The 60,948-nt window shown below is 40.7% G+C and overlaps 6 protein-coding genes across 7 annotated transcripts in view; 2 read left to right on the forward strand and 4 right to left on the reverse strand.

The window, feature by feature from the left end:
• Positions 1-7,389, forward strand: part of zgc:110329 (uncharacterized protein LOC550500 homolog) — an 18,814-nt gene extending 11,425 nt beyond the window's left edge. Inside the window, exons 6-8 of the mRNA XM_044027105.1 lie at positions 1,703-1,753; positions 4,324-4,440; positions 6,544-7,389. Coding sequence (XP_043883040.1) covers positions 1,703-1,753; positions 4,324-4,440; positions 6,544-6,879 — 504 coding nt within the window. The 3' untranslated portion in view covers positions 6,880-7,389. The remainder of the gene's footprint in view (positions 1-1,702; positions 1,754-4,323; positions 4,441-6,543) is intronic.
• Positions 7,390-12,004: 4,615 nt separating this feature from the next.
• On the forward strand, positions 12,005-45,945 carry slc4a5a (solute carrier family 4 member 5a). 2 transcript variants are annotated; one of them, XM_044026733.1, is made up of 26 exons: positions 12,005-12,200; positions 15,106-15,164; positions 16,874-17,104; positions 19,934-20,063; positions 20,910-21,070; positions 23,355-23,507; positions 24,752-24,880; positions 25,463-25,518; positions 27,562-27,719; positions 27,802-27,889; positions 29,324-29,478; positions 29,716-29,859; positions 30,758-30,932; positions 32,108-32,241; positions 32,694-32,965; positions 34,919-34,980; positions 35,731-35,922; positions 36,314-36,427; positions 37,356-37,517; positions 37,943-38,121; positions 38,230-38,302; positions 39,073-39,141; positions 39,562-39,735; positions 41,618-41,803; positions 41,890-41,948; positions 44,871-45,945. In XM_044026733.1, the coding sequence occupies exons 2-26, from the start codon at positions 15,107-15,109 to the stop codon at positions 45,034-45,036; spliced, it is 3,480 nt and encodes a 1,159-aa protein (XP_043882668.1). In that variant the 5' UTR covers positions 12,005-12,200; position 15,106; the 3' UTR covers positions 45,037-45,945. The 2 variants fall into 2 exon arrangements, with proteins under 2 accessions (XP_043882668.1, XP_043882667.1); XM_044026732.1 differs by lacking the exons at positions 12,005-12,200; positions 15,106-15,164; positions 16,874-17,104; ... (1 more) ...; positions 20,910-21,070; positions 34,919-34,980 and having other exon boundaries at positions 23,360-23,507; positions 35,744-35,922.
• Positions 45,946-46,694: 749 nt separating this feature from the next.
• On the reverse strand, positions 46,695-47,858 carry LOC122769939 (C-X-C motif chemokine 11-6-like). Its single transcript, XM_044026858.1, has 4 exons — positions 47,755-47,858; positions 47,120-47,252; positions 46,965-47,030; positions 46,695-46,875 (listed from the first exon to the last, which is right to left on the reverse strand). The coding sequence occupies exons 1-4, from the start codon at positions 47,813-47,815 to the stop codon at positions 46,803-46,805; spliced, it is 333 nt and encodes a 110-aa protein (XP_043882793.1). The 5' UTR covers positions 47,816-47,858; the 3' UTR covers positions 46,695-46,802.
• Positions 47,859-50,110: 2,252 nt separating this feature from the next.
• LOC122769920 (C-X-C motif chemokine 11-6-like) lies at positions 50,111-51,366 on the reverse strand. The gene is made up of 4 exons (XM_044026814.1): positions 51,248-51,366; positions 50,536-50,668; positions 50,381-50,446; positions 50,111-50,291 (listed from the first exon to the last, which is right to left on the reverse strand). Exons 1-4 carry the CDS (start codon positions 51,309-51,311, stop codon positions 50,219-50,221), a joined length of 336 nt encoding a protein of 111 aa, XP_043882749.1. The 5' UTR covers positions 51,312-51,366; the 3' UTR covers positions 50,111-50,218.
• Positions 51,367-53,057: 1,691 nt separating this feature from the next.
• Positions 53,058-54,184, reverse strand: LOC122769916 (C-X-C motif chemokine 11-6-like). Its single transcript, XM_044026807.1, has 4 exons — positions 54,061-54,184; positions 53,475-53,607; positions 53,320-53,385; positions 53,058-53,230 (listed from the first exon to the last, which is right to left on the reverse strand). Exons 1-4 carry the CDS (start codon positions 54,119-54,121, stop codon positions 53,158-53,160), a joined length of 333 nt encoding a protein of 110 aa, XP_043882742.1. The 5' UTR covers positions 54,122-54,184; the 3' UTR covers positions 53,058-53,157.
• Positions 54,185-55,847: 1,663 nt separating this feature from the next.
• On the reverse strand, positions 55,848-56,857 carry LOC122769937 (C-X-C motif chemokine 11-6-like). Its single transcript, XM_044026855.1, has 4 exons — positions 56,767-56,857; positions 56,273-56,405; positions 56,118-56,183; positions 55,848-56,028 (listed from the first exon to the last, which is right to left on the reverse strand). The coding sequence occupies exons 1-4, from the start codon at positions 56,822-56,824 to the stop codon at positions 55,956-55,958; spliced, it is 330 nt and encodes a 109-aa protein (XP_043882790.1). The 5' UTR covers positions 56,825-56,857; the 3' UTR covers positions 55,848-55,955.
• Positions 56,858-60,948: the final 4,091 nt, after the last annotated feature.

Here is a 60,948-nt window from a genome sequence, read left to right on the forward strand (position 1 = left end):
ACGTGTAAATCTATATTCTATAACTAATCGCATAAACATGTCGAATATCTGTGAGCACTGACATGCAATTTTTCTGGTTTCAGAAACACCGTTTTTCAACATTTTCTTGCATTTTATGGACCAAACAATCAATCACTCCACCTTTTATTTATCAGGGCCAATGCAGTGAGACATAGTGGACATAAAGTGTGTCTGATGTACTGCACAAAGAGTATGTAGCAATTTGCTAGTTTGCAACCCCTGTCCCTGGCTGACAGATTATCAATAATAAAGGTAATAATTGTGAGTTGCATTTCTAGTAAAATCCTGATGCTGATTGATTATCGTGACAATGCATCACATGATTTTGAGTTGTGCATTTAAAACTGACGATGTGTCTGTAATGCTGTACTATGTAGATGAAATTCAACATGCTCAACATTTAAATCATGTTTGGTGGTGAACACACAGTTACACTGTCCTGTAAACTGAGTTCCATTTCAGACTTTCAGCTCAGAAACTTCAGATCCATTTTCAGCAATGTAAATTTTGTTGCAAAGTGCATCATCCAGCTAACAAGACCTGTGCTGTGATTCAAATATTTGGGCAAATTATTTCTTTAAATGAAATGTTGGAGCAAAAGCACAAAAGCATTCGCTCAAAGCACAGATACTAAGAAATGAACCACCCAATCATCTGCTGCTCTCTCCCTCACACCCACATGAACACACACACACACACACACGTCGCTAACATTAACCAATTCAAGTGTAATTCAAATATTGGCCCTAAACTTAATCAGTTACTCAGGAATGAGGTTCTGCCACATTTGGGCCAGGGTTTGTCTTCATGAGGATTACTGGTCCTGATAAGGTCAGTGTTTATGCCAGAAAAGGTGTTAAACACACACACACACACATACTGTATATGCATGCACACACGCACATATGAGATGGGGGAGCTGATGGGAAAACCGAAGGTGAACCATGGCTAGGTTTCTGCTGTTATCAGTTCCTACCGGTCGGGGCTGAAACCATTTTCTAAATGTTGAAGTTCACGCTCTGTCTGGCAGCAGACGGGTACGCCCACATGTGAGAGCCGTCACCTTCATTTCCCAAAGTACTATAGCCCACAAAACCCTCCACTGGTTTTACACAGCCACTATGGGCCAAAATTGTTCTGTTGTTATCTTAAAAAAACAGCTAAAACCAAGCATTTGTGTTTATATATGCCAAGTTTTCCTCTCTCATTCTGCCTTTCACAATGGATGTTTTAAAATCCACTACTGGCACTGTAGAACGTCTGGTTTCAGGTCTGTGCCACAAAAAGAACCTTCTACATTACGGTATACGTCACAAAAAATAAAACAATATCATCCTATTTGTATATAATGCTATAATATACTGTATCTGGTCTGATGACATGGCTGTTTGTACGTGAGAAGTCCTGCTTCAGAGTTTACTGGCATATGTATTTTACAACCTTAGCAACACATGATACAGTTTACCAGCTGTAGGGGGAACCAGAGAGTGAATCCTACATTGTGTTACAGTGATGTTTGTATTTTTCCCATTGCTTGTTGTAAATGTTGTATTGTAAAGGACTTGCGTTGTATGTTTGAGAGGTGCTCTATGAATAAAGGAATAAAAGTATCAAATATTATTCCCTGTACCCAGTTAAAACCCTCATCACTAACTCTTGATCTCTGTAATCTTGTCCACAGTTGGGAGAGGTCATCAACACTCTTTGTGGTTACCAGACTCTGATGAAAGAGGTAAGAGGAGCAACTTCTGCTCAATGTAGACAAACTCCCATTGCAAAAATGAGAGGTCTAAACAAGCTGTTGATCTTTAGCTAAGCAGTTTTGGGTGTATTGTTTGGTCACTGCAGGTATTTTTCCTTAGAAAGTCATCTACACTGTTTGGAGATGTGTATATAGTGTAGTGCCAAGTAGAAGTTAAAATATAGTCAGCATGCAAACTGGCTAAAGCTATTGTAGCACAGTGTTTTGCATTGTAATACCACACCTTGATTAATGTTGTTGCTTTGCACAGACGAGCAAAAGCAGCACATCCATCTCTCCCCCTTTTTTTTGCCTGCGTTTATTCCAGGATACTTGTTTCCCTGTTGAGATGGAGTTGTTTTTGCCAGTCTTGTCACTTCCTTCTTCTGTCATTTCCATCACTGGAGATAGATGCCCGGAGAAAGCTATTCTCTTTATTGTTTTTGGTAATGGAATGGGAAATGCTGTTTCTTTGTGCCATAAATCGCGTCGTTATTCTTTCAACAAAGAGTGTGTCCCAGAGCAAAGGGGAATAATAAGGCTTATAGTTCATTTTGGACCAATATGAACATGGGTGCTGACATTTTCGATCACCATTACACCATGAGTCACTTTTAACATCAGTATGAGTTTCAACATAAAAGTTTTCTCCATTTACTTGGATTTGATTATATTTATGCTTTTCTATAAATATAGTCGAGCCTCTCGTTGATGTGAGATTCCATGCAGAACAATGAGGGAGTAACGTAAGAGTAACAAGAGAGAGCGAATGACGTGGAAAATTCTAAGATCTTTGTCTCACCAAAGAAAATGACATAGAACCAGATGGAGAGTGTGACGTGTTCGTTCTACTATTTCATCTCAGCAAATATCATCTCGCTATGAAAGGTTTATGCATTACATACACACGTGATAATATACAGTAGAAGACAAACCTCTCGTTGAAACAGAATTGTCCAGTCCACTCTTTGGTCCTGACCCAGTTTCGTTTATTACAGTAATAAACGAAATGCCAGGTCTCTTCAGTGCGAAGCTGCGCTCTGTCCATCATGCAAATATTTAACAATAAAATGAACAGATGAAATTGATTTGTTGTTTTTTCTTCCACATGCTGATTTGGCAAAGATTTGAAGCCGGATGCCCTTCATGCACACGAGTGATAGGGTGAGATAGAGGCAGGGTAGAAGCAGGGTAGAGGCAGGATAGAGGCAGGGTAGAGGCAGGGTAGGGCAGGGTAGAGGCAGGGTAGGGAGGCAGGGTAGAGGCAGGGAGAGAGCAGGGCAGGATAGAGGCAGGATAGAGGCAGGGTAGGCAGGGTGGCAGGGTAGAGGCAGAGCAGGGGTAGAGGCAGGGTAGAGGCAGGGTAGAGGCAGTTACAAGAAGAAGAAGACACAAACCTAATTCTCTGCCAGCCTTTTAGAATTGGTGCCTTATTTTTGATCCACTATGATAGGATACTTTTCCTTGCAGCAACAGTGAGAATACTGCACAGTCTCTTGTTGGGTTTTTTTTTTCCCGTAATGCATATCTGCTTGGGAGTCTTATAGGAGGAGAGATATTGGGTCCAGTTCCTAACCTAATTTTCTTTCAATTTCAGACCGCACTTTAGACCAGTATCTTTGCAATTTACAACATGGCCATGGACAAAGTCAGGGTATCTGGTTCTGTCTTGCATTTAAGGCACATGTGTGAGGAGATTATGGTTGGAATGCTGTCCTATGTGTAATCTTAAATTTTATTCCTTTCACCCGTTTGCAAACAGACTCTTTGGCAATAATAATAACAGATGGTTGTTCTCCCACGTGCTCTTAAGCTTTAGAAAAAACAAACTCACCCATATCTTTCCAGTTGTTTGGAATAACGATTTCTGAACAGGAAATGGTACCTTCTTTACTGAAGGTAAAGAAATAAATGCTGCTTAGGAAAGTACAGTATTTCACACTAATGTGCTCAACTGACTTTAAAGTCCTTCAGCCGACCAATGCCTTTATTATTATTATTATTATTATTATTATTATCATTATTATCATCATTATTATTATTATTATTATTACTATTATTATTATTATTACTACTCCATTGGCTGAAACCAGCATTGGGAAAAGGTCACGCTTTATGGCAAATTGATTCCAATGATAATATGGCATTGCAGTTAATTGCCGTGGATGGAAGCTACGCCACTAAAAAAAAGTTGTAATATTAAGACTTTTTTCATCGTAATATAACACATTTTTTTCGTATCATTCATAATACTGCAGCTTTATTGTAGGAGATCTTAATCATGTGAAAGGAAGCAGAGTCCTCATTTCCAAATCTAAACCCTGACATTAAATCAGTGTTCTCCTGAGTGCATTCACAGACTCAGTCTCTCTCCTGTTGAGCTTTTGTAAGCGCTCACAATGATTTCTCAGTTCCTCTGTGATCGTGCTCGTTCTCTGCAGCCTGATTTGATTCAGGCTGCCCCCCCCATTCGTCAGTTTGAGGCTGTTCACTTTTCACTTTTTAAGAGTTTGGAATTGAAAACTTTCCCTCTTGTTGTCTCCCTCCGGTCTGTCCATCAGCGTGAAGCCCTGCAGGATTTGATCCATGTGCGAGGTTGCATCCATGCAGTCAACCTCTGGATGAGTGACAACATTGGAATAACCGTCGCTCTCTGCTGTGCCATCGGGCTGCCACAGGTAATTTATCACTCATAGCCCCGACTCGCAGAAATTGAAGTGCCCTCTTTCCAACGAGGCCCCGATATTTGAACTGTAAACTTCCCGTGAAAGACTCTCAAAGCTACTTTACATTTTATTCATCTCCCAACAACAGCGCATGGTCAATAATTCACAAACTTATTGTTTCTCCCCCAAAAAAGCTGCGTCACTGACTCAGTTCTTGACAGTTTATTTACTTTATATTTTATTGCAACCGTCCACATCACAAATAGCCGACCTGCCGCGGCCTCCTCACAGAGGAGTAATTACAGTAATCACTGTTGGGAAAAAGACTGCATAAAGAGCTCCGGGTTCCCTCCATAAATTGTGGCTCACACAAGCTGCAAGAAATTTAGTCCGAGCAGAAATAAAGAGCTGGAAAATGAGATGATTTTTCACTTCATGATGTGCAGCTCTGAATATTTTTGCTTTCCTGCGATGCTGAGAAGAACAAATCAGGGAAACAATCTTAACACAGTGTCATTTTATTTTATCATTTGACATAGACGCATATATCACAATCTAAATCAAATCAAATTTGTGCTTCTCAAAGTGTGAGAGTGACCGTAAAATAAAAGAGAAATCCTGATCTTAAAAATACATTTCTTAGCTTTAATTTCAGAAAATGCCTGCTTTATTTAATGAAGGATAGTTACGTGTGTTAGAAACAATGAAAATTAAGTGTAAAATTACCTTCTTTTAAAAAAATATTATTTTGTGGATTCTGATTTTTATCAATATATAATTTATAGTTAGTGTATTTCACAAATTATTCAATGTAATACATATAATGCAACACAGATGCTTAAAATAAGATACCTTATCTTATGATATCTCAAATAGTCCAGTTTAAAATGATATTCAGTTTTGGGTCTAGTTAAATTTAAGTGTTCTTAGTTTCCCGGTCGACTGAGACAACGTCCACCATTTTACACCTCGTCTGATTCTTGAGCTCGAGGACTTTTTCTTTTTTTTCTGTCTCTTAATAACAACCTGAGTGTGCATGAAGGTAACGTCCCAAAATAACAGTCTTGTTGTTTTGTCTGCGCAAACACCTCATGAGAACAAAGAACAAAGGTAGAGAATCACTGAAATAGTGATTGGATATTTTCTCTTTTTCAGACTATTCTTTGTAAAGCAGGGCCGTTAAACGCCAGTCAAGAAAAAAAGAAAAAGGTTCATATGATATGAACCTAAAATTATATCTCATATTTGCCAGTTTTTGATTTGTTTTATATATAGTATATAATAAAACAAATAATAGTATATAATTTATACTATATAGGGTTGTAATTAATCCAAACAATTACAAAAACAAAAGAATCGATGATTTCAAAACGGGGGGTTTTATTCTGAAAATAACGCTTTTAATGTTGTAATGGTGTCTGACCCCTCAAATCTAGTGAGGAGACTTTTGATGTGAAAGCATGTGTAGTTCTAAAGGTGTTTGCACAACCTCCTGCAGTGCAGTGTGTCTATCTGCAACTCACTCACTCACTCACTCAGGGTTTGCTTTTCTTCTAACGACTAAATTAACGAGCAATCCGACTCGTTTGAAGATTGTTGAAGTGTGCCTTTGTTTGTAAACACAGAATGACACATAGAACTGTGTGATTTCAAAGCGTGCCAACCAGGTCATGTTAAACTAAAGGCTCAACATGGATGACTGTCATCCTGTGTGCAACAAGAACATGTGTTAACATGTTAACATGTTAAAATCCACCAGAGAATGTCCTCAGAAACTCAGTCAGACATGCAGAGTAAGTCTCCGGGCAGCTGCCGGCTTATTACGGGCACTATCGGTGCCTCGAGTGTTTAGTTTGCCTCTTACCTTCCACTCGTTGGCGATGTGGAGGAATTCCTCTGCGCAGGTCTCAGCAATAAGTCGCACGTCTGTGTTTTTTTGACGGTCAAGGCAAAGGATGGCAACGTCCAGTCATTATCAATAAACCAGGTAACTTTTGTTTTATCCGTCGCTCAGCTTCTTTATTTTATGGAGTAATAAAAAGTGTGTGAACGAGCGATCGGTGACCTTTAAACACACTGACGACATCTGCGTGTCCTCCATGTCTCCCCCTGCAGCTGCTGGGCATCGTCCTGAGCTGCGTCTTCTGGAACCTGCTGGTGGACATGAGCGAGTCGGCCGACATGGTGGACTTCAAGCTGAAGAAGGCGGCGTTCAAGTACAGCGAGCTGGACCTGGCCGGCGCCGGCTGGTGTATGTGCCTGCCGAGGGACGGCGGCTACCTGCCCGTCCCCGCCGCCGAGCCGGGACTGGACCCCATTGACATTCACCTGCAGAAGCTAAAGAAGCAGCAGCCGCGCACGCACGCTCAGCTGCGGGAGATGCAGCAGTCCAGATCGGCCACCGGGCTGGACGAGGTCGACGTCGGCCGGAAGCAGAAAAGGGAACACTGAGTGCTCGTTTCTGGGGTCTTTGGCCTTCTTCTTCTTTTTTTTTTTCCTGTCATTGTATTCGGTGCATTTGTTGGTTATTTAATGGTGGAACATGTCAGTCATTGGATCAAGAGACACTCAGTCAGTATTTTGGCACTTTGTGGACGAAATTTTGAAGGGACGACCTGCAACATTGGCTTCTTTTTAAAAGAAAACTTACATTTTTTTGTGACAGTTCTTATTCAAAGATTGATGGCATTATGTTTTTATTTATTTCGTTTTTAAATTCTTTGAAAATTGAGCTACGTCTCGCGTGCTAATGCTTACCTCAGGCTGTTGTGAAAACGGCCCGTCAGTCCGAGGACAGTTCTTATTTGGTGTGTAAATAAACGGTAGCTTGAAAAGATGTTTTTCGGTGTCGGAGAAATAGGAATAGCCAAGTATGTCTTGCGTGTAGCGTCTGTGACGGATGTATACAGTTTGTGTATTGTTTTAATTTGTTTTATTTATTTTGATTTTGTGCAATCGGTGTACATTGTAAGACTGATAAAAAAAAAAAAAACATGGAATGCATGTTTTGTACTGTATATGACGTTAAAAAGTGAAAAATCCAAACAAAACAGTGATTTATATATGTAAGGCGCTCATTGGGGGGGAAAGCGGTCATTTTTAAACCTATCTTTTTATTCCTATCATCCAGACTACACATTCAGTGAAAGGTTTTTTTGTATCTGAGTTATGCACTGTTTTTGAGCTTCCCCCAGCTCCTGCCTTGTATCAGCACTACTGTTCTTGTCAATAAAGCTGAATTTGTCTACTCGCTTTTGTCACACGTTGCCGATTGCTTCCAAAAAAAAAAAAAAGCAGAGTCATACATCACGATGAAAAGCAACCCCGGAGGTGAAGTGACTGTCGGGATGATGTAAAATCCAGACTTAAAGGTCCTGTGTGTAACATTTGGTGTTTGCACATACATGTGTTTGTCTGTGTTTACTTTATAATCGCTTTAACATCCCGTTTTTTCTTTTTGTAGCCTTGGAATGACTTTATTTGAGGAAAACTTAAGGCGTTTAAACCATTTAAGAAGGAGGAGGACACGTCTGCTGTGTCTCAACAGTCGAGGCTGCATCCTCCACGTGAGCTGGAAGGAGACAGAAGTCGGACGATGTGAGAAATTAGACACAATTCACCATTTGTTCTTCTAATAAATTCTGACGGGCTGCACACGGGGAGTTTAAATGTTGTCAACCTCCTGAATCGAAACCTGACTGCTGCTTTCAGAGTTGTTGGGTTATATTTAGTCAGTATGAATATTTTATCTCATACTGGAGTGAAGTCGTATATTTTCATTCCATCAGCAAATGTTGCTGGAATATGATTTACAATAATGATCATTAACCCTTTAACACCGAGCGCATCGCAGACGACACGCCCACTCTGCGTTACGGATCGCTGTTGAGGCCTCGCGGGCTTAGAGAGGTCGTTAGTGTCTTGGAGAGAAAGTCGTGTGGACAACAGAAGTTTTTGGTGTTTAAAATGATGACTGCAATGGAAACATTACAGGGGGCGTGGTTGCCAGATTTGTAGAAGATGCACTTAATGTATACCTGGTTTTACACTGTGTGCACATGTCAATAGAGGGCGCCTCCTCACCTGTCTGTGTGTGTGTGTCTCTCTTTCACTGTGTGTCTCTCTCTCCATGGTTCCAAACAGTGTCTGATCACCCACCACTTTGATCCGCATCAGCTGCTTTTTAGGGTTTGAGCAACAAGGTTGCAAGAACCCTATTGAAACTGGAAGGATTATTATTATTATTTCTTTTGAATTTGTGTCGTGCTTTTTTTCCCCTCTTTTCATGAAAAATGACATTTTTTCATCTCCAGCCACCTCTGCTAAGAAGAGAAGGGGGCGGGGGGAGTGGGGGCTCAGTGGCCTGAGTGCAGCCGCGATTATGTTATTATAATAATATAGATGTGAGTGTTGCGGGCGAGGAAATGCACAGTTTCCCCATCTTTGTCTGGCAGATGACGGCCAGCGTGTGTGTGTGTGTGTGTGTGTGTGTGTGTGTGTGTGTGTGTGTGTGTGTGTGTGTGTGTGTGTGTGTGTGTGTGTGTGTGTGTGTGTGTGTGTGTGTGTGTGTGTGTGTGTGTGTGCAGCTTCACTATCAATATCACTTGTTGCAAGGAGCACCTGCATGCAGCTCAGATAATAACATACAATTTCCTCAGGTCCTTTGAACATGGTTCAAATTGCAGCAGCTGATGACTCATGTCGTCAGCAACCCACCCATATACATGTATATATATACACATATACACATATACACATATACATATATATATATATATATATAACACAGGCCGTGCAGAGTCAGTTACTCTTCCCAGTAAAACACGGTGAGCAGAGACTGTGAAAGTCTTCACGCTGATGGAATGAGCAGGAACAAACGTTCAAACATGTCTATATGTGGACGGGGCCTATTATCTCTCCCTCTATTTTCAGACTCTTAATGTGTTCACCTATTAATCCTGAGTGTGAAGGAAAGAGAAAAACTATGAGATGAACTTTGTTACAGCTGCTGTTACTGAGCGCTGGTGTCACGCAATCCCATCATGCACCAGTTGGAATGGAAACAACACAATTATCTGGCGGAGTCACATGACGTCTGGAGCTCTATCATCCTTACAGTAACTCAGACTGTGATTCAGGAATTCAATCAACAAATGAAAGACGTGTATGTCAAATGGACACACAGTGGTGCAGTGGCTCGCACTGTTGATGCATGTTTGTTTTTACAGACTCCTCCCACAGACCAAAAAGCCCTATTCAGACAGGATTCGTATTACCTGGGCACGTCATGTCAATCACAAATGATCCCTCCCCCCTGACGTCTGTGAGGATAAGTGAAGCCTGTGATTTTACAGATATGAAGTCAAGGCTTTGCGTAACATCCGGTGACAACATGGAACGCACACTAACGCACTACTGTACACACAAATAACCTACAGCTAAGAAAGATGTATAACCTTTGTTTTAAGTCATAAACTGTGACTAACATCAGTCTCCAGACCGACAGGCAGGATGCGGAGCCTCGTCTGAACTAACAGTTAAAGCCAATTTCACACTAAACACTCCATGAGCTGTGGGGTAAAAGAGAAGAGAAGTCATTCGCCCACTGAATGTCAAACACTACATATTCCATCATCACACAGTAAAATCCTTTGTGTTCTGTCCTCCCACTGAAGTTCTGTACGCTGTGCAGTTAAAGTTGTGCCTCTTTGAATCTGCAGTCTCACCTCATTAGACTTTACAGACTGTCTTTAAGAGCCAAATAGTCTCGTCCAGTCTGTGAAACAATGTGAAGGAAGGTGAACGTGCTCGAGTCAAACCACTGACGCTGCAGCTGATTTGTTCCCTTTGAGGTGGAACGATGTGAAACGGCGCAACAGTATCTGTGTGCTGTGTCCTTCATCTGAACACAATGCTATCAGGGAGCATTTCTGTGTATACAGCAGCAGCCCATGGACAGACTTTATCTAGTCAAACTTGAAAATGACTTCCTGTGTGCAGCGTGTGGAGCTGACTTTGTGAACTCTGCCCTTGTAACAGGCATTTGTTTATATTGAAAAGTCATTTAGTTCCATTTAAAGTGCATCATTTACTGAATTTAACAGGTATTTTCCTAAGAAATGGAAACTAAAAAGAAAATAATTCTCTCATATTTACTCTTGGGGTCATTTTGGTGTCATTTAGGGAAAGACACACTGTTGTGTGTTCTGTGTCGTGTTGTGTGTTCTCTCCGGTTTCCTCCCACAGTCCAAAAACATGCAGAGTTTAACTGGACACTGAGTGTGACTCTGAGGATACAGTGGGAGACATGAGGGATTTCTTGATTTATGGGATGTTCTGTACTGAAACGACATGGGACATTCAGCCTCCCTCCCTCCGACCATGCAGGTACATGTCAGTGCAGTGAGAGCACACACACACACACACACTGATCACAGGTTCATTGTAGACTGGACTGTGAGTCTGGATGCTGGCCCTGGTCCAAGGTGAGCTCTGCGTCTCGTCTAATGTTTGGCTCCAGCCTCACAGCGACCCTCGGTGAATAAGTGCTACAGCTAATAGGTAGATGGCATCTTAAGACATTCACTTACAGTAAGTTCATTGGTTGGAGGCAGTCGATGACTAAAACGTTCATATTCCTCGGTCATTGTGATCATTATGAACAGTAATCAGCAGACTCACTGGCTCCCTGATGCCACTGATCCACGGCCGTCTTCTTTCCAAAGAACTCAAAGGAACTGAAAACAGTGTTTCCCAATGAAATGAGGACTCATCGAGTCATCAACATTAAAAACTGTGACTCATTTACAGCCATAATCTAATCTGATAATTAGCATGAGATTAACGCTGTGTAGTTGGTTTTGTTGAAGTATTTAATAAATAACAAAACAAATGACCAATAGTAAGTATTTTTGGTTTTCCAGTGAATATTCGGTTGTTTTTTTTTGAGTATTTTCTTTTTCTTTGGGTTTCTGGTTTTATGATAATCGTCAGTATAGTTGCAGCATGAGTTTATTGTTTATCACGCGTGTTCATCTGCGTCACTAACTCTCCTGTCAGTGCCCTGCAATCACCTCATTCCCTTCACCTGAGTGTCCCCGCCCACTTCCACACCTGCAGCTCATTATCCTCATCAGCCAAATACACCCTCATTCAGACGGTCACGTGACGTTTCCTGTGATTTTCTGAGCTCCTCTCCCTCAGTTTAGTTATTTTAATACTTTAAATAACTCTGAATTTAAGACCTCACACTCTCCATTTGTTTATTATGTTCCACTGCATTGAGCTTTCATGGCCACAGAATACAAAGTATATATACTATATATAGCTGAGCTATATAACCACCCTTTAACCTTCAAACATGTTTTTAACCAGCAGCGTCCTGTAACTGTGCGTTCTATCACTTTTTCCACAACGCCGCACATTAGGCTGTATTGACCTACTGGTACAGTATATTTTCTCTCTGCGGACGCTGACACAACTTCCTGCCTGGAGCTCACTGCTGAATCCCACTTTGCCTGTTGTTGCACCAGGCACGAGGGAGAGAGGGAGAGACAGGGAGCAGAGAGACAGAGAGGGAGACAGGAGAGCCAGACTGACAGACAGCCACAGATAAATGGAAAAGATCTTTTCTCTTTTCTGAGTTTGGGCCTCTCAGTAGTTTGTTGGAGCTCCACTGGCATGTATTCATTGATGCAACCCTACAAGCAGCAGCAGCAGCAGCAGCAGCAGCCTCTTCTTCTATCACTCATCCCAGCTGACATCTAATCCAGGTAGGTTCAAACATCCCTTTGTTTTAATGTTAAGTCCCTTTTTTGGGAGGTCTATGTGTTTTTTCTTGGCTCTGGGTCTTTTAAGTGTAAATGTCATAGTGTGTGGATGTGTGGTGTCTGGAATATCAATCTCAGCTGTTACAAGTACACTTGGAAGGACATTTGCAGCAGTGGTTTAAGGACACCAATGTTTTAAAGTCTTTAAAATCATTGAAAATGATCGTCTGTTGTGTCTTCATTTGCAGCATGTGAGTTAACAACATTATGTCACCACACGTCTCAGAACTAAATCCTGTGTAGCCATCTATGGCACAGGTTTCTCAAACATAGGCACTTTTGAAAACACAACCCTGCGTCATCCTCTGGTAAACCAACAATAACACAGAACATCATGAAGTAGAATGATGTAAAAATAAGAATTGATAATAATTGAATACAAAGCTTTTTTTTTGTTATATCTAAAACAAAAGTATTATTAAAACAACTGTGATTAAACTTATATTTATGAGGATTCAAATTTATCTCTTTTATTTGTATCCATACTAGCCAGCGAAACACCGCGTGGGCCCTGATAATCATCAGTGGCACAGTGATGTTAATGATCGTGTTATTTTACATTATGGATCAGAGTTTTGGCTTTGGCACCAAAGTTTCTCTGCTTAAGTTCTGTAAAACTCATTCAAGCACCAATTTATTCAATATATATGTATATATATATATATATATAATTAAAAAGTATTTCAAAAGCTCCTGAAAAGTTGATGAAATTCATATTTAATGTGTTTAAACCTTCTGAAGCAAAGAGCAGCCCTCATCCTAGTAAATGTCATTTGTCTTTTACTTCATCTCCACTCAGATGTGACCATAGTGACATTTAATCCCCAAATGTATTAGAAATTAAAGTTTTAATTAGCTCCAACTTCTTTACGTTTGACAAGTAGGTTTAGGCTAATGCTTTTTTTATATATATATCTATCTATCTATCTGTATATATATCTATATATACGACCACATTTATTTTCTCAGTCTCACTATAAATCACTACCACTTGAACAATAGCGGGACTCGACACTGGAACTATTTAAGGTGTTTGTTCTCCTGTCCCATGAACCGAATGGCTGCTATTACATCAGATGTATTCAATTCATGGTGGAGCGTTACATGCATGTTGCGTGAGTTTAATTCTTTCTCATGTATAACACCGACGTTCATCAATCACATCTGTCTTTTCAAAAAGGCCCAAAATCACAGAATTTGACGGACATTAAATCATGATCTTCCATCACCTCGCCTCACAGCTTGACTCATTTTCCTTATGTTTGGCCCTTTCAGCCTGTTGGTGTTTGGCACCACTCGTGCACATTTGCATGCATAGGGGCGGATCACATTATCCCTTGTGCGTGTGTGTGTGTGTTGTTGAAGGCAGGGTGAGCGCATCGATCAGCCCATGAGGGAGTCAGCCTGCAGCTCTCGCTCCAGCTGCCCACTGGGTGTGAAGGACACTGATGTGACAGCACTAATTACCGAGACAGGAAGCCAGCGCCGCACACATGCACAGCGGCTGCTCAGCTCGGCTTTGCTCGGCTAAAGTCGTTCTCCGGCAGCCACTTTACACGTCTCATCCCTCTGGGCTCAACCAGAGTGTCATGCCAAAATGAGCTAGTGCCCACACAAGAGACACGTCGAGAGACACGTCAAGAGACACTAACCGCTTTGCCTCATGGGATTCAAAGACCAGATTTAAAGGGACAAAAAAAACAACCCTCTTTTTTTAACTTTGAGAATGTCAAAATCAACTAACTCTCAAACTAAGTTTCCAAAACAAGTGTCGCATAATCTTCATTTTATCTTCTTTTATTTAAACCTGCAGCACAATAACCTTTTAACACACATGTTGTTTATTGTACACACCTCCTAATGTATTTCTTCTTCATCTAACATTAGCCAAATTGCTCCCTGGTTACAAGTTCTGCATATAGAGCATATAATGTTCATTTATATGGATATGTGTCCGTTTAGCTGTTTAATCAAGTTTAATATTTATTTACATTTAAACACTCTCCTTTGAGAAGTGTATGTGTATGAAAGTACCACCACCATCATCACCAACGTTAAAATACAGCGGTGTAAATCAATCCATTCAAATGAATCCTTCTGTAAACCCCAACACGAGGACTTTAGTGACGTAAATACTACACAGTCCACACAGTCTGACTGCAACTCAATCAGCACCTGTGTCAGTGTGAAAAAACGTGTATGTGCATAATGTTATTTAACACAAACTCACACTGTTTTCATGTTATTCATATTTATTTCTTCATTATTTTTAATAGATATTTAGAATATTCATTTAATTTTTTTATTTATTTTCTTCATTTGACAGACATAAATCTACATATTCAAGCTGAATCCCCCCCTGCTCCTTAAGTCTATAATGCCTCTGACCCTTCACCAGCAGGAACACGGCGGCCTTAAATGTAACCGCTGGTTTCCAGGGCTGAATTAGTGCCACATGAGATCAGTTGTTTTAATCATGCACATTTCCATCGACTCGGCCTCTGCTGTTAATTATTTCCACATCGATCTGTACTGTAACGCGACACACAGGTCAGTGAACAGGAGCTGCTGCTGATGCTGCTGATGGCGTCCCTCATATAATCATTCATACATGTGTGTCACTACCACACATCAACACACTGACACTGTGCCTGAGATTTCGTTAAAAGGACTGAAACTGCTTTTATACTCGTGATTTCATGGTGTTCTTGTGACGCCCTGTAGCACTCTGAGATTTATTTTCACTGTGAATAAAATTCATGATGTGAATTTATTATTATAATTATTAGTGAGTGTGTTCCTCCTCTCCGACCGTGTGAAAAACTCTTCTCCTCTTCTCCTTTTCCAGGATGAACCATGGAGACCGAGGGATGGGCGCCTCTCACCTTCGCTATGAGGAGGAGGAGGGTAAGTGTGTGTGTGTGTGTGTGTGTGTGTGGGGTTCATATCCTGGCTTGATCCATCACAGCCTGGCCCCTTTGCAAATAGGAACAGGAAATTGAGTCATTACACCTATTTGGATCTTAATATTATCATGAGACAGTTGATTCATCACGGCCTAGTTTCTGTGTGTGTGTGTGTGTGTGTGTGTGTGTGTGTGGAGGGTTGTTAATGGGCTGCAGATGAGGAGGCAGTGTCGCTTGCGTGTTCACGTGTCGTATGCAGATGTTTGACTGATTTGTTGCGCGTGTTCCGCAGCAGATTTCTCAGCTCCGTGGCTTCATCCCAACATCGCGACATATTGCTCTGCATTTCCCCGTCGACCGCGTATTCCACGTGGACTTTTGAGCGTAATTGGTTTCACAGTCGCTCTGTAATTGCCAGCATATGATCGGCTTTTTGTTTTGCAGGATAAAGATTATAAAGCCAAACAAACTGAAAGGAAAGCGAAGATCTGCGTTTCTCAAAGGGCCTGATTTGCTTTTGTTTGGCGACTGTGCCGACAGAGGATACGGCTGTTATTAACGAGCAGACGCCAAATAAAATGCAATTCATTCAGCGTCAGAGTGGTTTAACATTCATGAAAGCACTCGTGTGTGTGTGAGAGATTAATGAAATATCTCATCACACAATCTGCACTAAAGTGTCACTGGCTGTCACTCAACTATTTTGGGGTCTTTTCATTAAACTTTCATTTAAGTGTCTTGTTTTGGGGAAATTGCATTCTTATTACCTCCGCCGTGGAGATTGTGTGTTCCGCGCCGTCGTCAGTCTGTCTGTTAGCGGCGTTCCTCCAAAGCTGCTCGTCTGTTTATGAAACACAGAAATGAAAGGGACACGGTGGGATAGTGTGGTTCTCGCTAACTTCCTGGTTATAGCCCGGTCATTACCAGTTAACCAGTTAACTCACAGGTTTTCCAGGTCACTCAAGATTTATCCAGTAATAGGTAGATAAAATGAAGTTGAAGCCAAGTGAACGCATCGCTACTTCGCCTCGTCTACATCGTATGACGCTATATCCTGTGTCCCGCCCACTCTTTTTCATTGGCTGTTGGCAACATGAGTTTACAGTCAGCTCAAAACATTCAAGTCTCAGTCTTTACCCACTGACATGCCATGCGGACTGTCCACAACTGGGCCTGTAGACTCTGTGTCGAGTCTGGTGTCGAGTCTGGTGTCGAGTCTGGTGTCAATCCAAAATGGCCTGAAATGAAAAAGGCGTTTGAATTTCCGTCTAAATGATGTGAATCGTCATTAACTCTCTGGTCACTTCTGCAGACACTGACTGTTCAACATCTCTGCGTCATCAGCCGACATTAGAAGATTGAATTTGCTTGTGATAGTTTATAAAACTCTGGTATAGACGATAAGAAACGTCAGAATTGCAACTTACTAGATTATCGCTCTAATCTAAAGACACTCTTTGAACTGTTAAATTCCACTAAAACAAACTTTTTACCTTTCATTTTGGTAAGAAACAAGACAACAAACAAAAAAGATGATTATAAATCATGAGGTCTTGGAATGACTTGAACTATGCAGGCACTTCAAAATAAATCACTAGGACTGTCATAGCATTTTACATGAAGTAATCCATTTATCATAGATGAAATTTTAATTGACTCAAATTGGCAAATATTTACAGAATGTGACTGCTGTCCATGTTTGTCCCTCAGACCATCAGTCCATCTACATTGGCGTCCCCGTGCCGCGAGGCTACCGACGCAAGCGCAGGCGAAGGCGCTCCAGCCGCGAGGTCCCTGACGTGGACGTGGACGTGGACAGAGACAGAGACAGACGCTACAACCACCACAGGCACCGCGAGCACGACCAGTACCGAGACGTAGACATGGAGGAAGGACTCGTGGATTTGAACGAGCAGAGTCTCCAAGACATCAACCGCACAAGTGAGTCCAGCAGCTACAGAGAAGAAGATGTGGGTTAGGTTTGAAGTCTCAAGTTCAGACTTTAAAGAATTACTATTTGACGTCAATATGCTAACCTGAAGTCGGACGAGCTGGATGTCAATCCCCGACCTTTGTCGGAGCACTTTTTGGCTGAGTATCGAGTATCAGTATCGTTATTGGTCTATTACTGGATCAGATATGGGAAAAATGAAGGCGTAGATACAACAGAAAACTCTTTAATGTTCTGTATATATGCTCATTATGAGCGTGTCAAGTTCAGCCCACTCTAACCCTGACACAAAAAAGCTACACACTCAAAGGTGGTGAAATGAAGTTTATTGTATTTAACTACTTTTCTAATGAAAATGACCAACATCTTCACCTTTTTATGTGCAAACTGCTTGAGTTCTGTGTAAGAACGGCGTCTCGACGTGTCGTTGTGCATTTTTAAGCGGTCGTTCGGAAATCTTGGCGCTCAAACGTAAACATCGCCTTTCCACAAGTCGCTGACGATGATGAGATCTGCTGATGTTGTTGTTGTTGTTGTTGTTGTTGTGTGACAGTCTTGAGCAGATGTACATGTTGTGGTTAAGGCGCATGGATTGTTATCTGATACTTTATCGTAGACAGGTTGTGATTTTGGTGCCAAAGTACTAACGAGTATTACTTACTTTTAACTACACTTTGTTACAAATTGTGTGTCAGTGTTTCCAATTGTTGTTGTCGAGCTACTTCATCGTCAGTGCTGCAGTGTTGTGTGTGTGTGGGCTGCACCTGTGGATTGGGTGGGACGGCGAGCGCCACCGTCGTTAATATTTCACGTTAGAAATAAGTGGGTTGTGAGCAGGCGATAACACGATCAGGTCTCTCAATTACATGAAATAATTAGTGTCGATATGTAAAAGGTGGATAATCAACATGTGCCCGCAGTGTCATGTGACATCAAAGCTGATCCACACAATAATATTAAATGTAAATCGTGAGGCAATCGCAGTCGCATTATTCACTGATGGTGTGGGTCTTTCATTAGAAAGTGTATTCATTGAAATGAAGATACAGATGTGACCCATTGTTCTGCTAAAGATACAGTATTTTAGTCCAGATGTTCTGAAAGCTTCAAAATAAAAGAAAGAAAAACATGAAGCACGCGGTGGATTTCATTTATCTTCGGTTTTAACAGCGAGCCGCAGGTGTTAGAATAATGAGTGACCTGGTCGGACATCGCTGCTCTGGCTTAGATTTTTAAGACCGTTTCAGTCCAGTCCATCAAAGAGGGAGGACCAACACCGGTGATTGTTTCAGTAACATCATCTGTTTCTACTTCATTTTGCTTGAGTTGAGGTCTTTTATGAACAAACTGCTCCATGTGTCTCCGCAGCCCTGGTAAACTATTGCACGACAGGGACGTTAAAAGCCGACAATCATTAGAATTTCATTTTGGCACGAGGATCATAGTGAAGACACTGACTGACTCATCTGAAGTGAGATCAGTGGGTTTCCTCGTCATGGATGTGACTCTCTTTTAACCTGGCGCGGTCACTATGGCAACAACCAGGTTCTGTTCAGAGATTCATATCAGAGCCGCTTTTACCTGTAATATTCTTTTAATATTCTTCTACATTATGAATTACTTATTAATTACTTGAAGCAATGGGCTCATTTTGGGTGAAATGACACGTGAGATGTTTTATGTGAACACACACACAGACACACACACACACACACACAGAGCCTGGAAAGGAAAAACCTAGGTTGACAAAACAAATTCATAACCACTGTTGTGATCCTCAGTAGGTCGTTTTTTAAGACTTTTGTTGAGTCAGCTCATTCAAAGAGAGTTTGGCTCTGTTGAACATACTTTATAGCGGCGCCCTGTGGTCGAGGTGTTTCCTCTAAAGCTTTCTGCAACGTCCAGTTCTGACACCAGTCTGCAAATTTTTCTCCCCTTTTAATTATGTCCTGTCAAATAAAAGCAAGGTGTCTTCAAACACGAGAAAGCACTCGGATCACAAGCACTGAGGCAGCAACGGTTGTTTTAAAGAAACGTTCTCATTTACGTTCCATATCTGGATCGTCACCTTGACTTATGCTGATAAAAAACCAGAAATAATCTGTTGTCCAGGTAGAATAACCAGTGTTTTCACTCTGATCTGACCTGAGACTCCACATTTCCTGTTGCCATCACCATTATTCTAGTGTACAATCGCTGTGTGTACCATTTCAACCCAACACACACACACACACACGAGGAGTACATGTCGTGTTCTGCGTCCGGAAAAACAAATGGCCTCTCTTCCAGTTCCAGTGATAAATCGTGGAATTACGGCGTCATCTCTCGTTAGATTAGAGCAGCGTGAGCTCAGGCCTGTATCCGTCTTTCTAACTGAGCTGCTGGACTTCATGGTTCAAATCCATCCCACTGAAAGATGTCTGATTGATTTCCATCATCATGTGCCCCCGTTCAGAAAAGACAACATATAAGTGGATTTCCCTGGTGCTGTCAATACAGCGCTTCAATATTATGGATCTCCGGTGGCATTAATAGCCTCAGCCCATGTACAGTCATCCACATACAGGTCACATCTCGTTCCCCTGAAGCAACAACATCCACAAACACGGCGTTCAAATCAGCCTCCGCACAGCAACGTATCTGCCCCCTTTAAAATAAGTCAGAAAACACGTCCTCATCCTCACATTCATGTCTTTTTTTGTGCACTGATTTAGACTCGTGCGTTGTCTCAACTCATCATCCAACCCAGGAACGTCCAAAGGATGCAATTCTATGATGTTTTAACCCTAATCTGACAAAGATTCTCTGGTGTTGTCAAGTGTCTCCAGCTGCAGAGCGACTGCGTTACATCCTGAGTGAGGACGACGACATGCGCACGCCGACTCTCTTCACTGAGATGGACACGCTGCAGAGGGAAGGAGACGAGCTGGAGTGGAAGGAGTCTGCCAGGTGACGAGCGCACTCACAATCACAGACTACGCTGTAGAGACTGTCTGTTCTCCATGTTTGGAGGAAGCTTTGGGATTCTCTGTCCGGTTGCAAATATTTCAAGTGTTTTAAAGAGAATCCCATTTCTCGTTTTCATTGTAGAGGTTAGCGACCTTGGCTACACGCTTTGAACCCTAAGGCCTTGGGTTAGGGTTAGACAGCAGCCCCAATCAGATTTTTAAGTTCATCCAGATTCCATCTAGCTCTAGTCTGAACAGCTAAAAAACACACGAGATCTGGTTTTTCAGCGGTGGTTTTTACTGATCTGTTTCAATCGGAAGTTCTCGGTCGCTCGGACGCGTCACAACAACAATGATGCGTTGAGTTAATTTCCGGCGTGTTACATGATCGACACAGTGGGAGACAATCGTTTAAATATCAGAAGTTAGTTTGAAACGTGGCTCCAAATGTAAAAACCACAGATTTAAATCTTTTCTGCTGAACTTTAATATCAGTTCACATTATTCATTTAATTGTATTGTTTTCAGTATTCCTCAACAAACCCTTCAGCAGTTTGACGGGGTAAATGCTCTGCTGCTGTATACACATAAACACTCGCGTGGTCAGGTCTGGTAGTATTGCTTCACAGAGCCTGTTTTCAGACGGATGCGGCAAACAAATCAACAACAAATCACCCAAAGTTACGCACAAATACACTGCAGTATAAGGCCGAGTGCTGAGCTTTATTTTACATTCACACCACGTCTGACGCCCCAGAGCCACCAACTCAGACTTCAGCGCTCGGCACCAGCTGATGTGTTTATTCCTCACCTTCTCTTTATTCTCCGTGTGCTCCGTCTCCTTCAGGTGGGTGAAGTTTGAGGAGAAGGTAGAAGAGGGCGGCGAGAGGTGGAGTAAACCCCACGTGTCCACGCTGTCCCTGCACAGTCTCTTCGAACTCAGGACGTGTCTCCAGACAGGAACGGTGATGCTGGACCTGGACGGCTACTCAATGCCTCAAATAATTGGTGAGATCTTCGGGGCTTTGTCTCTTTCCTGATCATTTGTCATCAAGTGTGAGAATCCAGTGGATTCTGGGAATGTTCAGCTGTCATTGTAATAAAGAATCATCATTTGGATGGATGGATGCATGGATGGATGGAGAGGTAGTAGATGTGACTTTAAACTGGAAGTGACAACAACAGATTTATATCAGTCACACACACACACACACTGATGAACGTGATGAGGTGCAGCTGTGTGTTTCTGCGACAGAATAAACTTTATTAACTGACGTCGTACAGTAAGTTCTTTACAGCCTAAAGGCCTTTGAACATCCATGATGATGCAAATAAACAACACAAAAGTGTGAATGACTGATGCATCCTCACTATTCATAAAGACTGACTGATTGGTAATTAACTGATCTAATTGAAAGCTGGGAATCGGCTGTGTCGCCGCAGCATGGCGTCAGGCGTTCAACAAACTTTGAGCAAATGAATTATGAGACGACAAATAAAGTCCTTTTACTGAATAAAGAATAAAAAGAAAAGCACAGCCAACACTGAAGAAGAGAGGAACGCTTGCTCGGTTCACAAATGTTATAAAAATATTATATTATATATTATAACTATATATTATAATATCTAAAGTATGAAGATTGGTTTGATGTAAACTAGCCAGAAACTAAATGGAGGGGAAAAACCAGAGAAACATGCATCCAGTCAGAATCACTGGTTATAAAACCGGCTCTCCATTAATCCATGATGATGATGATTATACACACGCCTGAGGGATTAGGGAAAACTCAGATTATTACACCTGAAATGATGGAAACTCAGATTATTGTCATTCAAGATTCTCTACCCAGGTCCAGCAGCAGAGTCATAACAATGCTTAACTAAGTAATGCATTGCTGAAATAGACCCTATGAATGAATGAATGAATGAATGAATGAATATAAATAACGTCTGGGAAAAGCTGCACTTTAGCCTTGTTGTTCTGGCTTTGAGGCTGCACAGCCTGAAGGCAGGTGAGTAGTTTGTGTCCTCAATGCTCCGTGTTCTCCGAGGAAGGGAGGCTGCGGTTTCTCAGGTGCAGAGCAGGAGGCGTACTAAACAGTGGAGGAGGAGGAGCATGTCAGTAAACCGCTACAAACTGAGGCCAGCCCACAGGTGTTGGTGGAGGTCCCTTAGGACGCTAGCTGTTCCACCAATAAAGAGTGGAGGAGTGTAGCCTGTCCTCTTAAAGTCTGGATTCTGGATAAACTATCTCCTTAGTCTTCCCCACATGGACACATGGATTATTCGTTGTTCCACCTGAACACAGACTCATTGTTGACCAGTCGGTACCATCAGGTACCTTTCAGAACAATCATGTGGACAGTGAGACGCCGTGGGTCCTAACATTGTAGAGAAGGTCAAGGTCCAGACCGCAGCAGTTTACGGACTTAAGTCTGCAGCTGACGAGTGAATGACAGCTGATGCTGTGCATCATACTGATGGAGGTCCAAACCGACTGTTGGGTGAGGACCACCAGACGACTGACAGTGTCCGTCGACATCCCTGTGAGCTTCCTGAGGACAAGTCCTCATGTGTCGCCTGGTCCTCTGTACACCCCCGTCTGTTGCTGTATGTGTGCTTCTTCTTTCTCCTGGTTGCTAAGAAGACGTGATCTATACAGAAATATACCCAGCTGTAAACACCCAGGGCAGGTAAAACAGCTGGCCTCACTGATAAATACCCACTGATTCCAAACCATCGCTGCTCATGTGAAGACACAATATTAATCCGACAGACGGTTACAGTCGGCTCAGAGGAGAGAAATTTCTCTGTTAGACTTTATCGTCTCTTTTGTCTTCCTCTTTCCCCCTGAGCTGATGTGTCTTACTCCTCCAAGCTACTGTACCTACTGCTTTTTTCTTCCATTGCCATGGTGACTCTTAGCATCAGGGCTCTGCTCCTGCTGTCTTTTTAGTGGCGGTGCTTTAAGTGCATGTTGTGCTGAGAGAATATTGACCGAACCCAACACGCGTCCTTTATTCAGCGCTCGCAGGAGTCAGTGGGCGGGTCGAATGAATTCAAAATGAATTACAGGTCACGATAAAGTAGTTTGAACTTCATTTTCAAACAGCCCGACTGCACAGACACACACACACGTTATCACTATAATGTGTTGCATTCAATTAGCTGTCATAAACAGTAAAACACTGGTTCTATACAGAATCACTTTATTATTATTCCTTTTTTACATATTTACACCATATTTTGAATTAAGCAAATGTAATTTGTGAATGATGTAACACTTTTCCAGACCACATCATTGAGAGGCAGATAGAGGAGGGCATGATTTCCCCTGACCTGAGAGAGAAGATCAGTTTTGTCCTGCTGAGGAAACATCGGCACCAGACCAAGAAGCCAATCCACCGCTCACTGGCCGACATCGGCAAGTCCAGCTCCTCCACCAGTGAGTCTCCGCCATTCTACGCCCTGAGACTATAACCAGACTCCTTCATCCCGAGTAGGGTCGCCAAAGGGTGGAAAACGTTATAGAAACCTTCCATGGGAACGTTTGGGAATTTTGGAAGTATTCCAGATTGGAAGCTTTCCATGGGAAGCAATAAGAATGAACTGGAAATTTTCAAATATATAAACATTTAGTTTTGTCATAAGCAGACAAAAATTATACAATAAAAAAAACATGACTCAGATTAATTTGACATGAAAACAGCCTCCCATATAGGGGGTGTGGCCACAGTAGCCCTGCAGTAAGTAGTGTTCTATGTGCATGTGATTGAGGAATATTGATATTCAACTATTATTGCATCAATATATTATTTACCAAGTATATTTAAATTCCCAACCTTAAATTGTGAAAAAGATTCTAGTTTATTATTCCAGTTCATTTCCATTTCCATTTCTGGGATTTTTCAAAACTGGAATGGAAAGTTTCCAGTTTTGAAAAATCCCAGAATTAATCCTGAGAGGTCTGATGTGCATGCGCAGATAGCACATAGTTAGCAATAGTCTACCTGTATAGTAGAGTTTGTGTTTGTCGCGTGTAAAATGACGTCACAGCACTTTCATGCAGCCGTGCTGTGATGACTCCGCCCACGTTGAGGTGGCGCTATAGTAACGGAAAACGAGCCAAACCGTGTCGTGCCACGATGGAACTTTATGGTGGAAAAGTCATTGATTTGTTTGGAATAATAACTTTGATAACTAATAACTTTACTTGAGTAACCGTTGTGTGTAACACTGCCTGCATGTGATCACATCACCTCGGATCGACGTTAAGACCAGGTCTGAATGGAGCCCAAGATCTGCTCAAACTCACATAACAGGTCTACAATTGTGTGTCATTTGAAGCCGGTGTTGCAGTAAATGACAAACACATTGTTGTTTCCTGTTTCCGTACATGAATGATAACATGTCATCACATGAAACGCCGTGCATGCCTGAGACAGAGCAATGCTTACCGCGACTGGTTTATTTTGGTCCCACATATGAGCGTTCATTATACATATTGACGTGGTAAATAAATGAACACAGTCCTGAAGTCAACAAGGCTCATATCCTCCTCGGGGAGTGCATTAATGTTTGATGAGTTAATTACCGCCGTGGCATTTCCTCGCCTCGTCTCATGGACACTGTAAATACCAACGCATCCTCTCTAACTGTGTCTTTCTCTGCTTCCTGTCCCTGTGGCAGATCGAAATGTAGGTCCTCGAGGTGGACCAGGACCAGGACCGGGGTTAGGCCCGGGGCAAATGGCTAACTTTAACCGATCCACAGAAGACCTGAGAATGAAACAGCAATCTGCCAACTATGGCCGCCTGCGTGAGTGATCGTAGCATCCGTGAACCATTCAATGATCCCACAGCGAACATTTACATCTGCCATACAAGAAGATTTGGACCCTTAGTTATGTTAAAGTAAAACTAAGGGTGCAACTTCCTGTTTAAGGATATTATTAATTATTGTGCTGTCGATTGATGTGAACGTTTGGATTAGATTAAACAATCCATAATTTGAAAGATCCATTTGAGGCACCAACCCGGACACTTACAACACTCAATCATAATGAGCTGTAGTTGAACTTTCACCAACATTATTACAGCGTAGACTCTTCTCAGGTTGACGTGGAGATGCTTCTTCATATTTAAGGCTTTTAGTCATAACACAATTCCTTATTCCTTGGCAGAGGAAAAACATTTATGGAATGTGACCCAAGGATTTTATGTTGTTTTTACTCTAGAAATATATAAAATGAAGTCATGATTCATTTATCATGCATAATATCTATTGGAAATGGCTGAATCTATTCCAACCAATATTAAGTGCTACAGAATTAGTTCTTGTTATGATATATACTTTAAAAGTAGCTGTGATTCACGACACTGTCCCCGTGTTGTCTTCCAGGTCATGCTCAGAGTAGAAGTATGAATGATATCGCAGACACTCCCAGCACAGACCAGGTAAGTTGAGGCGATACAGTTCATCATTTAAAAATATGATCCGCACAAAAGCAATTACAGTAACGGAATCCATGCGCCACGTGTTTATCTGCACAGTCTCTGCAGGACGTGCTCATTTCTCACGCTGTTGCTCCCGTTATCTCACGCTGTGGAGGTAAGGCATTGTGCTGCGGTGAGCGCGAGTTCTGTCCTGAGAGGCATCAATCATTCATTCATTCATTCATTGCAGCTGCCAGTGAAGGTGCAAACACATAACTCACTCACTCATTGTTCTGGCTGATTGTCGTGATACCGGGGTGACACATGCCTGAGCAGTTACAAGGGCGCGTTGTTGTTGTTGTTGTTGTTGTTGTTGGGATGTCAGCATCAAGTGCCTTTCAATTCGACGGATAATAGAAAATAAACATTAACGAACTTGCTTTGTTTGTGCAGCTATGATGACGTGCGAGCGCCAAGTGTTTGGATAGATGTTTAAATGACATTTGCAGGCGTGCACTGGGTCACATGTGCTGCTGTGTGTGTGTGTGTGCGTTTGTGTGCGCGTGTGTGTGTCAATATTGAGCATGACATTGAGAGAGAGCGTGGATCTCATTGTCTCAGGCCGCGTGCTCGGCCCTCACATGCTGCAGCACAGTCGGGCAAAGCTCTCCAGCGCTGAGTGTTATTGTTATTTTCTGCCACACCTTTTACACACACACACACACACACAGACAGACAGACAGACAGACAGACAGACAGGTCAGCTTGATAATGCCATTCCTCTGTTTCCTGTGTGTGGATACATTATGTTTTGGTGAAACAACACTGCGATGTTTTATTGCAAACAGACGATATAACACCATTGAGAGGCAGATAGAGGATCCTACTTGAAGTGAATACGACATAAGAATAAAACCAAACAGAAGACTCAAAAAAATCCTAAAAACCTGGATTAATCTCCAACAATTACCAGTGAAATGTCTAAAATCTCAGTATTTAACAGAGGAGTGATCAGTGTTTCATGCAGCCGTGCAGTGATGAGACCATAGGTGGAAAAGGAGCTTTATAGTCACAGAATTCTTGTGTGCTTGAAGTTTAAATCACTGCTGGAAATATATAACATAAGTGCAGGTTTTAGTTCTTTGATTATGGACTAAATATTTAAATAAACATGTCTTTTATTTAGTGAAGAATTTCATAATTTAGTGTTTTATGATAATCCCGACACAGACACATGTTTTTTCACCCACTTCAGGCAGGGTCAAGGGTCAAATCAACTTTATTTGACTTAGAAAAAGATGAATATTGTGGGTAATTTTTTCTCTGAGTGTGGTATGGTGTTAACATACATTTAAGTGCCATGGTTCTAAAACGAAAGAAATGTGTTGTAAGATTGCTGAAAGAAAATTCAGTTTTATTTATATTAAGAAAAACACACAAATAAAGGCTACTTTTTTTATTATAGTCATTATCAATCATTATCAATCATTATCAATCATTATCAATCATTATCAATCATTATCAATCATCAGCATTCAGATCAATGAGAAGAAAAACACGACAGTGAAGAACAAAAAGACACATGGTACATTGGACAATAGCAGCAAACTGTGCAACTGAAACGTCTGCAGACGCAAAGGTGAAGGTGCACTTCCTGGAGGGGGAGGAGCTAATGTTGCTCCAGAAACCTCTCTTTTGTAACAACAAAGTTTTGGTGACTTAGCATTCATCAAGCTTCTGAAGCTTAAAATGAAAATGTATTTATTTATTAATACACTAATGAATAAATAACTGCAGAAATTATTCATAAATTGCCAATTTATCAGTAGTATTTGGCCAACGCAGGTTATTAATAAATGATAAATATCTCCAGTTTGCATTTTCCTGCCTCCTTCCTTACATGTACATATTTAATGAGCTGTGGAGAATTTATTTATAGACAAACAGCCGAACCTTTGTGGAGTTTACTGTCCGAGCCTGAGGCTGCAAGACTTGTATTCACTGAGCTTCCCTTATCAATCAAAAATCAATGCACACGTCACTTACTGTTTTCACTTCCTGTAGCTGAAAAACAAATTCATGAAGAAGATCCCTCGAGACGCAGAGGCGTCCAACGTCTTAGTGGGTGAAGTGGATTTCCTCAGCAAACCCTTTGTCGCCTTCGTCCGCCTGGCCCAGGCCACAACACTAGGAGGACTGACCGAGGTCCCTGTTCCCACCAGGTGAGACGATCTACAGTATCCAACACTTCTTCATCAGATCCTTTTTTTTACGGCGTCTCACACGTGTTTTGTTGCTGCACAGATTCCTCTTTATTCTCCTGGGGCCCCAAGGAAAGGCCAAGTCGTATAATGAGATCGGCCGAGCGATAGCAACCCTAATGGTGGATGACGTAAGTAGCTTCTTAGCCGCCTCACTAATGATGTCACGGAAAAACAGAGAGAGCGTCTTTTCCTAAACCAAGCCGTGTGAGTTTTGACAAACCCACACTTACTGTGTTTAAATGACGAATGACGCAAGTGATGCTAATGGTGAAGCATCTGCTGTCAGGGTCAAGGGTCAACCCATGGTTTGCTTATGTTTGCTGATCAGAGTGCTGTTGAGATTGTTGTTGTGAATGCAGTAAGAAATAAGAGGCTTGGACCACGCTGGGTTTCCATCAGCCTTTCTGCACATTGTGATTTGGACATAAAAAGATTAAATAGAAGCAAAGAAATGTTTCTTTAAAGATTGAATGAAACAGCTGCGGAAATTGGAAATCTTGGGGTTTTTTTTGATAATAAATAAATGGAATAAGTTGTAAGGATGTTTAGTCATGAGCTGAACTTAGTGCAAGAAGCAAATATCAGCACAATAAGAGATGAGAGTGACCCAGACACTGAGAATATTCGAGGGACAGCTCAGGTTAAACAGTTTGGTGATTATACTGGACAAAGGATGTTGAAGAAAAGAGGAAGACCACAGCGAAGGGTCATGGATGATGATAAGGAGGACGTGAGGACAGCTGCTGTAGCAGAAGAGACGGACATGAGGGATGGAGCGAGGTGGAGGAATAATAAACACTGGAAACCATTCTTTAACTCACAATAGGAGTGGATAAAAACATAAATGTGTGTTTTCTTTTACAGACATTTGAGTAAAACTGTTTCTTTTTCTGCAAAAAAAAAATATCCCCTCAGCCACAAGGTAGAAGCCCTAATTAATTTTGGCAACTTGATTAGTGCATGTGACTGTTTACAGGGTTTGTAGTGAGGGCTTCACGCTCTTCCAAGAGCTTCTTCTGTCCTTATCCCCTCTGCTGCACCACTTCTGCACTCTCACCCTCCGTCAGTCCACTGTTCCAAGACTCCTTCTGTGGCGGCGGATGTTTCAATAACAAAGGCTTGCTGGATTTATTCATTTATTCCTGTGCATGAGTTTTAATTGACGCATTTGTCTCTTTAAGTGTTTTGAATTGAACTTTTAGTGTTTATTAACGTACAGTTGTTGCAGGCAGACGTGTAAAATCTATTTCCGGTTATTAGCTGGATTTGAGTCGCTCTAGAAAGTTGGCAGCATAGAGCGTTAATGATTGTTCTCTGGTCTAAAATCAAGTTAGGTTGTTTGTGTGAGGAGGAAAATCAATGTCGGTACCACAAACACCTCACGGGAAAAATATTCCTTTTTCCCTCAGGCTGCAGACGCCTTTTAATTTCCATTTGCTGTTCATTTAAAAAAGACTGATGACTGAGTGAGGGCAGTTTCTTCTCCTTTGTTTATGGTCAGTGTATGTTGATAAAATAATCCTAATCCGTCAATGAGAGGGTGATGTTCCTCTTCCTCGCAGCTCTTCAGTGACGTCGCCTACAAGGCCAGAGATCGGGAAGACCTCATCGCGGGCATAGATGAGTTTCTGGATGAAGTGATTGTGCTTCCACCTGGAGAATGGGATCCTAAAATCCGCATTGAGCCGCCAAAGAAAGTCCCGTCGGCTGACAAAAGGTCGGAGTTCTATCAAATAACTCAGTTATAAATCACAACCACAATCACAAGGTCTGACTTTGACCAAAATCAACTTCTTTTGTTAGAGAATTAGACCCATGGGATGAGAGATTAGAGATTAGATCTTAATACACAGTGTTATCAGTCAAAGCTTGCAAGCGTCTGAAAACACAAACAGATGAAGGGATATCTCTAATATCGCTTTCCCCTCTGCACTGTGTTACATCCTTTCTGCAGGAAGTCGGTGTTCTCCCTGAACGAGCTGGGACAGATGAACGGTGCGGCTGGAGGAGGAGGAGGAGGAGGAGGAGGAGGCCTGGCCGAGGACGAGGAGATGCCAGAGCAGCACGAGCTTGGAGAGGAGCTGGCGTTCACTGGACGGTAGGTGGTCCAGGCCGTTTGGCGAACTGCTGAGAGGGTTGGATGGAGCTTAACCTGGCCGCGGCGTATGAAATGAAATGTGAATATAAATTACTCGTGATTTTGGCAACGTGGGAAATGGATCTGCTCACAATAGAAGCAGGCAGCCCATAATAAGCCCTTTGAACGACGACACAAAGATTAATCCTCGGTCAAGTTAATGCTTCTTGGCTGGCAGTTTTAATTGTGCCTAAAACTATTATTCCTCATTTAGTCTTGTTTCCCAGCAACAGCCTGAGGGAGGATTTGTGTGTATGCAGCAGCAGTGCAGGGACATGTGGGGACAAGAAGGGTTTATTCTGTCAAACTCGAAAGGGAAACTTTTTGTGTTCCAATCATACGCCAGCCGGTTTGCATCAGTCTCACTTTACTCGCTCAATGATGTTGCTGTCTGTCTCTCTGTCTGTCTGTCTTTGCATAAAATCACTTCCTGTGTGCAGTGTGGGAATGAGATATAAAAATATACAGAATTCATCTCGATCTGTTACATTTTGCAGAAGTTTGTTGTGTTTTAACAGAAGGTTAAAAAAATGTGTTAGATTCACGCTTTGACCAGCTCCGTGTTGAGGTTTTGCTCCTTGAATCCGGGGCAATACGAGCTTCCCCTCACAGTAATGTCAGCTGATCATCTGGAGGAACATGGTTTGTAAAATCGACGTGTTGATTGAAGAAGACCAGAAACTAGTGATTGAGACCATGAAGTCCTCAGGAAAACGTTGTTGCCTTTGTTATTGTGTCACCATGGCCTCAATTTGTCAAAGTCTATTCAAAAAAGTCTTTCATGTGACGGCCTCTCTGAAAATCAGCGCCTCAATAATCTCCCCCGTGTTGTGTTGTCATGTCTCTGCGTGTGTCACAGCTTCTGCGGGGGCCTGTACCTGGACATAAAGCGGAAACTGCCATGGCTGCCGAGCGACTTCTACGAGGGTTTCCACATCCAGTCCATCTCTGCCGTGCTCTTCATCTATTTGGGCTGCATCACCAACGCCATCACGTTTGGCGGCCTGTTAGGAGACGCTACAGACAACTACCAGGTATCAATGAGTCCCAATAATTCAATGACCATAATAACCACAATATGCTTTAGTCGCAGTCGAAGCAACACAATTACCTGAAGGTGCACCAGTAAATAAGAAAGTATGCAGGTATTAAATAGTGTATAAAAATAAAAGTTGTAGGAATATTTTTAATAAAAACACAAGGTACTGAATTTTGCACCGTGAGAATAAAAAATGTATCCCAAATATAAAAATATAGCACATCACATTACAGTTATTGTCATTTCTGTCAGTTTCTCTTTTGCCATAAAACTTTCATGTCTATGCTTTTAAATGTGTGTCTTATAGCTTCTGTATAAAGAGCCAAACAGTGGCAGCGCATAAACCCCTCATTATAGAGCTGAACGCACCTTTGAGACTCCAGTGGGGCAGAAATCATTGGCCCTGGTCAAAAATAATAATAATATATTCCCATGTTTTATTCAGATGTCATATTCTACACACAAATGAGCTTGTTTGTGTGCAGCAGTCACAGTGTCTTAGACAATGCTTGTGCTTTAAGAGCGGCTGTTCCACAGTTTATCACCTACTTACCTCAAAATATCATTGACAAGAAGAAACGATTGTATTTATAGAACTATTATTATTATATTAACATATTATTTTAATTTCTATATTTAGTTTGAGCCTTCTAATTCGTCTAATTGACTTTCTGAACCTTTTTATTTGCTCTTTTAGTCTCTAAAGCCAGGATAACAGTTTCTAACCAGCTTCTGTCTGCAGTCTTATATTCACCACACAGATGTGAGATTGTTATCCATCTCCTCATGTCACTTTTGGCAAGAAAGGAAAAAGGAGGTGAAATATTCCTGTAAAGTTGCTTAAAAACGAGGAAAAGCCTCAACAACAGAAGTGAAAATACAACAAAGATCATTCTCGTACGTTTACATGTCACTAATGAATCCAGATCTTTACACATTTACATTTAAAGTCTATGGAAATATGAGTGTAGCTTGGATATATAGACAGAAATCAGGTTGTCTAATCCAGATTATCAATCTTCTTCTTATTATTATTATTATTCTCATGTACACACACACTGGCTCAGTCGTACACAGGAGTAATTTGCTTGTTGACTCCATCACAGCCACACCAGTTCACTTCAGTTCACTTCGGTCCACCTCCTGCTTTTGACTGGTCTCTCCTAACAGGGTGTGATGGAGAGTTTCCTGGGCACGGCCCTGGCCGGCTCTGTCTTCTGTCTCTTCAGCGGTCAGCCCCTCATCATCCTCAGCTCCACGGGACCCATCCTCATCTTTGAAAAGCTCCTGTTTGAATTCAGCAAGTGAGTTTTCCCTCAGTCGTGTGTGACACCAACACAGTCAATTTAATTCTTCACATTTATTCTTATCTGGGAAATAGAGACACAAGTCGAGACAACCATAACCATTTTTAGCAATTTTAATTGTAATTTTACTTTTAATTAAGTGTTGGTTTTTTTGTACTTGAGTAAAAAGTCAGAGACATTTGTGACCTTTGACCCATCATGTGTGTTTACACGTTTTATTTTCAGCACTTAAAAACAATGAATGTGAAACGACACATAAAGAAACTACATTTCAAACTTGAACTTCACACATTTAATTCATGCAAGGCATCATGGGGGATAGGAATAAGGTGGATATGCTCATGTAATCCTGTGATTTTAGATTTGAGGGCACAGATGCATGATGGGATGTGTTTGTTTCGTGTTCCTTGACGCGCTCGCCACATTTCTCCAACCTTTCGCTCCTCAAGGAACAACAGCATCGACTACTTGGAGCTGCGCCTGTGGATCGGCATCCACTCCTGCCTGCAGTGTTTGATTCTGGTGGCGACCGACGCCAGTTACATCATCAAGTACATGACGCGCTTCACGGAGGAAGGCTTCTCCAGCCTCATCTCCTTCATCTTCATCTCAGACGCCATCAAGAAGATGGTGGGCTCCTTCAAATACTACCCCATCAACACCGACTTCAAGCCCGACTACATCACCGCCTACAAGTGCGAGTGCCTTGCCCCAGACCCGGGTGAGTTCATCCCTTGACTCGGGGGGCGACAGAGGGCGAGTGTTCCCAGGGTGAGGGTTTGATATCAAAGTGAAATGTCATTAAATCTTTAGAGTTGAAACTTCTACGGTGACCGTGAGGATAAAGCATGAATACTTACCATTTTACTTCAGGAATTGAACCTGCGCACGGCGCTGACCGTGGCCTTTCGTGCCGCCGTCACACAGACGTCAGCAGTTCTGGATGAATTCACATTTTCATTCACGCCGAGGGCAAATGTTAATACGTGGGTGGCCTCACATTCGACACTGTTCACTGTAAAACTGCATTTTTTTCATCGCAGAATATTGTATTTGTATATTTTAAGGAACATTTTCAAGGTAAAAGTTTAGTGAAAATGTTAAATTAGTTGTAGAATGTGCACAGCATTGAAACGTACAAAGGTTTCTTTACATGTGAGTCACAAATCTGTCGCACGTATGAATGATTTTGACAGTGAGACAGTTGCTGTAGCGCCACCATCAGGACTGTTGGCCCGTGTGTTTGCAGCTGAGGAAGTTTGGCCTGGGAGTGGACCTGTGTGCAAACTCTGGTTTATTATTATTATGCATGGGAAACGTCGTGCAGAGGCTTCTGTGTTTTGTTGGATTTGTAATTTCTTTTGTTTTGTTTTCTTCCTCCGTCTCGGTCCATCAGTGCTCAGGCACCGTCCCAGGTGATGGTTTGTCAGAACTTTCCTGTGATTTTTCTTTTGCACTTATTTTCCACACACACACACACACACACACTCTGTTGCAGGCTCTGTCAGCACCTCAGAATCTAATTATGCTGCTCAGGAACCTTTTGACTACCTAACTTGTGATGCTGTTGCGTCACAGTGTTGTGCTGATGATTCAGTTTAGCTTCAGTCCTCAGCTTCAGTCATTTTATATTGCATTTTTAGTCGTGATATATAGTCGCAATAATTGTGCAGAAGTCACAAAATAGAGAGAACATTGATTTTCTTTTTGTTCATAAAGACGTTTTTCCAGATTTCACAAATTCAATCCGATTTTAAACACTTTGAGTTCTTTTTGCTCAGGTGTGTTTATATATCTTTTTCATCATATTGCCGAGATTATTCTGAATAAATGAATATAAGACACTCTTTATATACTGTACGTTTAAATACAGTAATGGGAAAAAACAGCCAAAATGCTCTGTGTTCTAAGGGTTAAACTTATTTTTTTTATACACGTTCTTTATACAAAACCTGATTTTAACTGAACTTAATACTAGAATAAATGTCACCTGATTCTGTTTTTCTGTGTGTCGTGATGTTTTCAGGTTGTTCATCGGTGCAGCTTGTTCTTGTGAATACAACATTTTTGAAGCATGATACGGTCCAAACTAAATCCTATTGTGATTATTTGGATACACGATATGTGATATTTTGACATGATATGATGAATTTGTCAAAGGAAATATCAAAAATGAAATTCATCATAATGCTTTAGATGCACAGTTTTATTTGATAATGGCCTCACTCATCCTACTTTTGGCCTCATGAACTGTAAAGTCAAGGCTAACAGGCTAAAATATAATGTATCAGCTGTTATTCACTTTTCTAAACTCTGAAATAATATTATTTGATCATGATTATTGAACGATTCACGTCTATTAAACCGTGAGAGGGTTGATTTTAAGCATCACTTATGATGATGATGATGATGATGATTTGCAGAAATAGACATCGATATATCTGTAACTGATTCGTCTCTTGTATGTTTTTGCCATGCATTAATCACTTGGCTGCCTTCTCTTGCAAAGTGAGTACTTTATAGTCTTTTTTTCTTTTTTCTTTTTTGCTCTGTGCAGTTGTGCACTTGCTGGATTCTCATTATATTATGCATTCATTTCAGTTTTCCTTTCATTCTCTATGATTACTTCTCTGTCTCTGTCGCTCTCTCGTTCTTCTCTTCCACTCATCAACAGTGGCTGCAATGATCTTTGGCGGTTTAGTCCCAATGCCAGATAACAGCTCTAGTGTCTCTGGGGTAAGTGCTTCTTATCGTTCACTTTTCATGCACAGCAAACCGAGTTGAATGTGTCATTGCAGTTTTTGCAGAATCATCATCAGTGTTTTCATGTAGTTTAATTAAGTTTAAAATGTACAGAAGCATATTGATGCAGCATATTTATTTATTTATTCTACTAATCCTATCATTTCCAGATAAGAATCAAATGGAGATGTGTCTAATACTGCATTTAATTTACAACAGTAATGACTACTTCAATAGTCGACTAGTCATGGACGACTGTAACGACCTGCACAAAAAAACATTCCCTAGTTTCATTATCTAACCAATCGAGGTGCGTCTGGCTCATCTAAAACATGTTTTTCTCTATAAATGTATAATGGTTTAATAAATGGATAACTGTATTAATGATGTCCGTAAACTGTTGATTTTAATCTTTATTTACTTACTTACACCACTGTGATTGACAGCTCGTGTCAGGTGACATCTATGAATGTGTATCTACAAACATGGCACCAGCCTAATTGTGAATCTTGAGATTTCGGACAGGGAGTTTTGTATATATGGAAAAGCATCATGCACATGATGATGTGACTTTCCTTTTTATTTTCCTAAAATGCTCCAGATATCCACTTTCTAGAGGAGGATTCTCTCTTTTATACCTTCACATTCTTCTTGACAACTTTCACTGTCTGTGTTTGCTTTCCCTCGCTCTCTGTCGACACAATCCTCTCCTGAATCCACGTCATCTTTCCACCTCCATCCCAGTTGAATGTGACAGCTCTCGACTGGAGCCAGCTGAGTAAGAAGGAGTGTCTGACGTACGGAGGCTCTCTGGTGGGGAAGTCCTGCAAATACGTCCCTGATCTGGCCCTCATGTCCTTCATCCTGTTCTTTGGCACCTACTCCATGACCGTGTCGCTCAAGAAGTTCAAGTTCAGCCGCTACTTCCCCACCAAGGTGCCAAACCTCTCAGTCGAAATATAAGTTTACTTTAATGCCAGATTGGTTTTGTTTTTTGTGCAGTTTTAGACTTTTCTCAACTTGTTTGTTTCTGTCTGAGGAATTTATAATTGCCGTAATCAGGAAACGAAATAAATAAATGCAAATAACTGACACATAATAAAGACTAGCTAACAACTGTATGTAATAGCATAAATCCAAATTACTGTTGAGTGTGAGACATGAACATTTCCAATTAACTTTAATATAAAAATTTTAATTTTCAACAATTAAACTTCAAATTATTGTTATTTTGGAAAAAAACTATTTTTTGTTAAAATGAAGATACAATATTACATGGAATACAGACATAGATTCTGACCTGTGGACTCTCTGTTTGTGGCTCCAGCTGAGGAAACTCATCAGTGACTTCTCCATCTTCATGTCCATAATGACGTTCGTGGGGCTCGACATGTTGATCGGACTCAAAACTCCCAAACTGATCGTTCCAACAGAATTTAAGGTACATCGAGATATTTCCAAGTTACAGGAGAAACCACGTACGGAGCCCCGGAGGTGACAGAAATCACATGGCCATGAATTAAGAACGCATGCTGTTGTCGTTTCTCACAAGTTCTTACAACACTGACAAAGCAAATGTTCCACATCTTCACAATAATACAGTGTCGTGTCTCTGAAATGGCCGCACGCTCCAGCTCCACCTCTGAATTACACCACTACACCCGTTTGGCAATAACATGCTTTTCCATGATTCAGACTATCAATTCATTTCATCGTGTAGAGCTTGTAAAATCATCATAAATGTAGGTTTTTATTTTGTAGACGCAGGATGAAAACAAGGTTCTAGCTTGTCACAGTTATATATAACAGACAATAACAAGTGTTATTAATGCACGGCTGCGAGTTATGTATCTGGTATCTAGTATCCACAGATGTCACCTCCTGGGCTCCATAAGAAATAAGTCGCTTTTTTTTTTTTGCATGGGAGGACGGGGGAATAAAGGGAAATATGAAATATTTCATTCTTTGCCTGAGACTTTTATATTTGCATGTTAGAGGAATGAAACCGTTAGCGTCACTCTTCTCAAAGGTGGTACAACTTTGTCTTTAAGGTCCAGTGTGTCTGGTCTGCACAGCACAGAGTAACGACCTCCATCAAGCAAGAAGAAAACCAGACTGTTTTTATCTTTAAGAGAATATATGCTCATATTTCTGAGACATTTGTAGATGTCCTGTTAGTGCAGAGAGTAACACCAAGACGACTCGCCCCGAACAACAATAATAATGATGTTAGACTCAAACTTCAGGTTCAGCAGAGATTACTTCCAGTAACAGGCCGCGGTTAAGGTGGAATTGATCTTCTCATCTACATCATCATTATCTTTGATTTGATGTTCATGTACCATTGTACGCCTTTCCTCTCCCACTAGCCAACTCGATCTGACCGAGGCTGGTTGGTGATGCCATTTGGAAAGAACCCGTGGTGGGTGTATGTGGCCAGCTTTGTCCCCGCGCTCCTCGTCACCATCCTCATCTTCATGGACCAGCAGATCAGCGCCGTCATCGTCAATCGCAAGGAGAACAAACTTAAGGTTCGTGCGCCGCTGCCGTTCACATCTGAGGGACGACGCGGTCGCGTTGGAACTGGACACTGAACAGACATCGATCGTCATCACAGACTCATGGGTCATGGTGGTCAGCTGACCGCATTCTTGACTCGAGAGATGGCTTAACGTCACCTTTTTTGTATTAAATTTGATACTGAAATCCCAAACATGAATATCTACTGATTTGTGATGCACGACATTATCGGCACAAAATCCATATCTGCTGATGTATTATCGTATGTCAGCAAGAAAATCTATTTACTGAAAAATCCGCCCCCTCTGTTTATCTATTTCTATGTACAGCACTTTGGCAAAATTGTGTTTTTAAATTTAAAATTTAAAAAGTTTTCCAACATCTTATCCCGTGATTTCGGCCAGTGTCAGACTGCTGTGTGTGGTTTCCCCAACAGAAAGGCTGTGGCTACCACCTGGATCTGTTCTGGGTCGGGATCCTGATGGTCACGTGCTCGCTCATGGGTCTGCCCTGGTACGTCGCCGCCACCGTCATCTCCATCGCTCACATCGACTCTCTGAAGATGGAGAGCGAGTCGAGCGCTCCGGGAGAGCAGCCGCAGTTCCTCGGTGTCAGGTCCGTCGACAGTAAACTGAAAAACTTCAGTCTGGGGACAGAAAGTGTTTTGCTGAGTCATTAGTTGTTGAAAGTGACTCAGCAGTGTCTTCATGTATTTTTCTGCAGAGAACAAAGAGTGACGGGGATTTTGGTCTTTGTTCTCACCGGAGTCTCCATCTTCCTCGCACCAGTACTTAAGGTACAAAGTGCCCGATGTGCTACATGAACAATTCAAATCCAAAGTCCTAAAAACGTCTATTTTTATCTTGTGTGCTCAACATAAGGATCTCATTATAACATTTATTTGAATTTTTGCAACTTTACACTTAGTATTTACTGTTTGTCACTCCTATGTGGATTATTTGTTAGATTTAAGGGTAACTAAACCCCTGAATCACCTTTTCAGGTGTAAACCAGTGTATATGTGTGTCTTAGTAATGTTATTAACTGCAAATCTTCACAGTTTATTACTTATACATTAACGTTTATTTTCTTATACATTGCTTCACTGGTACAAGGCTACGTTTGTCCCCGACTCCTCCCCCTTTTATGTCGCCTTCCTCTCTCTCTCCGCCCCTTGAAGCGCAGCACGAGTGATTGAGAGGCTCGACTTACTGAGCACCTCACACAGCTGCAACTCGGGCTCCAAGTTCACTACCAGACCACGCCCCCTGCACTGCTCCCCACTCTAACTCCTCCCCCTTCTCTTCCTCCTTAAGCTCCCAGCCCACGTCTTGGCAATTTTCAAATCAGGCATAGGGCAGAGTTAGCTTTAGAAGACGGGTTTTTGGTTATCTTTGAAAGGGTTTGGGATGCCAACTTTCATTTTCCTTTTTTTATTGTACCTCATTATTTGCAGACATGAGTGAAATGAATAATTAACAATTAGTTAAGACAATGAATAATAAAGTGTGTGTGCATTGTTGTTTCCTGTCTAATTGTTTTCTTTACCTTTGCTGTTGCTCGCAGTTCATCCCCATGCCTGTGCTGTATGGCGTCTTCCTCTACATGGGTGTGGCCTCGCTCAGTGGAATCCAGGTACGCTGGTGTTGTTATTGCCCCTGGACGTCTCACTTATTGCATTTCTGACAGTGGGGGCGAGAAAACACTTATTTAGAGACGACAGAGTCACATGGAAAATAAACATCTGTGTTAAGTTTACTTAGATATCACATGTTGGGTTAAATGTGTCTGGTGGTCTAATTAATATGTAGTATAACACTTTTTTTACATGTGCATTTAGATGAGGTGGGAAGCCAGTTTAGAGCTCAGGCTCAGGTGCTCGATGGTAACTTTTCTCCAACTCATTACACGCAGGAAAAGTGAAGCATACGAATCTGCCCTCAATCACTTGTGATTAATCATTCATATCACAGCTCTGCATGTGTTTAACCTTATTCCACTCAGACCTTCTGCTCCTCTCTCCCACCTCCTCCTCCTCCTCCCCCTCCTCCACAGTTCTGGGACAGGATAAAGTTGTACATGATGCCATCGAAGCACCAGCCAGACTTTTCGTACCTCCGCCATGTTCCTCTGAGGAGAGTCCACCTGTTCACGCTGATTCAGATCACCTGTCTGGCTGTGCTCTGGATCCTCAAATCCACCTTCTTGGCCATCATCTTCCCTGTGATGGTGCGTGACCCTGGATATCCTGTACTCTGTACTCTGCCTGTGGCTCCACCAGTGAAACACTGTTCACTTCCTGCAGCAGTCTGATAGCACTGTTAGCTCTTTGCGGGTCGTCTATGACACACATTCATCTTATTTCAAACATAAACAAATGCTAATATTGTGCACCTTTTTTGATTTCATGCATTTTAAGCACATGAGATGACAAAACACTTTTTTTATGACCAAAATAATGTTATTGCTAGTTGTTTTATTATATGTTTAATGCACTTTTGATGCTTACTGACCCAGCTGGACCCAACTGAGTTTTTAATTGAATGGCCCTGCTGTAAAGGATCTTGGGAGGATGAAAAGAACATATTTAAACCTCAAAATTATAATCATTCATTCATCTCTGACCACTTTCTCCTCCACATGAGGGTCGGGGGGGAGGCGGGGTGCACCCTGGACAGGTTGCTAGTCCTGTAACAGGGCCACATTTAGAGACAACACAGAACAACCAACCACACTCACTCACACACCTGTGGTCAATTTGCCTAATCCCCAAATCTGCATGTTTTTGGACTGTGGGAAGGAACCAGTGAACACACACACACACACACACACAAAGATCGTGTCAGTCGAGTAAGTTTATAGATAGATAGTTTGGTTTTTTTGAAGTTGGGAGAACTTTTGCATAGTCGGCCAGTAAAATAACTTCATTCACCATTTCATTAGACCAGTGTCTTTCAAGGATTGGGAATCCATGACCTCCTCCGCTACACTAGGTGGCAATATGCTCCTCTTTGAGCTTGTTAGTATTTGGTAGTTTCCAGTGAACGTATTAAGTGACAGACCGAAACAGCTTTAGCTTCTGGCTCATTGATAGCATGTTGAATATCATTCTGTGTCTTTCTACCGTCCGTAAACGTCAGTATTTTATTTAACTAACTAACAGGATGTTGGCACAGCTGGTCTGGATCAAGCTTCTCTATCACTTTCACGTGTATCACTATTACACTGCCATGTCTGTATGCTATATTTTGAATATTTTCCATATATTTACCTTGCTCTCAGATGAGGAATTATATTTTCTCAAACCAATAGAAACTGTGTTATTTAGGTGTCATTGTTTCAGCCTGACTGCACTGTAAACCACTCAAAGTATTCCAAATATGGAAAACAGGAAGAATTTCATTGACATATTTAAAATTGGGCCTCTCTACCGTCCATTAATAATCCAATAATGTAAGATATCAAGGCGTAATGTGATTATTTAAAAATGCTGCAGGAACAATTTGGCCCATATATGAACATTTAAAGTCACATTTAACCTTTAAACGTTTAATTTTCCTCTGAACTACAATTAAATAACTTTACTTTACATTTTGGTAGAAAAAAACGAGGTGTTTTTGCATCACAGGTTTATTATAGTGGAAAAACAAGAATCTTAGTCATGAAAGACCCAGACTCCCTCTAGTGGTTGTTCAAAGTAAACACTTCATACTACCATACTGTATGCTGGAGAGATCAGGCAGCATTTTTAAGTCTCCCATGGAAGTTTAGCCGTCTTTCCCAATTGATGATGAATTAAATGATGCACGTTCAATACAATCAACTTCCTGTGAGTGTTGTTTTCTCACAATCTGTGATAAACTCATAGAAATAGAAATAATTGACTGCGGAGATCTGAAACTGAAACTGCTCTTTGTCTCCACATCCAAAACGGATTGTTAGTGATGGTGTAAATGGTAATAATAGGCGGTGATGTGGTTTTACTGCGTTTGATCTATGACTCATGTTCATGTCGACTACAAATACCAACCAGATAAATCATATTCAACTGAGAGGAACGTACAGTCGATGGGATTTAAAACCACTTTGCTTCCTGATGTGAAACCCCTAGATCCTGGGTCTGATGGTGGTCAGGAAGATGCTGGACATGGTCTTCTCCCAGCATGACCTGGCCTGGGTGGACGACCTCCTGCCTGAGAAAGAGAAGAAGAAGGCGGAGGAGGATAAGAAGAAGGGGAAGGAGAAGGACAGGGAGAGGGAGAAGAAGAAGCCCAAACCAGATGACAGTGAGGAAGAGGTGGGTAATGTAAGCCTCTGCTGCCCCCTGTAGGAATACTGCAATATCAACGCATGAGTGTCTCATCTTTGTCACTTCTTCCACAGGACAAGTATCACGCCTACTCCAACCACTCGCCCAGTTCAGAGTCTGATCTGGATCGCAGGTACTGTGTCCTCAAACTGCACATCCCCTACAAAGACCTGGTATATTCTGACGTGGCTCAGTCTCAGTGGGGAGCGTACTGTCAGCCTGCTGCTGCTGCTGCTGCTGCTGCTGCTGCTGCACACCCACACACATCCATGATGTGCATGTGACCTTTGAGCCGTATACACACACTCGCTGCATACGTCCGTTAATGTGGTTTTAGTTTAGTACCAGTGCAGCAACAACAAGTAGCACCTACAGGTGGATGCTGTGGTGGAAGAGGTCAGCAAGTGTGCGTCATTGTGTCATAGAGAAGTATTTATGTTGTGTTGTTTCAGCTTTTATTTAAGTCTACAATCAAAAATGGCAAAATTATGAGAGTTATTAGTTGTTAAAAGTCTTATTGGCAAGTTCAAATTCTTCAATTCACTTCTCCATCATTAATGTAAAAAATCATCAGCGAACGGTTTTTTGAAGCTGTTCATGAAATCCAAGAATATTAGATGCATTCATTTCTGAATCACAAGTCACATTTTTCAAGACCTCAAACCAAACGTTATATTTCAAATCGTATTTTCTTTACTGTACAAACACACACACACACACACATACACACACACCTTCTCAGTTATTATTAATGGTTAGTTATGTAACATCTACGAATTACTGGCAAAAATGTAATAACGGATGCTTTCAACTCAAACAGTGAACAGTGACATTGTAGATCTCTGACGTACATGTGCTACAATCTGCAGTCTCACCACCAGATGTCGCTAAAACTTAAACTTAGACATTTAAATCAAATCAAATGACAGCGAGTGCAAATAAAAAAATACCTCATGGCATTTTTACTTTGTAAGGTCAAGTTTTACTTCACAAAAACATACTAACACAATAGACACAATGACTTCAACATTAGACCAGACTAGGTAATAGTAATACTAGGTTTAATAGTGTTAATAATAAGTATTGTGTTCATTCAGTATATTGATCCAAAGTTTTCTTCTGCCTCTCAGAGTTTAGCTTGTGTTGCTCTCAGCAAGTATAACTAGAGACCAGCAAATCTGGTCCTAATGAGGCAGAACCTTATTTCTGAGGAACTGGTTCAGATCTATTTCCATTTCTCAGTCCTGTGCATGTCCAGTTGAACTCCTCGAGTGAGTTCATCCAGACAAAACTGGCTCCTGTTCCTCCCTCAGTTTGAGGCTAAATCCTGGGTCATAGTTTTCATGCAACGGCTTCCTGCAGCACAACTCTTCTCAGTCCACATTGGTTTGGCTCAAAAGAGGCATTGTGGGAGACGGTAACCATGGACACGTGCTTGAGGTTATGCTCTGACGTACTGAAAGAGTATGAGGTCGTAGGAGTGGGGACAAACTTGGAAGTAAGACCCAGGCCTGGGGGGGGCGCTACATCTACACAGTCCCTCTCTTGTGTCACGTCTCCACTCCATGCACTTTAAGGCAATGCAGATCAGTGTAATGTATACTCCTGCTGCTCTGTACTGTACTGTTACATTGATGTGCATTGTTCATTAGTGAATCCTCAGAGGTGATGAAGTGACATGTTTAGACCTGTGTGGAAATCTAATCTAGAAACACTGTGTGGTACCTTCAATCTGCTGTGAACATCTGTTGATAGATGATCTGTACACAACGTCACTGTATAATCTCCACGTGCAACAAGGATCAGTGTTTTGGTTGTTTCTTTTTTCCTTCTGTGCCAAATCTCCTTCACATTGGAAGTGCAGCAGGTTCAACGATTCTGTACTGACAGTCATTTAGTGTTTTTATGAGACATTGACTCCCCAACATGTCTGCATTGCTTTGAAAGAGGTGTGGTTTGGAACTGACGTCTAAGTTAATATTTACACTGACTCATGAGGGCAAAACATTCAGTGCAAGTGTTTCTAAGGACGTTATTGGTCAAAAAAGTCAAAACCAGCCTGTAGTTTAATCTTGAACTTTTAATAGATAGCTGCTTGTTTAATACAACGACATTTGTAGCCTGTGTTTTCTTACTATCTCTAGTAATAGTCATGAAATGATGGCTTATTTAGTTCCTTCCTTTACAATTTTCAATACACAACATATAACCTTATGAAAGGTAGGAATTAGGGCTTTCCATTTGAAATGATGCAATTAGCAAATCACAAAGCTTTTAATTTAATTTAATAAGATATCTTAAAGTTCTTGTCCCGAGTATAGTAGCTGTTATTTTTATGGTCTGTCATATTTGAACTCTATAGCAACACAGTGACTATTGAACTGAACCCAAATCTCAATCACATTATCTGTGAAAACATTTTGCCTAAATTGTTCATGACCTTTGCTTTCTACTGGATTTTTCCATTAAAATGTTCATATTGAGAAGAGACTGATTCCCCCTCTTCATCCTTTAAAGGTCCAGTGTGTCAAATGTGGCTGAAATGTATGATTTAGTTTTTGTGTGTGCAATCATCGTGGACCACCGCGTTTTTACACATTTCAAGGCCCTGGTATACACAGCGCGCATCGGTTGCGACCAAACTGAATTCCCGCCCCCACCAGTAGGTGGAGCATTAAGCCGCGCTCACCGAGCAGAAATAAGCGACCACAGAAGAAGTCGCCGAGGATTGACATCCGAGCGTCGACCTGACGACCCTCCAGTCGGCTCAAACTCTGAGCTGCTCGAACCAGACGTGTCCGCGGGAGCTGTAGCATCGTTTTCTTCTTCTTTTGTTAGGAATGCGTCCAGACTTGTACCACCACCCGATGGTGGAGTCAGATACTACAGGACGCCTGACGCACGGGTATACCACGGTCTGCAGTACTGAAGTATACCAGGGCCTTTAGGCTTGAGTCACGGCGCCTCACACCTGAGTTAAGCCCCTCCTCCCTCCCCTGCAGTCGGTGTATTTAGCTGTGTGTGTGTGTGGTAACTGGAGCTTGCCCTTCCTCAGCATCACCCTCCACCTGAAGATCTCCTGCCCGTCCTCTCCGGCCGTGCCCATGGGCAGAGGGGTGGCCTGTCCTGTGCCCCAGGTCAAGATCGAGATGGAGTCGGACTACGACTCGGACACGGACCCCCATCGGCCGCGGGACATGAGCAGCGAGACCACGCTGTGAAGCTCAGTCTCTGTGTCCCTGTGGGACACTTTGTGGGACAGACACGGCGGACCCTCAGACTCTGTCAGAGCGAGCACTGATCAGACGGACTGAAAAAGACAAGCTTTTAATCACATCTGAGTTTCTTTATTTATTTACTTGTATAATGTAAAGATTGTTCCACTGAAAGAAAGGAGAAACACTTATAGAATATTATTGATGTGAAAAATGTATATTATACGGTTATTACTGTACAGTAACCAGATGGTAATAATCTTTCAATATAGAGGCAATATTATGTAATACTGTCTTATTTTTGGTAATACAGTGATGATAGTGTAGCAATAAAGAGATAAAATGTAAATAATGTGATATTAGAATAACTTCGCTTCCACCATAATTCCCTTCACGCCTTGTTATTACCAATCTATTACTACAGAAATAAGATGGTGTTATAAAATGACTTTATTACCATATTGTTACTGTGCTGCGGTGTAAACCAACATGAAGTCTGAATATTAGTCTTTTCATATTTGTGTTCTTGTGTGTTTGAATTCCTCTGATCCCCCGTGTTCACACTGCACCGCCGGCACATTTTAGCCAGAAGAAAAAGAAACAACCAAAAAAAATGTTGTGATGATTCTGTGAAGGTTCTGTAACGCACATGGTTCACGTTCATGTCTGTGGTTTTAGACTCTGAAACAGGGTTCCCACGGGTCCTTGAAATCCTTGAAAGGTTCTAAAAATCAATCAATACAAGAAAGAAGTGAAGTTGATATTTAGTTTTACTGTTTCATGCCCTGCATTGCTTGATGTATGGAGACGAGGCCTGCGCAGGACAAACATGGAGTCATGTGGACACTGTCCACTCTGTCTCTCTCTCCGCTGTTGACGAGCGAGTGACGACGTGATGCCTGGGAAATGGAAATACCACCATCTCTGTCTCACCAAAGAAATCTTTAACTTTGACCAAGATCTGAAGGACAATCACTTGTCCAGAAGCAGAGTGTTGCTGCAAAGCAATAAAAGTGGACACTGTGGGAAAAGTGGCTCCCATCTTAAGCCGTGTCAGCACATTCTTTCCTTAGGTTTGAGGAAATTGGTCCTTGAAAGTCCTTGAAAAACCATTGAATTTAATGTCCATGAACCAAGGTGTGGGAACCCTGTTGAAAGTAACTTCCAGCTTTACACAGGATGATGATGATGATGATGTTATTTATACAATTAAATTCTATTATTACCAAACGTGTGCTGTCCAAACTTGAGCATGATTTTAAATGTGTGTGTGTGTATAATAATATAATATAATAATGTTATATTATTAGTATATTATTATCATTATTATTGTTATTATCATTAATAATAATGTAATAATATATTTGTTATAATATCATTATTATTGTTGATAATAATATAAAAATAATATAATTATTATATTTTTATAATTATTATTATTATTGTTAATAAGATAAAACATATATATATTATTATTATATTATTATTGTTATGTCATTAATAATATACTAATAATATATATATTATTTTACCAACACAGACCAACCAAGCAAAGCATGATTTGAGAACAGAGAAAATAAGATAAAAACAACAGGAAGTGCATTAGGTGCTTTTTTATTTTTTATTTTTCAGCTTATTTATATTCATATATATACATAAAAATACAACTCATTAAAAACATTGAGAACTTATTGTGCAAACATGACAGTGACAGTGCTGGTGAGGAACTCCTTGTGCTGACTCAGCAGTATTTTGGTGCAGATGCTGAGGTGTTAGAGGCTCGTTGAGTTCTCAGTGTTGCTTTGACTGGCTGTTGTCGAGCGCGCTGCTCTTTTTCTCTCCTGCCTGAATCACACACAAAACACACAGTTAGTAAAAGTGTCTCAGTGTTATTCCAGCTCCACGTCTGTATCATGTCGCCCAGGTGAACTCACCTGCTCAGGACATGCTGTCCGAACCTCGACTCTGGGTTCACACATTTCTCCTTGGTTCCTAGAACACTGGGAAAGAGCGAGGAGGAGGAGGAGTCGTGTCAGAGAGAACATGAACAATGACGTCCTCATGCTTTCATTCACATTCATTCACTCACATTATAATCTCCAGTTCAGGGCAGAAGCTGCTCGGCTGATAAACCCGCGGCTCTGACTTGAGGAGCTCTGGTCTGACTCGGCCGATGTAACCGTTCAAACACTTGCATTTTCTGGATCCAGTGCTTGGTTCCCCTGTGAGGACACACACACACACACACACACACACACAGATGTTAAATACTTTATACTAGAGATGAGCTGATACCAGACTCAGCGTTCAAATTAAAATGTCCAATCTGATACAGTCCAAAAATGGGATGCTTAGATAAAATAAATAAAAAGAATAAAATAAATAAAAAGAATAAAATAAATAAAAAGAATAAAATAAATAAAAAGAATAAAATAAATAAAAAGAATAAAATAAATGAAAAGAATAAAATAAATAAAAAGAATAAAATAAAATAAAATAAAATAAAAAGAATAAAATAAAATAAAAAGAATAAAATAAAATAAAAAGAATAAAATACAATAAAATAAAATAAAATGAATAAAATAAATAAAAAGAATAAAATAAAATAAAATAAAATAAAATAAAAAGAATAAAATAAAAAGAATAAAATACAATAAAATAAATAAAAAGAATAAAAAGAATAAAAAGAATAAAATAAAATAAAATAAAAAGAATAAAAGTCACCTTGAACACAGAGGACGAGCAGGCAGCTGAGGAGGAGGAAGATGGATGAAGTTGAGTTCATGTTTGAAGCAGTAAGACAGGCTCTGTGTGTCTCTTCACTCTGACTCCTGATACCCAGCGCTGCCTCTTTTATACACAGACAGTCGCTGTGCCTCACGTTCACTCTGCAGTCTCACTTTTGTTTTCTCTCTTCCTTCCGTTTTCCTTCAGTCTGACGGTTTCCCAGAATCACTTGTCACGGCTCTTCTCCAGAAAAGTGTGCCTCTCAAAGTGGGAAGTGTGGTGTGAAAAAGAAGAAGAATGTGGTTTATTTTTCCACATTATTGTTGTTGAGGTTATGGAAGTGATACTTTTTTTTATATATCTTAGAATATTACAGCAGGATATGAATCACAAATGACCAAAGGAGTCGTAAACAAACACAGATGACAATTTAGCAGCAACTGAACGATCAAGAAGCAGATCAATAATAATAATATTTAAACAGCATAAAAGTTCAAATGTATTAAACCACCTGTCATAAAAACAAATCTTTCAAAAACTTCTCATTCTTTTACGGACAGAATCATTTCTAGGCACAGCCAGGTGGTGGAAGTCCGGTGACCTGAGGATCTCTTCTCTGCTTTTTGTGGTGATGATGATGTGCTTGTTTTCGTGTCAGACAGTGACCTTCAGCTTACACCGGGACCGTTTGCAGCAGACTGACGCTGAACCAGAGGGAGCTGAGCCACAAGGTCACCATCTGTGGGTCGATAAGGTTATTAGAGTGAAGTAGAGTCGCTGCTCCACCGTGTGGAGAGGAGTCACTTCAGGTGTTCCAGACTCGTCCCTCTGGTAAGAGGACCCGGGACAGACCCAAAACCATCAGAGTTCTGTCACCCTGTTCCCTCTCGCTCCGCCTCTGCTTCACTTAGTCTGCCAGCCACTCCCTCCCTCCTCATCAGGCACCTCAGCTCACCTGTGAATACACCTGCAGACTGACTTTGTGCCTGATTGTCTGAATCCTGGATGTTACCTCGGCCTTCTGTCCCTGATGACGAGAACTGCCTCAGTCCTTCTGGTTCCTGTCTGCTGTGACGGTGCGTGAGTGTTGTTGCCCTCCTGCCTTCTCTGTCTGTGCGTTCACAAGAGTAATTATAAGGACACTTAAAGATGTCTGTGCTGTGCTGTGCTGTGCTGTGCTGTGCTGTGCTGTGGTGTGCTGTGTCTGCGTCCAACTCTTACCCACGTTACCAGAACCGTAGCTCGATAAGGGAGAGGACGACCACAACTAACTTGTTCCTAATTCTATGATTTATTATCTCCATTTTTTTAATGGAACTTCATGACAGTATTTTTGATTGGAAGTTCACACACATAAGGAAACAACGTTGCAGGGACATGTTATAGGACACTGCATCACTCCTTTACAAACATCTCTCTCTCTATATATATATATATATATATATTTATATATATTTGCTTAAGACGCCACAAATGAATGGCCACAACTCAGACACTTGTTTTTAGCACTCGCGAGGGAACTTTAGAGCCGGTTTTTTTGCCCATTAGTGCACCAGGGGAATAAACTGCATGTTTTTACACACACACACACACACACACACAGGGAGAACATGCAAACTCCACTCAAAAAGGCCTGGACGGGGACTTGAACCAGCAACCTTCTTGCTGTTAGGCAACAGTGCTAGCCACTAGAGTTGTATGTCTTGGTCTTGGTCTTGGTCTTGATACCCTCTGGTCTTGGTCTTGTCTTGGTCTCGATACCCTCTAGTCTTGGTCTTGTTTTGGGTCTCGGTTTACGCGGTCTTGACTACAAGTCTACGAGCCACTCATCTATTACTCTGAATTTGTGCTTTCTTTGTATTTCCTGTTTTATTTTGGTAACCCTTGTCTTGTTTCTTTTCACTTCCTGTCAAGTTTCCTGCTTCTGTGATTGTCTCCTCCTTTTCTTTTGCCAGATCTTTGTTTAGTTCCATTGTTCTTAGTGTTTTTGACGTGCAGAGTTTGTCATGTACCATCTGTTTTTTTTGAGTAAACCATTGAACGGATTCCCTGCCTTAACTTTCTGAGTCCAGCCTGATATTTATGGGATGGTCTGATGGACTGCATATAAAAGTGGACGTATAGTCTTCTGATTGGACACTGAACTGTTTTTGACGCGCCAACAGACTGTCGCTCAGGAGAATGTTACTGATGTTTAGTGTTTTAAAGGCGTGAAGAAAAAGTGCTCAGTTTTCCATGGAATTGGGAACTTTAAACTTTCCAAATAAATAGATAAAAACAACAGGAAGTGCATTAGGTGTTTTTTATTTTTTATTTTTCAGCTTATTTATATTCATATATATACATTAAAATACAACTCATTAAAAACATTGAGAACTTATTGTGCAAACATGACAGTGACAGTGCTGGTGAGGAACTCCTTGTGCTGACTCAGCAGTATTTTGGTGCAGATGTTGAGGTGTTAGAGGCTCGTTGAGCTCTCAGTGTTGCTTTGACTGGCTGTTGTCGAGCGCGCTGCTCTTTTTCTCTCCTGCCTGAATCACAGACAAAACACACAGTTAGTAAAAGTGTCTCAGTGTTATTCCAGCTCCACGTCTGTATCATGTCGCCCAGGTGAACTCACCTGCTCAGGACATGCTGTCCGAACCTCGACTCTGGGTTCACACATTTCTCCTTGGTTCCTAGAACACTGGGAAAGAGCGAGGAGGAGGAGGAGTCGTGTCAGAGAGAACATGAACAATGACGTCCTCATGCTTTCATTCACATTCATTCACTCACATTATAATCTCCAGTTCAGGGCAGAAGCTGCTCGGCTGATAAACCCGCGGCTCTGACTTGAGGAGCTCTGGTCTGACTCGGCCGATGTAACCGTTCAAACACTTGCATTTTCTGGATCCAGTGCTTGGTTCCCCTGTGAGGACACACACACACACACACACACACACACAGATGTTAAATACTTTATACTAGAGATGAGCTGATACCAGACTCAGCGTTCAAATTAAAATGTCCAATCTGATACAGTCCAAAAATGGGATGCTTAGATAAAATAAATAAAAAGAATAAAATAAATAAAAAGAATAAAATACAATAAAATAAAATAAAATAAAAAGAATAAAATAAATAAAAAGAATAAAATAAATTAAAAGAATAAAATAAAAAGAATAAAATAAAATAAAATAAATAAAAAGAATAAAAAGAATAAAATACAATAAAATAAAATAAAATAAAAAGAATAAAATAAATAAAAAGAATAAAATAAAATAAAAAGAATAAAATAAATAAAAAGAATAAAATAAATAAAAAGAATAAAATACAATAAAATAAAATAAAATGAATTAAAATAAATAAAAAGAATAAAATAAAATAAAATAAAAAGAATAAAATAAAATAAAATAAAATAAAAAGAATAAAAAGAATAAAATACAATAAAATGAATAAAATAAATAAAAAGAATAAAATAAAATAAAATAAAAAGAATAAAAGTCACCTTGAACACAGAGGACGAGCAGGCAGCTGAGGAGGAGGAGGAAGATGGATGAAGTTGAGTTCATGTTTGAAGCAGTAAGACAGGCTCTGTGTGTCTCTTCACTCTGACTCCTGACACCCAGCGCTGCCTCTTTTATACACAGACAGTCGCTGTGCCTCACGTTCACTCTGCAGTCTCACTTTTGTTTTCTCTCTTCCTTCCGTTTTCCTTCAGTCTGACGGTTTCCCAGAATCACTCGTCACGGCTCTTCTCCAGAAAAGTGTGCCTCTCAAAGTGGGAAGTGTGGTGTGAAAAAGAAGAAGAATGTGGTTTATTTTTCCACAATATTGTTGTTGAGGTTATGGAAGTGATACTTTTTTTTATATACTGTATCTTAGAATATTACAGCAGGATATGATGATATGATTATGTTTGGAGGAAGTTTAAGAACGAGACTAAGTGAACATGTTTATATACAGTGCTAAACAAATGTAAAAACAAGAAAACACAAGTATTTTAGAAATCTTTCAAAAGTTTCTTATTCTTTTGTGGACAGAATGATTACAGGCACATCCAGGTGGTGGAAGGTGCACAGCACTGAGTATCATTTCCTCTCAGGACACTGTCATGTAGGAACAGGAGGGAACTTGATTGCAAGGACATCTTATTGGGCACTGCATCACTTTTAACCTGTAGAAAGGCACTCATTTACAGATCATCTTTATATATATATATATATATATCATATTTATTTGCTTCAGAAGCCATAAATGAATGGCAACAAGTCGTACACTGGTTTTTACCACTCGACATCGGTGTTTTTTTTTTAACTTTTTCAGAACCAAGGACCACCTTAATCAAAATAGTCCCAAAACAATATGCCGACTTCAACAGTTCACAAATTACAACCTCCAAAAATGAACTTGTTGATTTGATATTGAAAACAACACATTCGTGTCGCAGGCAGTTTGACAAACACTGGAATTAAAAGATTTAAAACCCGAGTGCAGTGTCTGTGCGACACCTGTTTTTAGTCATTGTTGGTTTGGTGTGTTTGAGTGCTCGTTGTTACTATTACACAGCAAACGTTCAGTGACATTTGTACTTGTGTTTGGCACAAAGCAAATCCTCATACTGACATAATGGCATACAGTTAATATGGAAGTTCAGTCGGGTGACGGCTTGTGAGTGAGAGGGGGCGTGGCTGCGGTAGAGCAGTGAGAGCGGTGAAAGCCGAGGTTTCGTGTCTGTAGCTGCATGAAAGATATGCAAGTCACAGACAGACAGACAGACAGACAGACAGACGTTCCTGAAGTTTATAGATAGATACTTGATTGTCACCTCACGGACCACCAGTGGTCAGGGGACCACACTTTTAGAACAGCTGCTCTAGAGAGAACCAGGAGAATAAACTCTGCATGTTTTTACACACAGTGCTCGTCAACCATCAGTTTCTCTGAATGTGCACTTTCTTTGTTCTTGTACTTTGTGTATTTTGGAGTAAACCATTGAACGGATTCCCTGCCTTAACTTTCTGAGTCCAGCCTGATATTTATGGGATGGTCTGATGGACTTCATATAAAAGTGGACGTATAGTCTTCTGATTGGACACTGAACTGTTTTTGACGCGCCAACAGACTGTCGCTCAGGAGAATGTTACTGATGTTTAGTGTTTTAAAGGCGTGAAGAAAAAGTGCTCAGTTTTCCATGGAATTGGGAACTTTAAACTTTCCAAATAAATAGATAAAAACAACAGGAAGTGCATTAGGTGTTTTTTATTTTTTATTTTTCAGCTTATTTATATTCATATATACATTAAAATACAACTCATTAAAAACACTGAGAACTTATTGTGCAAACATGACAGTGACAGTGCTGGTGAGGAACTCCTTGTGCTGACTCAGCAGTATTTTGGTGCAGATGTTGAGGTGTTAGAGGCTCGTTGAGCTCTCAGTGTTGCTTTGACTGGCTGTTGTCGAGCGCGCTGCTCTTTTTCTCTCCTGCCTGAATCACACACAAAACACACAGTTAGTAAAAGTGTCTCAGTGTTATTCCAGCTCCACGTCTGTATCATGTCGCCCAGGTGAACTCACCTGCTCAGGACATGCTGTCCGAACCTCGACTCTGGGTTCACACATTTCTCCTTGGTTCCTAGAACACTGGGAAAGAGCGAGGAGGAGGAGGAGTCGTGTCAGAGAGAACATGAACAATGACGTCCTCATGCTTTCATTCACATTCATTCACTCACATTATAATCTCCAGTTCAGGGCAGAAGCTGCTCGGCTGATAAACCCGCGGCTCTGACTTGAGGAGCTCTGGTCTGACTCGGCCGATGTAACCGTTCAAACACTTGCATTTTCTGGATCCAGTGCTTGGTTCCCCTGTGAGGACACACACACACACACACACACACACACAGATGTTAAATACTTTATACTAGAGATGAGCTGATACCAGACTCAGCGTTCAAATTAAAATGTCCAATCTGATACAGTCCAAAAATGGGATGCTTAGATAAAATAAATAAAAAGAATAAAATAAATAAAAAGAATAAAATAAATAAAAAGAATAAAATAAATGAAAAGAATAAAATAAATAAAAAGAATAAAATAAATGAAAAGAATAAAATAAATAAAAAGAATAAAATAAAATAAAATAAAATAAAAAGAATAAAATAAAATAAAAAGAATAAAAAAATAAAATAAAATAAAATAAAAAGAATAAAATAAAATAAAATAAAATAAAATAAAAAGAATAAAATAAATAAAATAAAATAAAATGAATAAAATAAATAAAAAGAATAAAATAAAATAAAATAAAAGAATAAAAGTCACCTTGAACACAGAGGACGAGCAGGCAGCTGAGGAGGAGGAAGATGGATGAAGTTGAGTTCATGTTTGAAGCAGTAAGACAGGCTCTGTGTGTCTCTTCACTCTGACTCCTGACACCCAGCGCTGCCTCTTTTATACACAGACAGTCGCTGTGCCTCACGTTCACTCTGCAGTCTCACTTTTGTTTTCTCTCTTCCTTCCGTTTTCCTTCAGTCTGACGGTTTCCCAGAATCACTCGTCACGGCTCTTCTCCAGAAAAGTGTGCCTCTCAAAGTGGGAAGTGTGGTGTGAAAAAGAAGAAGAATGTGGTTTATTTTTCCACAATATTGTTGTTGAGGTTATGGAAGTGATACTTTTTTTTATATACTGTATCTTAGAATATTACAGCAGGATATGATGATATGATTATGTTTGGAGGAAGTTTAAGAACGAGACTAAGTGAACATGTTTATATACAGTGCTAAACAAATGTAAAAACAAGAAAACACAAGTATTTCAGAAATCTTTCAAAAGCTTCTTATTCTTTTATAGACAGAATGATTACAGGCACATCCAGGTGGTGGAAGGTGCACAGCACTGAGTATCATTTCCTCTCAGGACACTGTCATGTAGGAACAGGAGGGAACTTGATTGCAAGGACATCTTATTGGGCACTGCATCACTTTTAACCTGTAGAAAGGCACTCATTTACAGATCATCTTTATATATATATATCATATTTATTCGCTTCAGAAGCCACAAATGAATGGCAACAAGTCGTACACTGTTTTTTGATCTACATCAGTGTTTTTTTTAAACTTTTTCAGAACCAAGGACCACCTTAATCAAAATAGTCCCAAAACAATATGCCGACTTCAACAGTTCACAAATTACAACCTCCAAAAATGAACTTGTTGATTTGATATTGAAAACAACACATTCGTGTCGCAGGCAGTTTGACAAACACTGGAATTAAAAGATTTAAAACCCGAGTGCAGTGTCTGTGCGACACCTGTTTTTAGTCATTGTTGGTTTGGTGTGTTTGAGTGCTCGTTGTTACTATTACACAGCAAACGTTCAGTGACATTTGTATTTGTGTTTGGCACAAAGCAAATCCTCATACTGACATAATGGCATACAGTTAATATGGAAGTTCAGTCGGGTGACGGCTTGTGAGTGAGAGGGGGCGTGGCTGCGGTAGAGCAGTGAGAGCGGTGAAAGCCGAGGTTTCGTGTCTGTAGCTGCATGAAAGATATGCAAGTCACAGACAGACAGACAGACAGACAGACAGACGTTCCTGAAGTTTATAGATAGATACTTGATTGTCACCTCACGGACCACCAGTGGTCAGGGGACCACACTTTTAGAACAGCTGCTCTAGAGAGAACCAGGAGAATAAACTCTGCATGTTTTTACACACAGTGCTCGTCAACCATCAGTTTCTCTGAATGTGCACTTTCTTTGTTCTTGTACTTTGTGTATTTTGGAGTAAACCATTGAACGGATTCCCTGCCTTAACTTTCTGAGTCCAGCCTGATATTTATGGGATGGTCTGATGGACTGCATATAAAAGTGGACGTATAGTCTTCTGATTGGACACTGAACTGTTTTTGACGCGCCAACAGACTGTCGCTCAGGAGAATGTTACTGATGTTTAGTGTTTTAAAGGCGTGAAGAAAAAGTGCTCAGTTTTCCATGGAATTGGGAACTTTAAACTTTCCAAATAAATAGATGAAAACAACAGCAAGTGCATTAGGTGTTTTTTATTTTTTATTTTTCAGCTTATTTATATTCATATATACATTAAAATACAACTCATTAAAAACATTGAGAACTTATTGTGCAAACATGACAGTGACAGTGCTGGTGAGGAACTCCTTGTGCTGACTCAGCAGTATTTTGGTGCAGATGTTGAGGTGTTAGAGGCTCGTTGAGTTCTCAGTGTTGCTTTGACTGGCTGTTGTCGAGCGCGCTGCTCTTTTTCTCTCCTGCCTGAATCACACACAAAACACACAGTTAGTAAAAGTGTCTCAGTGTTATTCCAGCTCCACGTCTGTATCATGTCGCCCAGGTGAACTCACCTGCTCAGGACATGCTGTCCGAACCTCGACTCTGGGTTCACACATTTCTCCTTGGTTCCTAGAACACTGGGAAAGAGCGAGGAGGAGGAGGAGTCGTGTCAGAGAGAACATGAAGAATGACGTCCTCATGCTTTCATTCACATTCATTCACTCACATTGTAATCTCCAGTTCAGGGCAGAAGCTGCTCGGCTGATAAACCCGCGGCTCTGACATGATGAGCTTTTGATTGACTCGGCCGACGTAACCGTTCAAACACTTGCATTTTCTGGATCCGTGGTCTGGTTCCCCTGTGAGACGACACGTGAGACGAATATTTGTTACACTGCACAGAGAATTCTGCGTTTGAAATCACTCAGAGAGTAAAAGGTCTAAAAAGTCCCCGGTTTAAACACTCTGTTAATGCAACATAACATAAGTGACAACTTCATTCAAATTGCTAGAAGAACACACTTGTTAGAGCTGTAGTAATTAATCAATTACTAAATGAATCTAGTGATTTTCAGTCTATAACAAAGAAAATGTCTTTGGTTTTAAGTAGAAAACAAGACGCTTGAGAAACACTGGTTGACATTTTAACAACTGATCAGTGAAAGTAAATAATCATCAGTTGCATGAAAATCTTCACCAAAGGCTTTAAGTGAATCTTACCTTGAACACAGAGGAGCAGGCAGCTGAGGAGGAGGAGGATGATGGCAGTTGAGTTCATGATTGAAGCAGTAAGACAGGCTGAGTGACTCCTGACACCCAGTGCTGCCTCTTTTATACACTGACGCTCACTTTCATTTTCTTTCCCCACAATCACTCCTCAAGTCTCTTCTCCAGAAAATTGAAATCACTTCACTGTAAGTTAAACTCGATGATGGAAGTGACGTGACATATTTGCTTCTACCTTAAAATATTACGCCACAGGACGAAAAGGACAAGCAAACAGAGATTATGTTCCTACCGAACAAAGTCAGGCTTCAGACCGATGTGTTCCTGCTGAACCCAAACTCCATCCCATCCCGAGGAAGCTTCTGCTCCTCAGATGCAATGAAGTTTACGTCTTAAACATATTTCAGACAGAATGTAGCCGTGTTCATGTGTTCATCTAAGTCAGATACTTCAGTTGCTGTGTTGTCCAGAGAAAACAGCACTGCACTTTATGCGTCGTCTCCTTCTGCGTCCGCGTCAAAGAACGAGGAGGAAATGTTGGTGCATGTGCAGAGCGCCATGCAGGAGTAATCAGACTATGAATCACATTATCCATGTTAATCCGACTAAGACTAGATTTTAGACCGTCTAATGCATTTAGAAAACCAATTATTGTCTCGGTCCAATTAAAATTGGACTTTTCACATGTGAGTGTTGATTGAATAGACAGCGTATGAAAAAGTTATTATGTAAGTATGTTAAAAATCCATCCATTCATTCATTCATTCATTCTCTACCGCTTTATCCTCCACATGAGGGCTGCAGTTTTCCATCTGAAAACCCGACACTGTACCATTATGCCATTAATCTGCATCTGTTATGTTACTATGTGTAATTTATAATTACCATAACTATTAATACCACAGAAAGCAGTCACACCTCTTCATTCTCCTCTTTGTCCATGCATATTTATTTTTATGGCAACATTTTTACCGCTTCATTGTTTTAATTGTCCTTAAATTGTTTCTTATGCACCAAAGGAGTTGCAGTCTATCTTATTCTATATTAAAATGCGGAATAAAGAGCATGGCGTCATAAAGAAAAGTAATTTTTCTATGTAAAGAGGAACTGACATTGTTGCACAATTTCTTATAGTCAATATCAAATGAGCATGAAATGAACTTAAAGTTAAACAAAAACAGAATTTAGAGACATATTTTAAAACAGAATCATTAACATGTTTCTTATTAGGGATAGAATTCCTGTGGGAAAAAAATCCCCTAAATTCCTGAATCAGCTCGATTTGCTTTCGGTTCAGTGTCGGTGGTCTTTGCTCTTCATTGACGTCAAAGGGAAATTCCCTGCATGATAACACCCTCACTTGCTCAATATTAAATAAGCCTGTGTGTGTGAGGACACAAAAGTTCAGCTGAAGTTTCACTTCATGAATATCAGCTTTCTTCTGTGGAAATCACTGCAGAAAAAAACAACCAGTCAGCATTTATAACGTGATGAAAGTCAGAATTATGTCTGTGCGTTTAAATCGATTTTTTGAATGAAGTGCTTTTACATGCTGACGTTGGCCGTCTTCACTCCATTTGTTCTGCATGTGCAAAATATGTCTACGCCAGGTTCAGGGATTTTAAATAAGACGATGTTTTATTGCATTTTTATTAAATTAATAAAACATGTTGTCTTTTAACGGTGATCTTAGAAAAATGAAATGACACGTTTTCATTTAACATTTTGCAGTTTGTTTAGTTTTTTGTGTCAAAAATGTTTTATTAAATTAAAGTTTTCGTGATATCTTTAGTTTTAGTATTTATTCTTATGAAATAAAATGCATGTTTTATGTTAGCTTTGGTTTTATTAGTTATACCTTTATTGAAATATGAAATAAAATAATGAATATAATGTTATATATCAGGTGCTGCAGCTAAAAACAAAAGCGACCTTGAATGAACCAGTTACCAGCTGATAGGACATTGCATTCTTTTCTTATATTTATTTTATTTAACCTTGATTTTAACACATTCAGTACAAATTCTTCTTTGCAATGTTGTGCCAGTGCCAGAAAACACTGGCAGACATGAAAACAGACATGATATCAGCTTTATGGCTGCATGTTAGTCTACGCAAAAAAAAAAAGAAGAAAGAAGGTTTCTTCAAAGGTCACTTGACCTCACACTATCTTCCCTTTTCCACAGCAGCCTCTGCTCGACTTCCCTTCATAGGAAACACTCACTGTTTTAAGGAAAAGGAAATGTAGACCAGACCAGATAACCCTCTTGACTGCATCAGCACAGTCGGAAACACCTCATTGGTGAACTGCATGTAAATATACTGTTATACGTCTGAATTAAAGAAATAAATACAGGACAGAGACAGATGTTGTGGCAAAACAAGAAAACAATTACAACAAAAGCAGAGAAATCAAGGAACTACGACTCAAATATCGGGATTTTTGATTAAACTCAGTTCAGTTGTGATTGACGTGGTGCTTCTGTCAGAGGCCGATTCAAGGTAACTTTATTGTCATCGTATTTGTATGCAATTCATCTTTGTGCATACATGGTGGTTAAAGATGATAAAAACAACAACAACAAGAGTACAAAGTAAAATAAATAAATAAATGTAGGTGATGCATGATTTTTTGAAATTGGCTGGAGAGAAGTGTGTGTGTGTCCAGGTATTACTGATGTTGTGGGGACCCGTAACGTAAATGACTACATTATAATTATAAGTTGAAGATATGTTTTAAGGGTCAGGGTTAGGATTAGGCCAGTGGTTATTATCGTTAAGGTTAGAGTAAGTCTCCAGGATATGAATGTAAGTCAATGGAATGTCCCCTCAAGTCATGGATGTCAAACGTGTGTGTGTGTGTGTGTGTGTGTGTGTGTGTGTGTGTTGCTTTTCTGAATATACCAAACCAGGAGGTCATGAGTCTGACCCCTCGGATGTAAGGACGGCAGCAGCTGTTTTCTTCTGTGCTCTATTTTTATCTGGTGTAAATTTTCCAGAACCTCCAGAGAAATGGGATATGAGATTTAAATGAAAACGAGGGCGGAGCATCTCTCAGGGAGAGAATCGTGGCCCGTGGCCAAGAGGAAACAAAACGGTCTTGTAACTGCAGGGTCGCTGGTTCATATTCTCAGTGACGTTTGGTGAGGTTTATGACTGGGGAGGCACTAGCTGCTCTGGAGTCACATGTACAAATATAGGAACCTTAAGTTGATTTATAAGCTTTTAATTATGCTTTAATTAATTCCATATACGATAGCAAGAAAAACAAAGGAATATTTATTAATGCGTAAATTCAGTGATGTTGACCATAGAAATGTTGAAATCATACAGAAAATTCACTTGTAGAACAATGAGTATTTTACTTGTCATGATCTCTGCCTCCCCTGACTGCACTTCACTGCATATTCTGGGATGCAGATAAGTGTTTGTGTCTTGTGTGTGTTTAGTGAGATTTAGAGATTAATTATGTTAAAACCATGTAGGTGATTTAATGATTCATTCTGTGTGCGGGCACATTGGGGCTGTCAACACCCCAAGATCAGGGCTACCGGCCCGAAGTGTTCAGAATAAGGAGGTCTCGCAAAGTCTCGGGTCTCATAAGAAACATAGATTGCTTTACAGCACTACACACACACCCTGGCCAAGTAACGGGTATAAGATCAACGCAGCAGTGAATAGTGTTTTAGACTTTCATCATGGCAGAGCTGGAGAAAAAGAATCAGACAAAATCGCTGTTAGAGGAAGCGAGGAAGAGGAAATGACAGTCTGGCTTAGCCAGGGGCCACACACAAATAAACTTAAACTGGCTCTTTAAGATTGGCGAGAATTGAAAAGCACAGAAGCATGAAAAATATGTACTCTGAAACTGGAGGAGGAACTCCTTTAAAGCCTCAAGATTTTGTTTTGCAAACAGAAGTTCACCAGTCTTACCTAGGAATTGGTAGATACCAGCTGTCTCCCAGTGAGCTACACTGCAATGGATAGTCTAGCATCCGGGCAACAGCTGTCTGTCACTTAGCAACCACTATTCATCACCATAGTCCATCACACACCAACTGCAATATGTCACCAGGCAACTGAGTGTGTCGAAACTTGAGGTTCCCAATCCCATTTCGACGTCTGTTCGAAGATCTGTCATCTTGGACGTCAGAATTGGGATTGGGAACTACAAAC

The sequence above is a fragment of the Solea senegalensis genome, linkage group LG5, assembly GCF_019176455.1.
Source record: "Solea senegalensis isolate Sse05_10M linkage group LG5, IFAPA_SoseM_1, whole genome shotgun sequence".
Lineage (NCBI taxonomy): Eukaryota > Metazoa > Chordata > Actinopteri > Pleuronectiformes > Soleidae > Solea > Solea senegalensis.

Excerpts from the sequence above, each read along its gene's own strand:
- LOC122769916 (XM_044026807.1), bottom strand. The coding sequence starts at position 54,121 with ATGAACTCAACTTCATCCATCTTCCTCCTCCTCAGCTGCCTGCTCGTC. Across the intron at positions 53,608-54,060 it reads GCTCGTCCTCTGTGTTCAAG|GGGAACCAAGCACTGGATCC; the intron begins GTGACTTTTATT and ends GTGTCCTCACAG. Across the intron at positions 53,231-53,319 it reads GGACAGCATGTCCTGAGCAG|GCAGGAGAGAAAAAGAGCAG; the intron begins GTGAGTTCACCT and ends TGTGTGATTCAG.
- LOC122769939 (XM_044026858.1), bottom strand. The coding sequence starts at position 47,815 with ATGAACTCAACTTCATCCATCTTCCTCCTCCTCAGCTGCCTGCTCGTC. Across the intron at positions 47,253-47,754 it reads GCTCGTCCTCTGTGTTCAAG|GGGAACCAAGCACTGGATCC; the intron begins GTGACTTTTATT and ends GTGTCCTCACAG. Across the intron at positions 47,031-47,119 it reads CCTGAACTGGAGATTATAAT|TGTTCTAGGAACCAAGGAGA; the intron begins GTGAGTGAATGA and ends GCTCTTTCCCAG.
- LOC122769920 (XM_044026814.1), bottom strand. The coding sequence starts at position 51,311 with ATGAACTCAACTTCATCCATCTTCCTCCTCCTCCTCAGCTGCCTGCTC. Across the intron at positions 50,669-51,247 it reads GCTCGTCCTCTGTGTTCAAG|GGGAACCAAGCACTGGATCC; the intron begins GTGACTTTTATT and ends GTGTCCTCACAG. Across the intron at positions 50,447-50,535 it reads CCTGAACTGGAGATTATAAT|TGTTCTAGGAACCAAGGAGA; the intron begins GTGAGTGAATGA and ends GCTCTTTCCCAG.
- slc4a5a (XM_044026733.1), top strand. The coding sequence starts at position 15,107 with ATGAACCATGGAGACCGAGGGATGGGCGCCTCTCACCTTCGCTATGAG. Across the intron at positions 38,303-39,072 it reads TCCTCGCACCAGTACTTAAG|TTCATCCCCATGCCTGTGCT; the intron begins GTACAAAGTGCC and ends TGTTGCTCGCAG. Across the intron at positions 39,142-39,561 it reads CCTCGCTCAGTGGAATCCAG|TTCTGGGACAGGATAAAGTT; the intron begins GTACGCTGGTGT and ends CCTCCTCCACAG.
- LOC122769937 (XM_044026855.1), bottom strand. The coding sequence starts at position 56,824 with ATGAACTCAACTGCCATCATCCTCCTCCTCCTCAGCTGCCTGCTCCTC. Across the intron at positions 56,406-56,766 it reads CCTGCTCCTCTGTGTTCAAG|GGGAACCAGACCACGGATCC; the intron begins GTAAGATTCACT and ends GTCGTCTCACAG. Across the intron at positions 56,184-56,272 it reads CCTGAACTGGAGATTACAAT|TGTTCTAGGAACCAAGGAGA; the intron begins GTGAGTGAATGA and ends GCTCTTTCCCAG.